Raw genomic sequence first — 72,089 nt, 5'->3', positions numbered from 1 at the left:
ACTGTCTTTGTAGTTTTTGTTTTATTTTTTTATACTCTTTCTTTTCTTGTATCCCCAGAAACAAATTATCTGGCATTTTCCTCCAACTCTTCTCTTGGCACTGAATTGCATTCCAAAAAACATATATTATAGGGATAACTGCCACCTCAATGCATGTTATTTGCCAAGAGGTATGTAACTCATTCCATACACAAATAAGGATATACAACTCTTTGTAGGTATTTCTTAGATCAGTTTAATGTAGCCAGAAGCCTGAATCGTGTGCTTGGAGTGGATACATCAAGATGAGAAGCAAAAAAATGCATTACCAATACAGCCTTGAAATGCAAATCCTATAATAGTTATTTCTTTCAGCACTGAGCATCATGTCAGGGCACTTGCTAGGGTTATTGGAGATTCAGGTTTAGAAACTCTGTGGAGCTCTGAATCAGAACAATTTATTATCTCTTAATATTTCAGCTGTGAATTCAGTAGAACCTGAATTTCATTCATTCAGCTCTGAGATGAGTACTTTAACAATTTAACTATGAAAGAAGCCTCTTAGCAACCTTTGCAGAGCGAATGAGTTTGCTGTTTGAGGCAGCACCATTAGTGTTTGCTGGCTTTATGACTTGCTTTTTATTTGCAATGCATTTTCTCTGTCATGTTTGTAGGAAGTTTAAGGAGACTCATAAAGTAAAGATAGATGTGTGAGGAAGGGATCAGTGTTTTGCCCATAGATGGTATCCTAGTGACTTGAGGGCATCACTGAGAGGTGCCAACGTTATTGTGCAATCTGCTTCTTAGCTAACCACTCTAGAGGTTTCTTTCTGGTTCTAGAACAATCTAGTTGGTTCAAGGAAATCTCTACATCAAGACTATTTTTGCTCTCTCAGCTGTCTAATCTCTCTTTGGGAATCCCCTCCTTCTACTCCTTCACTATGTAAAGAAACATAGGTTCACACTCAAAGGATAGTCATTGCAGGAATGCCATTTAAATTTATTAGCTTCAGATAGCATTTTATTCCATATATTGATTTTAGTATTAAAGGGATAGGAGAAACTGAATTTTTAAGGTGTTTTATTCTTTTCACTTACTGTAAAGGGATATAGAAAAACAAGCTCTGACTGGTCACTGAACTTTTAGATGGCTCCAGTAAGCTGAGGAATCTCACTCTTAGGCTCTGATATTTGGTCCTTGATCGTTTCATGTAACCATTATCTCTAACTGGTTTCAGACAAGCCAAGACTCACGAGAACGGAGAGAACACACTTAGGTGATGTCTGGTCCATCTTTTAATCATGGTCGATCTACAGATCCATGCCTGGCTTTCAAATTGTTTTTGTAGTGTCTGGACGTTGGTTAGAGTTGGTAACGTTGTCCGCTCAATACTCCATATGAAGCAGCTGCTTGGGTGAATTTCTTTCACTACATCTTTCCACTGGGATATTTAAACGTATGATAATTTACAGTTTAATCAGGTTTGCTTATATATGAATATATGAGATTATTGCTATTTGATAATGTCTGAATAACATTAAGATCACTTTAGATTAAGAGAATCTGTGTAATTAAATCATACACACTAACAAAATAATGTTAAACAAAACTGCCAGACCACCACCAAAAAAATAAAAATAAAATAAAATAAAATCTCAAATACCAAACAAAAAACTTGTTCAAGCTTTCCAAAATTCTGCATTCAGACAAAGGTGAATTTCAGATATTAGTCATAAATTAAATTACCTTTAAGTCACCTAAACACATCTACATAGTAAAAGCAAAAAAAAAAGAAACTGGAATTTACTCTCAAATCCCCCAAATATTCTTCCTGAAGAAGAATGTATTTAAATTTTGTTGAGAAACAGCTTACAAATGTATGCAATGCTTTTCATATTCTTTGCATAATCAGGGCTCTTAAAAATTTAATCAAACCACCACCTGCCTCAAAAATTCATCATGGAAGTATTTAAACTTTAAAACACAATTATCTGTCAGAAGACTTGAGCACTTACAAATCTGCAATAAGAAATTATTCAAAAAGTGTTGAATATGTTCCCGTTAACACACTTACGCAGCAAGTGAACAAACGAGCAATACCTACCTAATCTTCCCTTTTTTAGGAAACAAAACACAGTATCAGTAATGCAGTTTCTAAACATATATATACTTTGATCTCAGACCTATTTTGAGATTCTGTGTTCCAGTGTATTTTAAGGTCCACCATGGCAACCAAACTACATATGTTAAAAGGTTTGAATTGCCTTCTGTAGCTCTGATTCCTGAAGCCATGTATCAATTCTATCTCTACAGATTCAATACTTTCAACTAAAGCTAAATTTTACAACGGGGTTTTGTTGTCAATAGAACCATAAGCAATGGTGAGTCCTGCTCAAAAGGATCAAATACATCAGCTGGCATTTTCTCAAGATGACAAACAATTTCACTCCTGTGTTAACCATTCAAGGTAACCACTAAGACACAAATGAACCATACAGAGCTGTAATCCTGTTTGATAGGAGGATTGTCAAAGATAAAACAAGTAACGGTCTCAGATGGTGAGGGCATGCAGCTCTTTTCCTTCTCTAAATTTTAGCAGGTTGCACCACTGACATTCCAACAGTTTCTCATGGTTTCTGTGAAACCCTGTTGAAATAGAAGGTGAGTCCAGAGAAGCATGGTTATCTCATAGGTTTCACGAGCTGACACAACAGAGATACCTGTGTTGGGTTTACATGGCAAGGTTTTGTAGCGGGGGGCTGCAGGGGTGGCCTCTGTGAGAAGAATCCAAAAGCTGCACCACGGTAGATAAGGGCCAGTTTCAGCCAGCTCCAAAGGGACCTGCCACTGAACCAGTAAGGGGTGTTTGAGCCTCTGGGAGAGCAGATTTAAGAAAGGGTAAAAAACTGCTTCACAACAGCAGCAGGGAGAGTGAAAAGTCAGAAGCAGGCCTGCAGCCCCCAGGGTCAGTGCAGCTGGAGGGCAGAAGGGGCTCCAGGCATGCAGCAGCAGTTCCCCTGCGGCCTGTGGAGAGGCCCCTGGTGGAGCAGGCTGTCCCCCTGCAGCCCATGGGTCCCACACGGAGCAGATCTCCACGCTGCAGCCCGTGGAAGAGCCCCCGGTGGAGCAGGTGGATGTGGCCTGGAGGAGGCTGCGGCCCATGGAGAGCCCCCGCAGGAGCAGGCCCCGGGCCGGAGCTGCAGCCCGTGGAGAGGAGCCCACGCAGGAGCAGGGGGTCTGGGGGGAGCTGCCGCCCGTGGGGGACCCGTGCTGGAGCAGTTTGCTCCTGGGGGATGGATGGACCCCGTGGTACGGAGCCGTGTGGGAGCAGTTCTTGAAGAGCTGCTGCCTGTGGGCAGCCCCCACAGGCTCAGTTCGGGAAGGACGGCATCCCGTGGGAGGGACCCCACGTGGAGCAGGGGCAGGGAGTGACCGTGAAGGAGCGGCGGCGATGAACCATCAGCGACTGACCACAGCCCCCATTCCCTGTTCCCCTGCACCTTTTTGGGGAAAGACGTAGAATAGGGTAAATGGGGGGAAGGTGTTTTTAGTTGTTGTTGGTTGTTTGGTTTTTTTTTAGTTTCTCACTGCTCTAGCTTGTTAGCAATAGGTAATAAATTGCATTTATCTCCCTATGCTGAGTCTGTTTCACCTGTGATGATAATTGTTGAGTGATTTCCCTGTCCTTATCTCAACCCTTGAGCCCTTTTCATCGTGTTTTCTCCCCCTTTCCCTTTGAGGAGCTGGAGTTAGAGAGCGGTTGTGGTGGAGCTCGGCTGCCCGGCTGAGTAAAACCACCACAGTACCAAGTGCACATTCTCCTAGGGAACACATTTAAATGTGGAGCCCAGATTGTACCTATTATCTCTTTTTTGTATTAAAAAACAAACAAACAAACGAAAACCTGTGTATAAAAACAACAAAAAAACCTGTGTCCTCTTTGTCATAAACAAACAATGGCATGATGCAGGACCAATATTTGTCTAAAATTTTAGCTTAAATAATAAGGTTTGAGAAGCTATTGTTTTTTGTCTGCATAAGCTTTCTTCGCTTTTAATATGGCAAAGACATTATATGTAATACACATTTGCATTTTCTTCTTTTTTGGTAAACTTTAAATGAGCATAATTGTGTTACATATAAACTTATAGACTTCATTGATCAAAACTGTCAGTCATATAAAAAGCAGTAATAAATAAACATACTTACAGGGATATAACAAACAAATTACATGCTATGACTATATATCATAGAATCATAGAATATCCCGAGTTGGAAGGGACCCTTAAGAATCATCAAGTCCAACTCTTGATACCGCACAGGTCTGCCCAAAAGTTTAGACCATGTGACTAAGCGCACAGTCCAATCGCTTCTTAAATTCAGACAGGCTTGGTGCAGTGGCTACTTCACTGGGGATCCTGTTCCAGTGTGCAGCCACCCTCTCGGTGAAGAACCTCTTCCTGATGTCCAGCCTAAACTTCCCCTGCCTCAGCTTAACACCGTTCCTGTAGGTCCTGTCACTGGTGATAACGGAGAATAGGTCTCCTGCCTCTCCACTCCCCCTCACGAGGAAGTTGTAGACTGCGATGAGGTCCCCCCTCAGCCTACTCTTCTCCAGGCTGAACAGGCCCAGTGACCTCAGCCGCTCCTCTTATGTCTTCCCCTCTAGGCCCGTCACCATCTTCGTCGCCCTCCTCTGGACACTCCCCAACAGTTTAATGTCCTTTTTGTACTGTGGTGCCCAGAACTGCACACAGTACTCGAGGTGAGGCCGCACCAGCGCAGAGTAGAGCGGGACAATCACTTCCCTTGATGGACTAGCAATGCCGTGCTTGATGCATCCCATGATACAGTTGGCCCTCCTGGCTCCCATATATGTGAATATGTATAAGCTGTCAAGTAAATTGTATAACTGACATGATGAAGACACTTCTTGGGAAAACAGAAAATTCCATTCAGTTTAAAACTGAAGGCATAAACATTTTAATGGGCAACAACAACAAAAATATATATAATAAAAATATATATCAATGTAAGTAATTGTTTTATCTTATTTTCTGTTTCTATTGATAGGAATTGAGATGCAAATCTCCTGTTGCATGAATAAGTGGAGGAAATGAACTGTAGAGAATTACTAAATAACATCGAGGTACCTTATGGAAAAATCTGAGTACTGAGCACAGGGATTTTGCCTTTGTCAACAGCATGAAGCCACTTTAGTTTCTAACATACTGCACAAGTGTTCTAATATCCACAGTGTACAATCTGCTGTGTTAACCTAGCAGTGTGATTGGACCACAACAAAAAAGGGCATTAATGTGTTATGATCAATAGTGCATCTGAATGAGCTTAAGGATATACATAAAATACATATATATGTATATACGTAAATATTTCAAAAACATACCCAAAATATAAGAAGCTATTTTTATAAGCACATGATACCGTTTTTAATCTTAAAGACAATAAATATGCATTTTATCCAATGCATAGTATTAGTTGAAGTATGTCTTACTAACAGTCACCTCATTAATATGTCAGCCCATAGAGTTGAAGAATATCATATACATGTATTACTGCCTTGTTATCAAGTATCAGGATAGGAAGATGTAATGTTAACCCCTTTATTGGGGTGCTGCCTACAGCTTTGCCCTTAAACTCTCCTGAAGTTCTTCCAAGACAAGCCAGAATTTGGCACATAAAAAAGCAATATAAATCTTATTAATATTGACAATCATACTGATATTTTTATTATACTTTACACAAATGGCATCATTCACATTAGGTTCCTTGAATCTTGAACACACAGAGAAATCCAACAGAAATTTGTATGCTTAGTCTACTTCTGTGTCCTTGATAGTCCCACTGTGGTGGCATATAAAGGATTTGCTTTTAATTATCCAGCTGCTTGCCAAAGACTGCCTAATTTTGCAAAGAGAGGGCCTTAATAGTTGCATTAGGGACAAGTTGACTAAGCTCCCCACTCCTTGGAGTGAACAGAGTTATATTTGGGCATAGGTACAGCAGTATGTATTGATGCTGCAGCTCTGCTACAAGGCCTTCCAAGATAGTTGGATGGTAGTTGGTAATGGCACAAGGTTTCACATATTGCAGGCCCCAGCTGCTTACTCATTGTCTCTTTTTTTTTTTTTTTTTTTTTTACTCAAAATTATATTTGTAGGGACTACTGAGTAAAATCCAGGCTCTAGGCTTCTGATACAGTTTCTGTAACAGCATTGCAGACTATTTTTGTCTAGGAAAGTGAACTTACAAGTCTTTTTGATTGTAACATTCATTTCAGATTTAATGTTAGAAATAGCATCATTTCATTTTCCCTTTTAAAAAAATTATTAACATTTAGAAGAATAGATCTTTGAATTGATCAGACCTCAGCAGAGCTCAGGAAAGACTCACCAAATTTTTTTGCAAAAGTATCCTTTCCATGCCCAAAAGAGATATACTTGTTTGCAGATTTATGCAAATCTTTTATTCTTTCATCTTCAATATGAAGTAAATCTATAGATCTTAAAAAAAGACTGAGAAAAGTCTATGAATTTATCAGAATTTTCTAAAGCTGTGAACTAATCCAATTACATATTATTTTCTTTCCACACAACTTAGTTAAATTAATTTAATTAATTTTACCTAATTTGAGGGCTCAAAATTTAGATGAAAGTCAATAAGTATTAATCTCTAAGTAGAAATGATTGTGTGAACATATAAGCAGTGATGTGAGTTATTCATGTGAACTGAGTATAAAACAAATGAATATAGAATATCCTGAGTTGAGAGGGATCCACCGGGGTCATCAAGTCCAGCTCCTGGCTCCACACAGGACCACCCAAAAATCAGATCCTGTGTCTGAGTGCATTGTCCAAACACTTCTTGAACTCCGTCCAGCAGGCTCAGTGCCATGACCATTGTCCTGGGGAGCCTGTCCCAGTGTCCGACCACCCACTCAGTGAAGAACCTTTTCCTAACACCCAGCCTGACCCTCCCCTGTCCCAGCTCCATGCCGTTCCCTCAGGTCCTGTCGCTGTCCCCAGAGAGCAGAGCTCAGCGCCTGCCACTTTGCTCCCCTCCTGAGGGAGCTGCAGGCCGCCATGAGGCCTCCCCTCGGCCTGCTCTGCTCTGGGCTGAACAAACCAAGGGACCTCAGGTCCCTCTAAACCCATCACCACCTTCATAGGACACGCTCTAACAGTTTTATGCCCTTTTTATACTGTGGTGTCCAAAACTGCACACAGTACTCGAGGTGAGGCCTCAATAACTATAGAAAACAGCATAAAATAATAATTTCATATCTAAACTATATAGCTATTGCTGACAACTGATCTGTTTAAAAAGGAATGAAAAAAGGGGTTCCTGTATTTCTAACACACAGGGAAACACACATTTCGAGGAAAAAGATTAGGTTCTGGTAAGTTATAAATGGAATCACCCTTGTCATCTGAATTTTCTTTCTAGGAACCAAACATTGTCAGCTCCAATTAAAGCTTCACTGTCACAAATATTCACTCTGCTCTCTGCTGAGTGTCACATTGGCTGCCCATCATTCCAGTGAATTCTTAGCCTTGAATTAGTCCCTAAGGGTCCCCTCTAGGAGAGCAGAATTAGTTGCCCGAGGCAAGGAACTCTTATTAAATAATAATAATAGTGTTACTTAAGCAGTGAATTATATAAACTAGCCGGGAGGAAAATGCAAACTGAGAGGCAAGCTTGGCGACCTCAGCAGCTAAGAACCAATCTTGTTCTTTTTTAGCATTTACAAATTTTCTTCTCAAGGTACATACTTAGGCCTTTTTTTTTTTTCCTGTCCGTGAGAACCCCAGAAAGAACGTACTTGCCACATGCCTCCTTGTGTTACAGTATTGCCTTGAGATGTCAGGACAAATTCACTCATGTCACCCAGTTTTTGTTGAAACAAATTGTACCTGCACACCAAGGAGTGCTTGAATGAAGCTGGATATTTTAGATAGATATAAACTGAAAACTTTTCAATTGGTAATAATGGATTAAATATTCGTATGGACAAAAGCAGATTCTAGTCAGCTATTTAGGATGCCAGGTACCTCACCTGAGCATTAAATAAGGAAGCTCGCCTAGAGAAGAAAGTGTCTCACCGAGAGAAGAAAGTATCCACAAGGACAAGTTCTTAACCATGACACTATAATCTCTGCAGTTTACTACCTTTTAAATGTAGCTTTATTAGCAGGAGTAGTTCCTCTGGCAATGGTATTTATTAGTGTAAAGTAAAGGTAGTAGTTGTGGAAAATATCCTAGTGTGCTGTAAACATAGAGTGAACTGGACTTCTTTTGTCACAGAAAGATGGATGTTTAAGACCAAACTGTTTATCCTGTAATGCCACTGTGGTACTTTAATTTTTCCTACATACTTCTCAGCTACAGAGTTTCAGACTTTATCACAGACACTGCTCTGCCAAGGTGAGAACAGTTAAAATATAAAAAGTGAAAATAATAAAAACCCTAGTGAATAATTGTTCAGCAAATAAGTTAGGAAATCAGACACAGCATTTACAAAAGGAGAAAATAAAATATTAAAAATGGCTAAACTGACTGAAATCTTATTTTCACATCATCAATAACTCTGGTCTTGAATGTGATTTTGGTGATCAGCCACAAGCTTTAGCAAGGATTTCAAAATCGTTTCAATCCTTCCAGATGCTGACATGATGGTCCTATGGGACTCCAAACGCTAAGGTGCTCTGAATAACTCCAACAAAATAAATAAATAAATAAATAAAACTTCAAAGATAATTTTGCTGTGGTTTAGATTGCTGAATCACAAAATAATTCAGACAGGCTCTGTTCCCAAAATGTTTCTATTGGAATATACATTCTGAAACCAAGAAAGCCAGTAATGGACACCTTTTCTCTACAAAATAACTGAGATTATCCTGTTAGTGAAGAAAAAAAAAAAAAAAGCTACATAATCAAAATGAGTGTTTGGACAGAAGCACTTTTATTAAGGTATTCCAAACAAGTATATAGAATCAGTTGTTTTTTAAAATAATTGATTTTTGCTTTTAATACTTTTTCATGCTTTCACTGCTGCTAGCAATTTTGTCTTCTTTTTCCTTATTATGCAAGCAGTATGTTCACATGAGTACACCAGTCACTCCAAAACACCATTATCCAAGGAAGGCTGCAAGATGCCTTTCTTAAGAACTCTGTATTTTGGTAGCATATCATTAAGATGATTAGAAGCATTGTTGTAAAACTGAGGTCTCTGAGGTGCAGCTTTGTGGTTTGTTAAATTTGCTCCTCCAAAAAAAAAAAAAAAAAAAAAAAAAGCTTTCTGATGAAATGAATTATTCTATAAAAAAAAAAAAAAACATATATATAGTCCCCTGAAAATATATTTTTTTTATTGTCCCCTGGGAGAATGTGAAAGGACAAGGTAAATGTGTTTTTTATACATGAAGTTGAAAAATTAATTTAACTTAATTTCTTTAAATAATAAGCATCAGAATAAAGCAGCAGTCTAAAAATAAACAATAGTGTTTTGAGCAGCCATGCCATTGTAACACAAAGCATGGTGAGGTGTGTCTATGTGTAAGTTAATTAAACAATTAAGTTCTCAGTAGCACATGCAATAGTTATTCACCTTGTCCACCACTGAAAGACTCTAGAGCTTGGACAGATGTTTGAAGCAAATTATACCTGTCACTGCTTTCTGAAGGTCTTCTTAGTCTCCCTCAACCAAGATTAAACAAAGTCATTTTTTGTCATTTAAACATGTTGCCACTTCTTTCTCATTAAAAATGGATATTCAAAGAAGGATGTAAAGGTAAAATTTTCCACTTTGCTATGTCCCCTGAGCATACGAAACATCAGAGATATGTGCTAAATACAGCTCTGGATGTTCCCTAAATTTACTTTTTGCTCACTGCTACATCTGCTCTGATTTTGATTGGAATTTTTGTTACCATGGTTGTTCACTGTATCTATGGAGCTTGAAGTAGTCATGCCATCCAATCCTAAAGTTATCTGTGTTTGGAGGGAGGGCGAAGTTCAGCACTGGCAATTTTGTTGTTGTTGACACAATCAAGTGTTCTGTACATACATCATATTATCATTGGTGAGCTTATTAGGTAGTGTATCTTTTCATTTTGCATCACTAGTATTTCTGTGAAGGACAATGTACGTAAGTAGTTACAAAACCTTCTAACTTGCTTGGCCTACTTAATACAAATGATCACGGAGGTAAACTGTTAATCTGAAAGTCTGGACCCTTTATACAACCCAACCTGTAAAAATGTTAACTGTATTTATATTCATTGTCTCTATATCTACAACCCAGTGTGAATTTCAGTTACTTCAATGGGACTATCAATTTGAAGGTTTCGTGGTTAGGATTCATGGGACTGACTCAGTGAATTAATCCCATTGGTGACCTAGGACCATAATGATCTTCCACTATAATGTATATGTTTATGGAGCATGAGTACATATGGAAGCACTGAGTTTCCCCAGATGATTATATTATACTCTAACAAGTTTTCAATATCACTGGTAAAAATATGAAGTTGAGGACTATTGAACACTTTTAATTTCCCCAGTGTATCCTAATGGCTGAGCATCTGGTCTAAATAACTTTGTCAATAACTGAAATGAAGTGTTTCATATCCACCCTTTGTATTTAGTAATCTCTAGTGAGGTGGTTTGCCACCATCTATGGGGAAAATGAAGTGATAAATGGATGTAGTAGATTGAACCCTGTTTTTCTGTGTAATTAATCACCTGTGAACAATTTGTAATGAATTTTCAACACATGTTCATCAACAGCCCTTGCATGTAATCACGGCATTAGGGTATGAACTGATGATCATCTCTTATTGAGTAAAGGTGATCTAGTAGTTAAGCATTAGACCAATGTCTAGCACTGGACCTTAAATCATGTAGTAACTTGTTCTTTTCTGATTAGAAGGTATTTTAACCTCAGACATATTTTGTCTGTAGATAGCACATAGGCAGTTTAGGAGCAAAAGTCATTAAAAAACACATTTGTGTTTGTGCTGGTGTAAAAATTATATATTCTTTTTTTTTCCTTACAGAAGCTTTTCCCTAGGTTTTGTACACAAAAAACATCAACCAGTAGAGGGTTTTTTTGAAAGAACATGTGTGGGTGTTCACTTTGTCTCCTTCTTCTCTTTTCTGAAATTTAGGTATAGGGTTATCTCAACAGAAGACTCATATCACAACCAGATTGATATATTGAGGACAACTTGGAATCAGGCATGAAAAGATAATAACAAAATTTTCTAAGTTTGTTCTAAATGATATAAAACTAAATTGTTAGGAGATAAGTTCAAATTTTGCATTTTCAAATATGTGCAGTTTCCTATAAAAGTCATTATAATTGGAGGCACATAATCTAAAACATATTTTTCTGTTTTAGTTACAGCAAGAAGTGTTAGAGTAATTGAGGCATTGGAAATAGTCATACATTTTCATGACAATGAGATACAAGATTCCAGAAAGGAGATGCAGTCAAAATGATTGAAATGTGTCAAACATTAACATGATAAAATCACAGATGTCCTTCTTGGACATCTTGGGAGAATTATTCACTAAAAATTAATAATGACAGTGTCAACCCTGAAATCTGTCACTTTTGTACCACCACTTTTATGTCAGGTTTTCTAATACTGACCCTGAGCAGTACAATGTTCAGGAGCAAAACTATTTTAAGAGAGTGAACTTTAAGCTACTCAGGGAGCTAGTTAGTAGAGTCCCTTGGGAGTTTGCTCTAAAGGGTTCAGGGGTCCATAAGAGCTGGAGAAGAACCAGGCACTTTTTAAGAACCACCTTTTGAAAGCACAAGAGCAGGCAATCCCACTGTGTCTCAAGTAAACAAGAGGGGCAGAAGACCAGTTTAGCTGAACAGGGAACTCCTCATGGAACAAGAAAATGTGTGATCTCTGGAAGCAAGGTCAGACTTAACAGGGAGAGTAGAGAGCTGCAGTTGAAGGGAGAAAACAAGAAAAGCCAAAGCTCAACTCGAGTTGACAATGGTCAGAGTGGTGCCAGAGTGCTGCAAAAAAAAAGTTAGGCGGTTTTAGGTATGTCAACAGAAAGAGGAGGTCTAAGGAAAACATTGGACTGATACTTTGTTGTATCAAAGTATTGGACTTGTGTCCAATTGACTTATTTGTTGTATCAAAATGTATTGGACTGATACTTTGTTGTAAGATTGTCACCCAGCAAATAAGGATGAGGAAAAGGTGGAGACATTTAACACTATTTTTTTTTCTCAGTTCTTAGTATTAATGATAAAGATTTGGTTGGTTGGTCTTGAGTTGGAGGGCCACAACTGGGGGAGCAGTGTATTTCTATTTGTGGTTACCAACGTTGTAAGGGATGAGTTGTATCAACTGAATGTTCATAAGACCATGGAGCCTGACAGGATTCACCCTGGAGTACTGAACGACTTAGTGGACATTATAGCTGGACCCCTGTCAACAATTTCCCAAAGGTTGTGGGAGTCTGGAGGTATATTATATACAGCATTAGTGTGGCCTCGCCTTGAATGTTGTGTGCAGTTCTGGGCTCCACAGTACAAAAAGGATTTTAAGATACTTAAACAAAAATGGGCAACAAGAATGGTAAAAGAGCTGGAAGGCATGTCCTATAAGGAGAGGAAGAGGACACTTCGGTTGTGGAGTTTGGAGAAAAGGAAGCTAAGAGGTGACCTCATTGCTCTCTATAACTTCCTGAGAAGGGGGAATGGAGAGGGAGGTGCCGGTCTCTTCTTCCTGGTAACCAATGATAGGATGAGTGGAAATGGCACAAAGCTGTGCCAGACGAGGTTCAGACTAGAGATTAGGAAAAAATTCTTCATCACGAGGGTAGTCAAGCACTCAGGACCAGACTTCCTGTCAGGATGGTCGATGCCCCATGCCTGTCAATGTTCAATAGGCCTTTGGAGAATGACCTTAATAATACGATTTAACTTTTGGTTATCCCTGAAGTGCTCAGGGAGTTGGACTTGATGGTCTTTCAAGGTGAACTATTCTAATTTCTAATTTCTAATTATTTGTGATTTCTAACTTCAGTTTAAGCAATGTGTTTATCAGACCATGGAAATCTGATCTAGTTGTTTCTCCTAGCTGTCAATTAAATCCTGGCCACCACTTGGAACAAGAGATGGGTTTATGATGTCACAGCCCCTTTTCTACATCTTTTTCTGTCTACTCTGCCCCCCCCCCCCCCCCCCCCCCCTTTTATTTCTTGTCCAAGTCATGTTTCATTGGCAAGGGCACTTTCACCTTTCCAATATTTCTGTGGACCACTGAGCACCGAGACAGGTAGACTAAACATCTTAGAAAGGGATTAGAAAAAATTATCAGCTCATACTATTTGATGAGTGCTTTGGCAGAGAAGAGGGAATGAAGAAGAAAGGAGCCCAGCCTGTTTCTAACCTAGACGTGGTGCTTACATTGAGTCCCATACATGATACAAGGGGCACTATGAAATATAAAGTACTACAAGGTATCTTTAGTGTCTGACTCAATGTGAATGAGGCACTGCCTGTTTGGTTGGCTGATTTTTTTTATTTTTTTTTCCACTCAGAATGAACATTAAGCAAGTGGTGAGCTTCCATTACTAGTCAGCTCTGAAAGATGTCCTCTCTACATACCTGTTAAACTTTAAAGGTCACATTTCTCTTATGAGAATTATGTATTGAAGAAATTATCAAGTTATTTATATCCTCTGTTAGTAGGCCTCTGAAGTACTAAGACTTGTCATGCTAGGTTATAGCTTTTCACTGTCTTCTTTTTTCACTGTCAGCTTCTCTCTCTGATGGTATCTATTTGTGTATTATATCTATACTTCCCTCTAGAGTGAAAAAAACACTTTGTTCCTTTTTTCTTTTTTCTTTTTTTCTTTTTTTTTTTTTTTTTGTAGATTGAGTCATGGTCTAGAGTTCCCAGTAATCACTAAGATCATGATGACGAAATGTGACAATTATTTTTATTTATTTCTTTGTTAAAGCCTAAGTATTTTTTTCAATGTAAATTTTCTCATTCTACTTAAAGGTGTGGTGGTTTTACCTTGCTGAGCAGATGAACTCCACCACAACCGCTCTCTCGCTTCCCCTCCTCAGAAGAAGAGGGGGAGAAGAAAGTATGCTGGGAAGAAAAACAAAGGCTCATGGATTGAAATAAGGATAATTGAATTAAAAGGAAAAGGAAGAGGAAAAAAAAATAAGAAAAGGCATGTGCAGAAGCACAGAGAGAAGAAAAAAAAAAAAAAAAGCACACAGAACTAATTATTTTACACTTCCCATCAACGAGCAATGTTCAGCCACGTCCTGGGAAGAAGAGCCTCAATACCCATAGCAGCTGTCTGGGAGGACAGGCATCTCCATAACAAGAGTTCCCCTCTCCTTCCCCTTTCCCATCTTTCATTGCTGAGTGTGACATCATGTGGTATGGAATAATTTGTTTAGGTCAGCTGCCCTGGTGATGTCCCCTCCCCACCTCTTGCCCACCCCCAGCCTAATGGCTCTGGGGGAACTTGCAGGGAGTCTTGGTGCTGTTCCAGCACTACTCAGCAATAGAAAAAGCACTGGTGTGATACCAGTGCCGTTCTAGCTACAAGTGCAGAGCACAGCACTGTATGGGCTGCTGCAGGGAAAGTTTAACACCCCAGCCAGACCCAGTTCAAAAGGTAGGCATACTCCTAAGTATCTAGATGCTACTGAGGAAGCTTATGAGTTTAAAAGTTCAGCATGGGTCAGAAAGTTGCCTTCCAAATCTTTAAGAACAAATGGGCTCTAGGTTTTTTTTGAAAGGAGGAGGAAACTCAGGTGAAGATATTTAGAAATATAACTTTAGAAGTTACACTTCCAGATAGCTGACTAAATCCTGTCTAATACTGTTATTGCATTTCTAAATGATGAATATTTGAGACTTAAAAAAGATCGAACTATCTAGTTCGAACTATCGAACACAGTTAGGAATTTGTTTCTGCTTCCCTGGCTGTTTTCTGATGTTGCTATCATGAGACCATTTTGGTTTTCCGTGGTGGCTGGTATTACATATAGAAGACTATATGCCAGTCCCTCACAGGAAATCCAGCCCATACAGACACACTGACAATTAATCACTGTGTAAGAAGATCTATTCCTAATAGTCTTTTATCATATCAGCTCCACAGATCATACACACTAAAAACTGTGCTTTTCTTTCTTTTTATATCTTTTTCTTTTTTACTCTTTTTCTTTGTATTATAAGTGATACATTTTTTCAGGGTTTAGCAAGCTTTAGTGTCATGTATTAAATTTTACAGTCATCTAAAATCACCTGGCAAGAAAATGGAAAGTCCAGCAAAGCATCCTCTTTATTGAAAAAAAAAGCATTAACTGATTTGGAAAACAAAGGCTCAGAAAATATTACATTCATTATGATTTGACTTACATCTGCATAAATGATCATGAACCTGGAGCTGCTCTATGTAAGTGATCCTGAGCAGTTGTTAGTGACCTCTACTGGCATCACAATAAGGCATATAAGGCTTTTAACAACATGAATACACTTTGCTTTTATGAAGCAGCAACTTATCTACACTGGACTTGAAAACAGTTTCTCTTTCAGGTAAAGATGCCCAGTTCTTTGTTTAAAATGTGGTGGCATGTAATTTGTTACTCTGCTAGTTAACACAAGAGGCAGTCAATTTCTGTCATTTTGAATATATCTGAAACCAATCAGTCATGGAAGGGATTTCTGGAGTTAGTTGGTAGCAGTTCTGCATTGCATATTTATACTGGAGTTTATGTTACTTTGGAAATATTGGCCTTGCCCAAAGGATTTTACAATAACAGCTACACTTCTTCATGTACATTTAATATATTCATTTTTTTGCAAAACTCTATATTACTTAAATGTTAATGGTTAATTTATTTGATTTGCATACATTGTTTTTTTACCTTTATTTCCTCATCAGATTATAAATAAATCCAGTTTTCCTGACTGCATGTATTTGTCACAGCACATGTTCTTATGTAGTTATTACAGCACAATGTAGTTATTACAATCGTGCATATGCCATTTGTTTCTCCTCTGTAAAATTATTAACACTATTTAAAAATAGATGAATATAAAGATGCAAAAGAGGAAAATCATAGATAGCCTTTGGAAACTATTCTGGTTCAAAAGAAGCAAAAATGAAAAGTCAATAGAAGGGTTTCACAAAAAAAAAAAAAAAAAAAAAAGTTGTTGTGAGACATGGAAGCATTTGGCAGCTGAGAAGAACATATCAACATGGAGACACCAAATAAGATGATCCCTAATTGTATTCATTTCCTCTGGGGAGAAATCATGGTGGGTTTTCTTAATTATTTTTTTTTTCTGTAATTCTACTGAATTTCTGCTTGAAAATTCATTTCTTTAGGAAGACTCCACAATTCTTTAAGAATCAGATGAAAAATGTGGGAAATGTTATATGCCCAGTGTATTAATATTTCCAAAAATTTATTAGAAAACACTAAATGAAGCGCTCAAAGAATAGTTTGTGGTATAAGCAGTGTTAAGGTAAACCAAAATATTTTGATCAATTTACTAAAAAGCATCCAACCATTATAGACACAGTATATCACAGCCTCTACTCAAACATTTTGAGGATTTTTTTTTTGTATTTGTATTTGTGATTCAAGTGACATTTTCAAAAACCTTTAACAGTTTTCAACTAGTTAAGTAGAAAATTTCTTTCTTCAAGGCATTTCCTTGAAGAAATTTCTTTAAGAAAATTTTCTTCTGACCACTTACAGAGGTAAGCTCTGGAAATTGTGGTATATATATCTGCAGTGAAAAAGAAATTACCTTTACAGTCATGCACACAACAGCTTCAAGAAGGCTGTATATTTCAGAATGTCAGTAATAAATCCTGAAACATCACAAAATAAACAGATTGAATATAGTCCAGATCATCAGTGATGAAAAGTTATTGCCATTTGATAGTTTGATTGCTTATGTGAATTGAGTTGATGGCATCAATCTAGCATGTAGTGGGCAGTGCTAAAATACACTGCAATTGCTGAGGAGTATTTCTTGGTACAAGAGATAAAGAGTTCCAGAGGGCTGAGGGAGAAGACTGGAGAAAAGAGAAAGTGGGGAACTCTTTGAAGCAGCTTAGCAGAAGAGACGTGGAGAAGCAGGAAGTACTCAAAAATTAAAAGTCATTGTGGTGACTATGACTACTCTGGGTCTGGATATTTTACTGTGGTGTCAGCGGCAGAGGAATGATGTTGGAAAAGGCACTCAACAGAAGACTAAGAGAAATCAAGTTGGTGCCTGATCTAGGAAACAACCATTGTGATTAATTTCTGGATTTAAAGGCAAGATCCTGCCCTACTACTTCACTGTGAAGCCAAACCCAAACAAACTCCAGTGACTTCAGGATATAATGAATTAAATCACTGCAACATCTATCACCAAATCTCTAAAAGGAAGTGAAGGTTCTCTTCTAATGAAAGAAGCGAACAAATATATATGTTTGCATGTATCACTGAGAAATAGAATATAATAAATAGTCTGACTGCAAATGTGACACATCTTTTCAATTATGGGAGGTTATGGCCTTAAACTATGCTATTGATAGCATTCTGCAGATTATTGTATTACACCCAGGTGCTTTCCAATATGAAGTGTTTTTTGCATATGTACAATTTGGTAAAAACTTGCTTGAATCAATAATAATTTCAGAACTCTGAAATATATTCAGTGATTTCATTCCAAAGCGTTCCTTGGAATATAGATTTATTGCATTATACAATGGACAATTAAACATAGGATGATAAACTTGTCCCCTCATCTATTCATATTAACTGACTGGAAATGTTTTCTTAGCTAATTGCACAAGGAAGATAAGCATCAATTGTTAGGCTTAAAAGCTTTATGTGCATTTTGTTTCTCGTGACTAAATGTGCTCTGAGCTTCTTTGTTTAGGTGAATGATTTCTTTCTTTATATCTCTAATCTGTAATCAACAGTTTGTAAACATCAAATATAGAGGCTTTCAATTTGTATTTACATCAATGAAAAGTAAACACAAAATGCTTCTAGAACAGAATATAACACTTACTTCACTTAAGCATAACTGAATACCCAAGATTCAGGGTAACAGAGAATCAAACCTTTGAACCGCAATATTTAAAACTTGCATAGCTTGGTCAAAGGCCAGAAAATACATAAGTAAATAAGTAAACAAACAAATAAGGAAAACCTGTCTAACTTAGTCTCTATAAGCAGTAAAATTCAGCTGTCAAACATGAATAAAAGACCATGAAGCACTTTTATCTTTGTCTGCCGCTGGCTTTACATTTGTATAAGGATTTAAGCAAGATGGTTCGAGTGGCAACCATTGCTGTTTTTCCCAGAATCATCTGCAGTAGACAAACACATCCTCCTGCAATTGCCACTATAACCATGGTAAAGATCTTCACCATAAAACATGTCCCTCTATATACATGTATGAATTGAAGGTATGTACATGGGCCTGGAAGCTGAGTGTTAGGGAGGAAACGAAGGAAGAGACATATTCATATGAGGCTAACCTGGGAGTTAAGGCCCAGATAGCACTCAGTAAGACTAACATCATTGCAGAAACTCTGAAAAGCTTAAAGGAATGGAAATGTTCCAGTTAAAGAAATGTTTTTCAGGAAAGAACAATTTCAATCAGGTTGCATTTCAGATGAATTTTAGATATAATTCCAATGCAATCTGACTTGCAGTTAGTGGTAGATTGCCTCCTGGATGCAGTTTTTGGCTTTGAGATGGGCAAAGGAGCACACTTTCCTGGAAAAGGGGCTCAGATTATGAATCCTAAGTGGACTTGCCAGGTAGACTGTGCCTGGAAGATGTGGATACCGGGGGCTTCCAGGATCTGTAGTGCCAAGGAGGCAAATGATAACAGGACCTACAGGATCCTCCTCATTGTATTGGAAGCTTAGAAGCCACAAATTTGGAGTTTCTAAACCAACTGGTAAACCAAGGCAGCTGCTCTGTGGAATTTATATTTCTATGAATTTCACAGGGGAAAAAAAAAAAAAAAAAAAGTTACAATGGAAGGAAAGCCTGTTTAGCTCAGCTTCTCTAGAAGTAGATTTCTAAAAAGAAACTTTGATACTTTTAAATCTATGAAATGATGGCCTTGTCAGATATTGGCAGGTGTGGAGGTGGGTGGTGGACACAAAGAAAACAAAACTCGGAATTTCTGAAGTCATTTTCAGGTACTTTAAGCAAAAATGTCTGCTATGTTTTGCATCGCATGTTATGAGGACAAGTGGAAGCTACCAATAGTTCTGTATCTTTTCTCCTTGCACAGCAAGAGTATTCTCTCTATATATAAAGTAGTAATTTTCAGCACACACAAACACAAAAAGAGGATCCTTTACTCTTCTCTTGACAGCAGAAATTTAGACAGAAAGAAAACAACACAGAAATTTTACCTGAGTGTGACAAACATAGCATTGACCTTTGTCTTTTAGAATGAAAAGGTAGCCTTGTGCTGTCAGCAAGCAACAACCTATGATTTTTATGCATCAGTAGAAAAAAATAAATAGGAAGAGTTTTCAGGGGAAAACACAAGATATAGCAAATTCACAGCCTGCACTTACTTTGAAAACTGAGTAGTAAATGATTAAAACTTGTATGCTCAGAGATTAATACTGAGTACATACTTGCTCTAAGAAAATAATATTCCTCTTATTCTGCTCTTTAGAATTAGAACACTTTTAGAACACTTCAGAATCATTGATATATTATAATCACCAGTAACAACCAATAACTTAGACGAATCTAAGTTTAGAAGAATCTAAGATTTAACAATCAACTACAGCTGTGCAACACTCGCAGGGGTTAGAAAGGTATCTTTTGGTCCATTATTTAATATTGCATGCGCTACACTTCCCATCAGTTAAATTCCTATAAATTGGAGATAAATTAAGCTAGAAAGTTGAAGAGCTCTGAAAAAAAAAAAAAAAGGCGAGGGGGAGGAGGAAGAGTACTTCCCAACATCAAGACTACCTGTGTCCATATAACTAGGGAACCAGAAGTATACATCTGGACATTGTCCAAAGAAATATAAAATCATATTTGGAATTGCAGTCAATTTGTGCTCAGTCCCCTGACAGAGATGGAAATGGAAAAAGAGCAAAGATAGCTTCAGTACATTTTTGTGCCTCTGTAAGACCTTCACCTTTGCTGTCCAGATCCCAAACAGCATAAAAACTGCTCTCTTCTGCACTCTTAAAGGTTTCTTGGAGTCATTCTGACAGTTACTTATGAGTGAGGTGCAGCTGTGTTTAGGCTGCTAGATGAGTATTTGGAGAAATAAGTTACTGTTAAATGGATTGAATATGGGCTGTATTGCTTTAAAACCAGAAATGAGCAGCTCCAATGATTCTAACATTTGTTCATGTTGCAGATACAAGGTAACAACAGTAGTAAAAAAATTCCAAATACCCCTTCAGGCCAGAGATAAGATGAAGCACAAGTGTCCATACTGGGAAAAACTCTGCCACAACTGAACTGTTTTACATGAAATAAAACTTTGACATGACACTGTATTTGTATACACAATCAATTGGTAAAAATCTCCTTTATTAATCTCCTCTAAAAATATCCTCTATTAATGTACCATATAGACCCTCTGCCTATATTTTTCTACAGTATCATGTTACAACTATTGCTGCAACATAGCCTAATGCAAATTCAGACAAGAGATGAATTCCTGGATCCTACTTATATCTAAGATGACATTCAGTGGTGAAACATTACGCTATGCATATGACTCTGAATCATCCTTAAGCAAAAAATAAATTTCTCAAAGAGAAAATGTCCTTGCAGGGTTCAAAGGCCATTTATGTTTTTGCTTCCCCAGCATTAAATAGCTTTAAATGGCTTATTAACTCCTGAAAAGCTCAGCTGGAATACAGCTCATGTACATGTATATTTGCTGACGATTTATGAAAGTAACATGAGCGAGAATAACTTTGTTTCATTACCATATAACCTCCTTAAGAGAGAGCTCTCAGTGTCTTTATAGCTTTAACTGTGATTAATTATAGCCATTGAGAGAATCAATCTGACAGTTAAAATAACGTTTGTTTTCCATTCCTTAATATTTTCTCGTGAAGAAGCCATCCTAGATATCAGAGCAACGTCATCTGTGTGTATTCTACTCTCCTCTGAGGAAATGACTGCAAAGGCCCACGTCACAACTCTTTTATGACTTGTATTCTCTTAAAATCCTTTTTTTCTCCTTAAAAACAAAAAACAAACAAAAAAAAAAAACTCAAAAAGTAACTCTATCTTTCAGTTTTCGTTGAGATTTTTCCTGAATTGATTTTAAATTGTCTGGCAAATTGTGGCTGTGCTTTTCAGGCGTTACTCATTCTTTTGAACACAAATGAGAATGAGTTAAAATCAAATAAAAGCAAACAACAACCCAGAGAAGGACGATTAGAATAATTTTACCATGAACTGAAAAGACCGAAACTTCCAGGAAAACTTTGCAAACCGTTAACACCTACAGGTCTGCAGATCTCTTGTTGCTGAAGTCCCTGGCACTCAAGTACTTCCAGCTGCATCTACAATGTTAGTTTTGAAGTTCAGCAAGAAAAATTTCTATTGTAGCAGTGTGACAAAGCCAAATAACTCTTTCACGAAGGGGAAATGTGAGATGAAAAAGTAGTTTTGGAACAATTTCTTCTGGCATTGAAAAATGTCAATGTATTTCATGAAGAGTTTGTTCTTGTTTAGGTCATTCAGTTAGGCATCTAATCTTTGCTGTCGTCTGCATTTTACTTCTATTCTGTTTATGCAGCTTTTCAGTCAGATTCACAGCATATCTGATTTTGTCCTGCACGTTGGATAGGAAATCTGAGCATAAAACTCAGGACTGAAAGCCCCAAGTGACCAAGGAGGAGGAGGTGATCCCAATCTTCTCTTGCAATGACACCGGACACTTGTTTTATGTTGCAACTGAAGTGTAGCACAGAGTAAGGAAAAATGGGCACTGCAAAGTCCATGTGGGAGTTATGGATATGAATTTGGGTCATCTACATTTCCATGTTTCTCCTTTGGTGTGAAAGTCTTCCTTAAAGGAAGGAAGGAATTTCCTAGACTTAAAAGTTGTCTTATACAAATCTCAGACCTAATAGTAGCTTACAAGTTAGACGAGCTGTAATTGCAGATCACTTGGCATCAACATAAGCACTAGGCAGACTGAACTGTTCAGGTGAGAGACAGCTGGCGGGAAATAGATTTGGAAAGAATTTCCACAGAAATAGGTGAGTCTGTAATTTTGTCATCTGGCATTTGAAAGTTTGAAAGAGTCTGGCGTAGTCTTCATTTGGAGTTCAAAAGGGACATTTGAAATTCCTTGAATAAGTAACATTAGAGACATTTTAGACTTTTTTCTTTTTTTTGAGAGAGAGAGAGCGATTGGTAATTTTTAATATTTTTGGTAATTTTAAATATTTTTTTTTAGTTCCTTGAAATATGAACAAATAAACACACAGATGTACCTTTTTTTTTTTTTTAATCTCAATGTAAGATTTCTAAATGCAAGGTGTTCTAAAGAGAATCTTTAGCAAAAAGTGAAACTAAATCATTTTTCCAGTTGAAAAACATGGTACCTCCTTGTTCTTACTAGATCTTTAGACAGTGGAACACAATCCAGTAAAGCACTGAGAGCTGAGCTAAGCTTTAATGAGACTATAAACGAGTGTGAAGTTCTTTTGTGTACTGAGGTCAGAAGACCACAGTCAGAGCTTGAATTTCAGTTTCAGTATTTGGCTTTTCCTGCTATTTCTTGTTATTTGATCCTTGTATGTCTGAAGCATGCAACTTACTTTGACTCTTCTGTGCTAAATTTTTTAATTCATAGTACGAGGATTTAAAGGAAATTTAAGTGGAATAAAGCCAGAATACTCAGCAATTTGAAGGATTAAGCCTTTTTCATATAGCCATACTTATTTTCTTTAGAGCACTACCACTTCTCCTCTCCTTTTCTTTGAATAGTAACATTCCAGAAGGATGATGCAGAAAATGGAGTGATTGTTAGCCAAATTTTTATTCTAACTGATGCTTCTGAAATATTTCTGTTATAATTGACAAAAAGCAGCATGTAGGATCCTAATTCTTTTATTCTTCTGAGTTTCCCAAACCACTTATCTGTGTTTTGACATCATACAATTCAACATTTTCTTCCTTCTGAGAGCCACAACCTCAAATGCTTTTAATTTCATCAAACCAGAAACTTATTTTTTGGTTAATCATTCTTCTGAATCTTGGTCCCAGAACCCTTAGCCAACACTTATCCATACATTGCCTGTCAAATAATGTATTGCAGCTCTCAGGAGTTAACAGGATGCTGAGGATTGCAAAATATTGTAAAAAAAATATTGATAAGGGGATGGTAAATCCATGCTTACCTTTAGACAAATAAAAAGGATCGTATTTGCAAAAAGTCTGAGAAACACAACTGTTAGGGACAAGAGCAGGCATGTGTGGCCAAGCAACTCTTAATGTGTACTTGAGGTGTAAATTGTCATACAAACTTCTCCTCACATGCTAAAAGATAGCTGAGCAGATACTGGTTCCAGCCCATAGGCTAGGCAGTGCAGTAAACTATATGGTAGAGAACTGAATTCAGATTAACATGGTTAAGGAAGCACTGGAATTCAAGATGGAGAGTCTCCATACCTCCAGCTTTCAAAAAGAGCACAGCCACTGCTGGGCTTATAGATTGACAGCATCATTATGAAGGCAGCTTTGTGCTTGAATGCCAGTGGGAATTCTGGTGATCATGGAGTTTCAGAAGGACATTCAGAATCTCAGCAAAGTCAAAATGACAAAGCTTTTTTTAAAAAGATATATGGATAGCCTGTGTCTTTCCAGGACTATATACAGAGTACACTCTGTTAAATAAATAAGTGACCAGTTTGACAACTATCAGCTTATGAAAACTAATTTGAAATTTTTATTTTTGATCTTTGCATGTAAAACTGTTGCCATTGCTTATTTTGTGGTTTCTCTACAGTTCAGTAATGAGATAAGTGATATGTGAATGCCTTAAAGGAGGTGCTATGTGAGGAGCAACTCTTTTCGTACAAGAATCCATGTGCAAAATACTATTGTCTGAAGAGCAGTCAAAGAAGCCTGTCACCAATGGCATTAATGCATTGATCCAAATAATCTGTGGATGTAAATTACGAGATATAAATTTTAAGAAAAGATCAGATAGAGGAACATGAAAGTTGATTTTACCTTTTTAAAGGTGTTTTAATGAAGCCTTCTGAGGAATATTCTAAGGAATAATTTGTTAATTTGTAGTGATAAGATGACTGTTTTTCGATAGTGTTGTTTTGTTATGTTTTGTTTGCTTATTTTACTATTAAACATAAACAGCACTATGATTATTTTTAATATATATTTTGTTCTTTTTTGAAACATCTATTATGATACCAAAACATGCTTTAAATCATAAATGACATAGTATTTTCCACTTAGAATGCAGTGTGCACAATGAATACTAATCTTTCAGTAAAGAATACTCCATCTTTACCTTATTTATTGCAGACATGTTGGCATTGATCTTATCAGCTATGCTGAATCACTGCACCATAATATGGGAGCTCGCTTGTTGTATGAAGTAATCAAAGCACATTCCTTTGGATTACTATTACATTTTGAAGTAAATAACAGGTCTGAAAGCTATCTTTATCTCTTTACAGATTAGAGGATATAGAAAACCACTGTCTTTTATTTGGTTGTATAGTTGAGTAGAGATATCTATACAAACTGATTTTTTTTCTTTTTTCAATTGTTCTATCATTCTGTTTATTAGGAGACTGAAAAAAGTTCTGAAAATACAGAGTTTTAGCAAGTATTTGCTGGGAGACTATTTGGTTTATGAAGAAACCCTGTAACAACTATAAAGATGCCTAAAGTGGCTCCACATGGAGCTAGTGAAGGTCCAGTTGGGCTTACTAGTTTATAATCTGGAACATGTCCAAAGAAGGGCAATAAAGCTGGTGAAGGGTCTAAAGACCAAGTCTTATGAGGAGCAGCTGGGGGAACTGGGGTTGTTTAGCCTAGAGAAAAGAAGGCTCAGGGAGACCTTGTCACTCTCTACAACTACCTCAAAGGAGGTTGTAGCGGGGTGGGGGTCATTCTCTTCTCCCAAGAAACAAGCAATAGGACAAAAGGAAATGGCCTCAAGTTGTGACACGGGACGTTTAGGTTGGATATTAGGAAAAAAATTGTTCACTGGAGGGGCTATGTGGCATAAGAATAGGCTGCCTGGGGAAGTGGTTGAGTCACCGTCCCCGGAGGTGTGTAGATGGTTTAGTGGTAGACTTGGCAGTGCTAGGTTAACGGTTGGACTTGATGATCTGAGAGGTCTTTTCCAACCTAAATGATTCTATGATTCTATGATCTGACTTTGTGTGCTTAAATTAAAAGCAATTTGCAGAGCACAGTGGAACTACAGCTTACCTGTCTACAAGAGATTATGGTCAGAAAGTAAAATCAATTTTATGCTGCCTTTTTTTTTTTTTTTTTCCAATATTCAGGGAATCTCCATCTTCTAACATCTCACTTATTGAGGAGATGAGGATTGTTCTGAATTAAAATCCCGAACCTCTCTTTTATTCCATTGGGAAATGTGGGCCTTCCAATTTCCCTCTCTGACTGACCAAGTTTTCAGCAAATTTTTATATGAAGACTTATTGTTCTGTGACAATGCTTTTTTGGACTATCTCATCCACCTTTTAGAGTCGAAGACATAAGGTTGCATCTAATACTTGCATCTACTTCCCAGTGCTTTGGGAATAGGAACATTTACTGTAAATGAGTGAGACCCAGACCTCATTCCTCTAATGTTCAGCTTTTATATCACTGCAATTCCACTGGGTCCAACTCCTTTCTCTGAGCAGTGCAATTCCACTTTAGCAGAGTTTTAGTACCATTCCTTCAGATACTAAGAAAAAATAACATCAAGTACTCTCAGAGAAAAATAAAAATAAAAATAAAATTCTCTCTTCCTTTCCTTCTACATTCCGCTTGCATGAGCTCATGAAGGTTAATGACCTCTGTGTCAGGTGATAGCTAAAACCACCACTTTTTTTTTCTTTTTTTTTTTTCAGGTGTTTACTTTTTCTCATTCTAAAGACCATTTGGATCACGGGTCCAAACAAGAGCTTTTAGTTACCCTGGTTTGCTTGTTTGTGGTATCCAACTACTAAAAAAGATCAGTATTCTTTAGCTCCTGAGATCTGGAAAGATCCAGTACATTCAATCTAAAATATCTGCAGAAGCAGCTATATGTTCATGTTCCCCTCCAGTGTCATGTAGCTCCTCATTATTCTCCATTTTGCTTTCCCCAAGTAATAGTGTCTAAAATGGAAAAACTCAAACTAGTAATACTTTTCCTTGCATCAAAGCATTTCTTGATTTTCAGAACTAATTACTTTCTTTCCATTCAATAGTAAACCCACATTAAAACATTTTTCTAAGTAGCATAGGACATTTGGTGATTTACACTTTAAAACTTCTAACCTTCCCTGACATGCAGGCTGTGTCCCATACAGTCCTTAAAATTTATTTCTACCCTTATTTAGCAGTATTACATTATTTACTCATTAACTTGTGGATAAGAAATGTGTTTTAAATATCTTTACTTAAAGTAGGGAACAGATTCTGATCAGTGATTGAGGATTTTTCCATTCCATTCAGCACACTGGCACAGAATCAGGAAAGTGGTTGTTCCCATCTCATGGGGTTGCCGTTAGAGGAAATAACTACGTAGGAATACTTTCTGTGATGTGCACATTTATATAACTGTGTGTATGATGTGTTTGTATTGAAATTTGCTTTTGAGAATCAGACTGCCTGTCAGACCAGGAAAGGAGTGAGATCAGTTACTTTCCATATAACTGGATGAATTTGGTGTGTTCCCCTTGCACAACTGTGGTTAGGGAGATGAGAAAGGAATAGCAATGTTAATGGGTAGTTAAAAACTGTAGACACAGAAGCTCTCTAGTCACACAGAACTCATAGAAACTCTCTAGTCCCTATAAACTGACTTTTAGTGTTTAGGGAGAGATTAGTTTACAGTCAGATTTTATTTATTTGTTTATTTATTTTCCTGTGATCCTGGATTCTCCCTGTTAAAAACATGATATTTTGCAATACTGTCTTACTCTTGCTGTACTATCTGCTGAAATATAAAATACATAAATAATCCACAAAATATCTTGCCCCCGGAAAGAAAAAATTGTGTTTGAAAGTAGTCCAGAAACAGAAATGGATAAATAACAAAGGACAAGAAGACCTTTTCATATATATATATGTACATGTTTATATTTGTGTATATACCTATTGCACATACCATTTTTATTTTGTGCAAGGTATTCTTATTGGATTATAAAATTATATATGTCTGTGCATATACTAAAGTGTATATAAAATGATCAGGAGTCTTGCACTATGTTGTATCTGTCTTTGCTATTACAAAGTGACTGGTACATTATATTTATTAAAAATCAATATGTTTTTTACAGATACATAACCTAGACACCACTGTCTTAATGCTATATCTTTAAACTAGAAGACTCACCCATTCAGCCAAAATGCAATTTTCTAGCTTGAACTCTTGGACTCAATTTGTTTTTAAAGATAAGTCATCCATAACATCCATAACAATAACAGATACAGTGGCAGTTGTTTTAAAAAAAAAAAAAAAAAAGAGAGAGAGAGTCTATTTGGGATATTTAAGATAAAGAGAAGGTTAGAAAAACACAAGATTAGTGAATATAAATTTATTTTGCTTATTTCATTTTTAAGCAACTGGATTCATTATAGCTTGAGATAACATAACCAAGTGTAGCACCCAGAACAGATATATTCCTGAGCATCCCCCACACAAGATCATTGGTTATAAGAAATAGGTGGATGGGAATAAAAACAGAGACCTGATTTTTTTGGGGGGAAGGAGGGGGTTGGGGGGGGGGGAATTGATGTAAATACTCAGCATCCACATTACTATGGAACAAAGAGTTTCTCAGCTTATCTGTGCATTAAATTTAGGCATACGTTAAGCTAAATCTGTCCGATTTTGGGTGGCATTTGAGTTACCAACTTGAAGGACAGGCAGAGAAGATTTTAAGGTTCAGTCATACAGACAATTGCTTACCACAGGAATTGCAAGCTCTTAAAATGTGCTAGCTTGATAGCTTGAATATCTGTTAATTCTAGTTAAAGCTATTGTATATGCAATTGGGTTAGTAGTTCACCTGTCCCAGTCTACCCATCATCTTCAATTTGTTATTTGTAAAAAGAAGTTACCGGCACAACAGGAGTCTGGCTGGCAAATGAGGCTCTGACATGCTATCACAAATTGGATAATAAAAGGTTAGCTGAGTCCCCAGCTTCTGTGCTGAAACTCCCAGTACATCCTTTTTTCAGGTAGGAAGTTGTATTGCATGAAGTGATCGCCCAGACAATTCTAGGTTGATTTAGACTTAAAGAAGCAGTTGGAAGATCAATTTTAAATATTATTTCCAATTCTCAAAGGCAATGGGTTTCCCTTCTGTTATGTACCTACAAAGTACTCTAACTTCTAAATTGGATGGGCCTTTATATATCATATCACAGTGCCAACTAAGTACTCTAGAAAGGATGTAAGTTTATATAGTACCTTGTGCAAAATTATTGGAGACTGAGGATATAAAAGAGCTTAACCACTAGACAAACTGTTAAAGGAACCAGTTGAGGCAAGATTGCAAAGATCACTCTGCACAACCATTTACAAATAAATTTACAAAATGACTATTTTTATTTGTATTGCTGTTTTAAAGATGGAGAAAATACTGTCTTGGGGATTTTCAGTGCCAAAAACTGAGTTTTGTTTTGTTCTTTGTCCTGACTGGAAGTTTCTACTGTCGTGAAATAGAAATACAAAGGCAGCAATACAGAATACTGTGTTGACCCAACAAAGAAATATACATTGGGTCCGTGAGTATCTGACAGTGAAACACCAACAAAATTTCTCCTCCAAACTACTGACTGCTAATAAAATGGCCAGCAAAATGAACTTCTGTGCCAGAGGGTTCTTTCCAGTACTGTAAGCATCTACAGTAATTTCCTTACATGTTGTTTAGTTAACTTCAAATCATCTGAATTATTAAACATGACAGAGAAAACCATCCTCATCTTAAAAAGAGCTGCACACTCCTAGAGGCTGTTGAATCCAGAGAATAGAAGTAGTGCCATATTCTTCTGGTGCCATCCCACTGATGCTACTAGACTTCCATCAGCATAATTTAACTTCTCATTTTTATGTAAAATAATCCTTTTTGGTAGTATTAATGTGCCAGCACATTGCATGCTGAAGTTAAAAATGTCTGTCACCTAAGAACTCACTGTACACAAAGGAAGCCTTAAACTTGTTTTAGACATTTAGAAACATGTTGTGTTTAGCTGTGATTGTCTAACAAAATATTTGCATTTTAGTAAGAAAGTAGAAAATGTGTTAAGGCAGTTACATCCTTAAAAGTCTAAATGTCTAGATAAATAAATAAACAAAAACTTTCTGGATGTAGCTTTCAAATACATAGAAAAATAATGCTGAATGTTTATAATGATGCTACAATATTTACTGAGTTAGAAAACCCTCATTTTACTAAGTGACCATGAGTGTAGCATTAAGTTTGGCATTTAAGAAGTTTCAGTGTTTACTCTGAGCAGTTAGACATCACTAAAATGCAGAGTAAGGATATCAGGTAGACTGGACTATCCCAATTCCTTCTTGGGATCATTAATAGAAATATGTGATATTACTTGCTACAAAATGAAGATTGTATGCAGTTTATCATGCTAGCACAATATATAAATGTCAGTTGGATGCAGATTATTGTCAGTCATGTACACTATTTAGGATCATCCCAGTGCAATGACAGGAGGTCAAAGGAGGTTCCTTGTCAGGATATGGCAAAGATGACCCCATTTCAAGAAGCTTGGCTGGGCAACAATTAGCAGTTATACTGTGCATTAGCCAGCATGCCTATAGGCTTCAGCGCATCCTGATAGAGCAGAACAAGGTCAGAGCAAAGACTATAAAGCTAGAGAACCGAAATACTAAGGGAAACATCAATGTGAGGACCCAAACAGGAAGATTCGTATGCAAAAGCATGGAGTCAGGGGCAACTGGAGTGAAATGGCCATGGATCAATTGAAGGTCACTGCTGGAATTACTGCAGTAGAATACTGAAACAGATTTCCAGTCATCAGTTTCATGGGTACTTAAGGTTTGTTTCCAGAAATATGTAAATCATACATAACTCTTACTTTCAAACAAAAAATACTATTTAATATTGCCATTAACCATTCTGCATTTTCCAAAAGGATTGTTGTTCTCAGAGAACTTTTCTATATGATTGCTTTGTAAATTTAAATGAATTGTATATATTCAATCATCTGGCCAATTTTCATTAAAGTAGCATATGGGAATTAAAAATGTCCAGGTTTAATTCCATATTTTGAATCTGAAAATGACAAGATCAGAAGAATAAATATATCTAGTTGAGGGTGGATTGATAAAAGATGTGGAAACATCTGACCTGCAGATACCCAGTGTTTGTCCTTTCTAGTCCTTAAGAGCAAACGGTTAGTGCATTCACATGATCCATCTTCATATTATATGCAAATACATTTTTTCCATGACATCAAGGGCTACATACCAAACAGAGACCAGGGTAAAATTATTTTTGTTTATTTATTTGTTTGTTTGTTTGTTTATTTATTTATAAGAAAGTAATTGACTGAGGTTCCTAAGCATAAAATTGTTCATAAGCTTGGCATTTAGGTAAAATCCACCTACACGTCCCTTGGGTGGAGGGCAGAGAATCACTGGTCAGACAAGCAGTTATTAATGCCAGAGATCCATGGAAGTTAAGACTTTTTGATCCATAGACCCCAGTGAAATACAGCACAATTTAGGTGATATTATTTTCAGTGAAAAAGTGTTAAATTGTCTCACACTGACATTCTTATACTTGCCTTTCATTAAGGAAGACCCCTAGAGCAATTTTATTCCTGATGTAAATATATAAGTGTTTATATGTTGAGCTTTCTTCTCTAAAGTTAACAAATAACAAAGCCAAGAGGCTACGTGACATAAGATGTTTTGATTCCAAGGCTATAAATGTGAATAAAAGTTTTGTTTTAGTTTTTGGATGGTTTTGGACTTGTATTATTATTGTTGTTGTTATTATTATTATTATTACTTTATTATAATTTTTTAACAGAGAATAATTCTGCTGGAAGAATGAGACATAAAATCAAAATGTTGGTCACTTTTAGTCTTTAAAAGTCTTATGTCAGTCTCAAAGAAGAATGATTTCTGCTTTTTGTCTATTAAAAAAATTCAGCATGATTAATTATACCCTAACCACATTGTCAGCTAAGTATAGCATTTCTGCTTGATGCCTGTTCCTAACAATTATTCAGCCTCAATGTATATTTTTAAAGAGCAGCTGAATCGTACTTCAGGGTGGCCTCTAAGAAAAACAAGAAATAATAATAAAAAGTGAACTTTAATTGTGTTGATATGCAACTTACCTAATCAATGAACATTTTCTGTAGATTAATGAATTCATGTTTGCAATGTCCCATCAGATATCTAACTATTGATCAATTTAGTATGAGAAGTGAAGAGGAAAAATGTATTTAGTAATGTTAAAAGAATTCAAAATATCTCTAGACAGAAACATAAATGTCTTATCCAGAGCTATCACAAGGAACTCAATAACAATAAATAGGGTCTTGTGTAGGAAAAAAAATTGCTAAATTTGAAACTTATTCCTTCCACTTTCTTCATTTTAGATTTTGTCCTGTAGTTTAATTTCTTAAAAATAAAAATGAAAATGTGTGAATGCTCTGCTGAAAAACAAATAAACAAACAAAAAACAACCACAAAACAAAACAAAATTAGGATTCAGGTAGACACACATTCACCGCATTAAGAAGCTTCTAGCCTTCCCATGAAAGAAACATGTAAGTATAGTCAATCCTGTCTACAAGATAAGGGCCAAAGGAATCCAGAGGTCATTCATGCATCTGATTTACATTTTTGGAAGAGAGAACAGTTTAACAGCTCTGGTTGTTCAATGCATGTTCTCTTCTTTTGTAGTAAATAGGAAAAATAAAATAAAGCTGTGATTTGGTTGAATGCAAGCCTCTTTAGGAAATCAAAATGTCTCCTCCTTGTAATAGAATAGTTTTGCATTTATATCATTTCCTTGTCTACACCAGCAACTCTGAGGATGTCCTTTTCCTGGCATGTCTCATCCTCCATCTACTTTTTATTTTCAGATTAGCTTCACCAGCCATATTTCAAATTTAGGGGTGTATGTTCTGGAAAAATAGTAGGCAAATTGCAGGAGCAACTTACAGAAGTATTCAGAAATTACATTATTTATTTATTTATTTATTTATTTCCTCTCAAAGACTCATAAGATCATAGATTAATTACATGAGGTCTCTAGTTCAACTTTCTGCTCCAAGTGGGGTCAACTCTAAGATCAGACCAGATAGCTCAAGGCTTTGTCCAGTTCGAAAACCTCCAAGGGTGGAGATTGCATAACTTCCCAGGGCAACGTGACCTTCCCTGGACCACCTGCCCTTCTATGTGATGCAGTGAATTTTTTTCTTTCTTATACCCATCCCAAGACTCTCTTGTTTCAGCTTATGCCTTTGTCTCTCATGCTCCCGCCAAGCACCCCTCTGAAGCGCCTGCCTCTGTCTTCTTGTTGACTCATCTGCTGGCAGATCCAACCAAACCCATCTTTCCTCCAGGCTGAACAAACACAGTTTCCTCAGTTTCCTTTCACAGAACTTGTGCTTCATGCCCCAGTAATCCTCATGGCCTTCTGGTGAGGTCTAATAAGGACTTAAAACATCCTTTTTAATTCAACACTTCTGAAGCAGAAATGTCTTTAGGGATCACTCTTACTGTTAAATTTTCAGAGTAAAATGATATATAGTTCTACCCATAGATGATATTGCTGTGAATAATTCAAAGATGATAACCACCTGTTATGGCCACAACCTATCAGAGTTACCCGACCCACAGATATGTACAAATTGCAAATAGGCTTTTGTGGCATTCCATACTACACAAGGACATAGAAACTTTGTTTTCATGAATTTCTTTATTAATACAATTTACTGTGAGATGCTACTAGTAAAACAAAACTACTACAGAATTACCATTAACAAAGCAAATATATATTACAAGAATTAAGCAAGTATATGCTACAAGTTACTATAGAATTCCCACTGGAATTCCTACTTATCGTTTACTTATGTGCACATCTATATATATGTATCATATCATAAATAAGTGGGTGTTGGACATCAGTTCCCAGAGAAGTAGTTGCTGACTCCTATTTTCCTGGAAGGTCAGTTTGTTATCATGGTTTCTTTGTTCTGTGCCCATCAAGGTTTCTTTGTCCTGCCAACTACACCTCATTAATGAGGTTTTGTCTCAGCTTAGCAGGGAGGTCTTGGAGCTCCCAGCTAAGCAGATACCTTTCTTTGCCAGTAAATTTAGCAGGTCACCTTTGGCTCCATCACTATCTCCTCTTGTATATGTCAGAATGTCCTCTTTCATGGACTCCAAGCTGGGTGAATCAAGTCTTACAACACATCCCTCTCTAATATACCTGGAGATTCATTCTTTGAGATTATAAATTCAGTACTGCACAAGCAGTAAATTTACTAATATTGCTTTTACTGGGAAAAATGTTCTCATATTCACAGCAAGGATAGTAATTATGCTCACATTAGCCTCAGTTATGTTAAAAAACCCTCAATTATATTCCTTGACCTTGCTGTCCTCTATACTGATTAGCCCCTCCCAAATCAATGTCTACATCCTGAAGGGAACCACAAACAAGTAATAGGTTCCTTAAGCAGATCCCCACACCCTTCACTGAGCTGAGCATTCTGACATCCATGGCAAAGAAATGCTAGGGATAGCTCTGATTGTTCATCTGCTCAGTTTTGTGTTGTTGTTGTGTTCTTTTTGTTTGTTTTTGTAAAATATTAGCAGTAAACATTGCTGTCTGTGTGCACCCTGAACACACAAGAAATACATGGAAAAACACACCCACTGATGCAATGAATTGAATCTCTCATCCTGAGAGTCAATATAATTGCATCGACTGCTACGGTTAGCTGTTTTCAATTATTGCCTCAGAATTTATTGGCTTGTCTTCCTGCTAGGGAACTTTGAGATTTAGACAGGAATTCTCTCATTCTATCCCTTCAAGGAAACTGTTGCAGCATGTAACCTTAGTTATGTTTCAGTAGTTAACATAATTATAGTTAAGAGAATACCTTAAGTCTATTGCCATTCCTGAGAAACAGATGAAGCAACAGTTGGGTGGGATACTCCACAAAACCTAAAATTACTACGTTTAAGCTACTTGTTTTCTTTACTGAATAATAAAGTCCATTAGGTCTAGAAAGCTATCCTGCCAGCCTTGAGATTAAATACCTCATGCTTCTTGCTTCTAGAGGTAATAAAGTATTACCACTGGACAGTGGGAGTGCAAGGGAGGAAAAAAAGAGAGAGAGAGAAAGAGAGAAAAGATGTGGCAGGGCAATTTCAGGGAATCTGTGGCAAGTATACATAATACAGAGCCAGGTTTTGCATGCTGAATGGGTCTGATTTTGGTACATCCATGGGAATCCAGCTATATACCCCAACTAGCCTATGAGGACAAATTTTGGTACTGACAGCTGTGGAAATAACTGGAGCTCAGCACAAGTCATCCTTGAATGCTAATTAAGGGTTGAAAGAGGGTTTTATAACTTCAGTTGTACAGTCCACAATGTACAATATCTGGGGGATTTAAGCCAGCTAATTTAAAGCTAGCCTGGGCATTCTGCAAACCCTAGTCCCCTACATGAGTACTGGACAGACAGGCTTTGCACTGAAACCACCTGTTCTGAATTTCTTTTGTTGTTGATTGTGAGATTAGAGGAGAAATCCATTCTGCACATCCAGAGTAGGCTGTGACCTTCACTGAGAAGAGAAGTTGTGAGGGAAGCAGGGTGTGAAATTGGAGTTACCTGCTGTAATTTTGCAAAATTAAAATGAGATGAGCAGACAGTATTCCTAGCCAGCTCCTTGCAGATCAAAGATGGGCTTCTCTGTTCCAGCAGCTAACAGGCGTGTTGGTAATGAAACAAATTCACAAGCTGACATTGCTTTACCTGTGAAAAGCCATCCTCTTGCAAAGATGTTGCCCTTGATAAAAAGGGATCAGAGGGTCATACTCCTCCCTGCTGAAAGTTTATTACACAGGCAGATGCTCAAGCAAAACTTATTAGGGGGATTGCTTCCTCTAACTTCTATCTCCTGCCAAATGTCCGTTTTGGTGTACCACCTGAGTTGGCACATATTGAAGCCAAGACTTTTTTTTTTTTTTTTTTTTTTTTTTGGGCTCTTGACTACTTAGTGACCTCTCTTTTAACTACTGATTTTTAATCTCCATGACTCTTTTGACTTCTACTAGACCACTTGTCACTAACACCCTGACATTCAGAGCTTGTGTGGTGTGCAGTGACCTGAAAGCAAAGCCCTGTGCTTGTCACATCACTACTTGGAGTGCTTGAAATGTGCATAAAGTACTATGTTCCCACTTAAACCCTAGGTGGACTAAAAGATGCAAGAGAAGCTACAGCACTGACCACCACATTTTCAATGAAATTGTCCCTGGGAGTATGATTACATTTTGCCATAATGCTTAAGTAGGTGACAGGCAGGTCCAGGGTGGTTTATATTGAATTTACTAAGTCATTCTTTTCACTCTTCAATGACCTGCTGTAATCTGATTTTGGCCCTGTGTGCTGCCATGGGGAAAGTGAATAATATTTGGAAGTACTCAACAGTATTGATCAATTATAAACAATGATTTTGTAACATGTGATGGTACTAATCCTTGTGGTATTAAATATTTGTGTAGCTAATGGCGTAAATTTATCTGAGATAGCTGTCTAAGAATCCCATTGTTCTGGTAGCAGTATGCAGTTAATTATGGACTAACAGGTTATCTGACTTAATACATTAAGATATATTCCTAATTGAGATATTATATAGATTTTAATTGTTTTAGACAAACACACAAGTTTTTATCATTGTAGCTAAAAATGCTATTTCAACATATCATATGAATGTGATCTATAATTTATATGAAAATGTTAGCAAAATTCACATTAGTTTTTTTGTTGTTGTTGCTGTTGTTGTTTGCTTTGTTGTGTATAGTTTTATTATTATTATTATTTTCTGAGAGCAAGTAATAACTTCTCATTTCCAGTTTGCTTCTGGTGCAAAACCAATCCAAATCAGTGACGACCAAGAATCATTAGCAGTCTATGTATAATTAGAAATTAGTATCTGTATAGTTATTATTTGATTGCCAGAACAGTCCAGTGGGAGCCTGTCTTGGAGAAACATATGTGGTCTTACAGCTGGTGGAGCCTTCTGTAGCCCAATTAATTAGGAATGTGCATTCACAAAAGAGTAAAGGCATTTAACTTGGTTGAATTCCAGCTACAGATAGGCACTGCAGACAAAGTCATCAAAGCTGTTTTTCCATGACTGTGATTCAATATTTTTTTTTTTTTTCTGTGCAGACTGTTTATTTCTTTCTGGGAAAGCTTGAAAATGCCTCATCTTCACAGTGGTGGTGATTCCTGCTTAAGCCCTGCTTACACTCCCAGCTGGCCACCCCTCCTCTTACTTCACCTACAGAACCTGATCTAAGGGGCAGCCTTGGAGGATGCCCAACACACAGGAGCTTGGCCAAAACTAATCTGCTTCAGCAGCAGCAGTTACATGAGCAAAACATTGCTGAACACTCAAGAAATTCAGATCCATTTTCCTCCTCACCTGTAGGGACAAACTACACATCACAGATGAATACTGCAACCAATCAGATATGAAAAAGTATATGGTGAGAGCAATTCTCATCACGTATGTTCTGGGCACTGATGCTTGTCATGTAATTGTAATTCATCCTTCCTCAACCAGGCATGTACCCTAATCACTAGTCAGTCATGACTCTTTTTGCTCTTACTTTGTGGCCTGATGAATCTTTAATTCTTTCATTAAAACCAGATCAGCTTCAGCAAGAAGTCTTGTCACAGCTTCCCATTTTAGTGTCTAAATTTATTGCCATTAATTTATTGCTAGTAGTTTTTTACTGTTTTTAGGTTGCTTCCTTAAGGAAGTTTTTCTGACGTGATTGTGTTGGCCGTTCATTTGCAAGTTATTAGCTTAGCTAATAACTTCTGGATCTGTTGACCAGCTTCACCAAGCTTGAAAGAAGGATAGAAATTTTGAAGATAATTGAGTACTGACAAGCATTATGAAGATGAGCAAGTGGATAGAAGGAATCAAATTAATTAATTTGTTCAAAGGCAGAGCAGGCAGAACTCAAGTGTCAGCCTTCCTGCTCAGCAGTAGTGGGATTGCCTCATGTTTCAGCCTGGCTTCAGCTATCTCTGTGCTTCCTTTTCTGCAGTGATACAAGACTTAGTGGTGAGGAGGGTGACACTGAATTTCAAGTTCCAATGGTTCAGGAAAAGAGTCTCTGTTTCTTTTGATGAAAAAAAAAATGCATACCAGAGGAACATAAAAGAGATGTCCTTGTGTGTCAGCTGCCTGGGTCCTGATCTTACATTGTTTATAATGTCATGCCAATTTACCTTTTTAACATGATCGATAACAACTGTAATTCAGTAAATGTTGTTGCCATTGTGACCTGTTAATGGAAAGAAAAAACAAAATGGAGAAAAAACAAAGAAACAAATAAAAAACAAACAAACAAAAAAAAAAAAAAAAAAAAAAAAACACCAATAGCTGGATTCTCAGTTCTTGTTCAAATATTCAAAGTTCACACTTGATCCCCTGGAGTAGAATGTGAGAGGAAAGCAGGAAGGCAAGAAGGAACAAAGGTAAACATTGATGTTATAGAAATATAAAATGCTATATTGGGGGCAACATAAAACTTCCTTCACTTGAACTGCATTGAGGTACCGCACTGAGATTTTTTTCTCTTGTCAGCATTGTCATTTATTATCAGCATGAGAACCTTAGGACATCTTTCCAAGATGGGAAAAAGGTGCTCCTTGTTCTTGGGAGGGAAAGTTGGTTATAGCCATTCGAATTGTGGTCATGTTTTCCCAAATTTATTGAAATGTACAATGATTTCATTTTCTCTTCATTTTCTTTGCATCTTACCTAAGGAGCTGGGATTTGACATCTAATTTTCTTCCTTACAGATGATCAACCCATTAGGCCCTTCATTTCAGTTATTTTAATTTCCCTTTACTCTTCCAGTACGCTATATGGTGGATTTTACTCTGTCTCATTTATCACATGCCATAGCTATCTTGCCTTTCTGAGGCTTGAATTATCCTAAATACATCTAGACCCTGCTCCAAAAATAGTTTATTTTATCTGTTAATCAAATTTGGAGAGAATCAATCAGTCATTTCAAATGTGAGTTTATTTATAACTCATTGGTAGGTGGATAAAGCCTGGTCTGGATATCTCCTGGTATTCATATTAGGTGATGTTGTGCTGGTTGTTAATGCACAGACTATAATAGGTATGTAATATAATTGATCTGGTTTAAAATGTGATAACATAATTCATGAAAGCAAATTACTCCATTGTTTCAAATCAAAAATTCACTTTTAATGAATGCAAAAGGCTGTTTGAGATGCTTGTTAGTTGAAACAAAGAATAAATACTACTGAGGACAATCAAAATTCTCCTCTCAGAGTATATTTCTACAACTGTGACAAGGTTATGACAAGGTTACCCACCTAGTTGACCAAGGGAAGACAGCTGATGTAATCTTTTTGGATTTCAGCAAAGCTTTTGATATTGTTTCTCACAGTATCCTTCTGGACAAAATGTCCAGCATACAGCTAGACAAATACATAATACTATGTGTGTACAACTGGCTGAAGGGCCAGGCTAAAAGGGTTGTAGTCAATGGGGTTACATCAGGCTGTCAGTCAGTCACTACTGGGGTTCCCCTGGACTTGATTTTAAGGCCAGTTCATTTAATGTTTTCATAAATGACTTGGATGCAGGACTAGAATGTATACTAAGTACATTTGCAGGTGACACTAAATTGGGAGGAGAGGCCTTGCAGAGAGATCTTGACAAATTAGAGAGCTGGGCAATCACCAACTGCATGAATTTTAATAAGAGCAAGTGCTAGATTCTGCACCTGGAGCAGGGCAACCCTGGCTGTACATCCAGACTGGGAGAAAAGAGGCTAGAGAGCAGCCCCACAGAAAGGGGTCTGGGGGTTCTGGTTGATGGTAGGCTGAATGTGAGTCAGCAGTGTGCCCTGGCAGACAAAAGGGCCAAATGTATCCTGGGATTCATCAAGCGTGGCATTGCTAAAAGGTCAAGGGAGGTGATTGTCCTGCCCTCCTCTGTGCTGGTGCAGCCTCACCTCAAGCACTGCATCCAAGATCCCTCGGTTTGTTCAGCCCCGAGCAGAGCAGGCCGAGGGGAGGCCTCATGGCGGCCTGCAGCTCCCTCACGAGGGGAGCGGAGGGGCAGGCGCTGAGCTCTGCTCTCTGGGGACAGCGACAGGACCCGAGGGAACGGCATGGAGCTGGGACAGGGGAGGGTCAGGCTGGGTGTGAGGGAAAGGTTCTGCACCCAGAGGTGGTCGGGCACTGGGACAGGCTGCCCAGGGCAGTGGTCACAGCACCAAGCCTGCTGGAATTCAAAACATGTTTGGGCAATGCTCTCAGACATATGGGCTGATTTTGAGGTGGTCCTGTGTGGAGCCAGGAAGTAGACTTGATAATCCTTCTGGGTCCCTTCCAACTCGGGATATTCTATGATTCTATGAACTCTCCGTTTTATTCATTGATTTTTATCAAATACAGGATCCACACTTCCTATAACCCTCTTATTTAGTAACATGAAAATGACTCTTGCCTTTTCTGGGGGAAGCAAACACCCCTTTATAAATATTTCATCCCAATAGGAGTCCTAATTTTCGAAAGGAAGTAACAGTTTTTGACATTTGTCATAACTTTGTCTCTTACATTTCCATAGTAATGATGTCCACAGTGAGCCAAATCTCAGCAAATGATTTCATCTGTATTATCTCAACCCAGAGAATTTAACAGAAAACGAAGCTAAACCTCAAAAATCAGGAATTAATCTTGAAATTATCTTGTTTCCGAGATAAGGCATATTTAACACTATACATGCTGGAATTTCCAGCTGCTGAAGAACAATTTGATTCCTATGTAAACTGGGATGATTTGCTATTCTGTCCAACTCTATAGATTCTGATTCCTTCTCATGCTGGAATGACTGTTCAGAACATTGTGTGGATCTACCTTCTTCCTTAGCAGGAGAAAATATTATTCAGCAAGAGGATATTGTACTAAAAATCCAAAATCTGCCGATGGACATTAAATAAAAGAAAGCAATACACTGCAGTAAATGAAAGAACAGGTGACTACATTTTTGAAACGAATAAAATTGAGTCTGTGTAATCAGACAGAACATATTCATACCAAAAAAATGTAGGTGTTACTTTGAATGACTCTTCTGTGTAGGGAAAGAGGTGAGCATAGTGGTTTCTCTAGCTTACTATTTGAGGACTGAGTGTTTTTTATATTTTGGAAACACTGGTTCAAAATTTATTAACTGTTCAAGTAATTATTATATCATCAATTAGTTTTTTGTACTGACTTTTCCAGGACTTCCAACAGCTGGGAACAATGATCTCAAGAAGAGTTTTAAAGTGTAAGTATGCATGTAAAAGAAGAAGTAGGGAAGGGTGAATACCCTACTAGAAAGGAAATCCATCAATGTACACCAGGATATAACACATACAAGAATATTAAAAAAAAAAAAAAAAAAAAAAAAAAAGCTTATTAGGAAAGAAATTGGCCAATGCCCTGTTATGAATGAAAATATTTGAAAGGTTCTTGGATACAAGAGGTGGAAAGTTGCAGTGAGTTGAGAGATGCACTAGCGGTAAAATGGCAAAGATGAGAGGAAACTGAAAATAAATAAATCAAAGCGAAATCATTTCCCAATTCTTTATGTTGTTGAAGTAAGCTTAGTACGTTACACATACAAAATAGCTACCTAAAAGCATGATGTATTAAATTTTTAATCTGCATGAGAGAGACAAGTAGAAGGGGCAGACTAGGAAGTCTCAAAACCTTTTCTGGGAGTACCAAGGGCAGATGCTGAACAGCCAACAACAGCTGTTGTAGAAGTAGCACCTCCTGCTTCACCTCCTGGTTCCCTTGGATTCCCTGGAGACTTCACCATCAGCAACTGTTCCTGCCACTCACCAGCATATGTGCATGCAGTGAGCACTGTTCCCACAGCACCTACTGAGCCCATCATTATTAGCTTATCTCTTCAGAGGAGGAAGAAATTCTATCACACATTTATTTTTCAGAGCCAGTCATTGCAGATGTAACACCAGAGTGGGAGCCAGCAAGGGGGCGATTATACCAGGTGGAGGCGGGATGCTGAGCCATGGAATGAAATGGTGATTGTAATTTCAGAAAGCAAACAGGTTATCAGAGGGTAAATATCGAAAGAAACAAAATAAGTTGCATCATGAAATCCTGGGGAGTAGAAAGAATACATAGATACATATACACATACATACAGACATTGTGCCTATACAACCAGATAGATTATGCCATAGAGGTTATTCTTGCATTAGGTATTTGAATATTAAGAACAGATCAAAAAGACCATCACAGAAAGAAGTATTGGAAAAAGTAACACAGAAGCATATTAGCAAGACTATGAATTTGTAGATGCTACTTCTATTTTGGACTATTAGCTTAAATTACCAATTGGTAAATTGGTTAAATTGCATCTTAAAAACTAGAATCAATAAGAATGTGCTTAACTATGACACAGTGGTAAAGAGTTTTAAAAAAATGTATAGAAATTCAGTTATTTCTCACACCTCTATTAGTATTCAACACACACATATACATATACATATACATGTATATATATATATAAAGTCCATATCATAGAATCATAGAATGTTTTGATTGGAAAGGACCTTAAAGACCATCTAATTCCACCCCTCTGCAATAGGAGGGATGCCTTCACTAGACCAAGGTGCCCACAGCCCCATCCTACCTGGCCTTGAGCACTTCCAGGAACGGGGCATCCACAGTTTCTCTGGGCAGCCTGTGCCAGTGCCTCACCACTATCATAGTAAAGAATATGTTTACTTAAAGCTCTTAAAAGAAATAATAATAGCAATTATATATATATATATATTAGTAATAAGAGAGAAAGAGTCAATTGTCACCAAAGTAATATGTTTATCTGTGCAAGGCTTGTGCTGTTTGAAATATTCGTAAGGGATATCTAGTGGGTGGCATCCCTGCCTATGGCAAGGAGGTTGGAGTTACATGATCTTTAAGGTCCCTTCCAACTCAAGCCACTCTGTGATTCTATGAAAAAGGAACAAGTAGTGAAGTGACAAAATTTGCAGACAACACAGAATGGTTCAGGACACTGCAGACTGAAATACATTGTGAAAAGTTGCAAAAGGTTCTCAGGACGCTGAGTGACAAGGAGATACAATGGCAGCTGGAAGGCAATTCTTGTTAAATGCAAAGCAGTACACACGGGAAAGAAATTTCAACTGCACATAAATAGATGCAACCTCTAAATTAGCTTTTGCCTCTGTGATAAGTGATCTAAGAGCCACTGTTCCAGATGTTTTCAGAATTTCCACTCAGACCTGAAGAGCTGTCATAAAGGCAAATAGAACATTGCAGTTAAAAACAGCAGAGAATAAAACATAAAAAAAGCATTATGCCAAAGTAAAAAAAAAAAAAAAAAAAAAGTAGTGTGACTAGTGTGACTGTGTTTGGTGCTTGTACAGAATTCCTTTACTATATCTGAAAAAGGAGATACTAGAAAGAAATAAAGACAGATAAGAGCAAAATCATGAGGAATCTTCTCTATAAAGAGCCAGAAAGTAGTTTAGGACTTTTCAGATGAGAAATGCTGAGGAGAGTAAGATAGAGGGATGCAAAATCATGAGCTGCATGGAAAAGGAGAATGAGGAATGGTCAGAGGAAAGTTCAATATTCACTACTAGCAGAAGAAAAAAAAAAAAGAAGAAAAAACTGGTCTGAAGCTAGTAAAATTAAGCATGTTTTCATTCAGTATATCAGTGGAATTCAATGCCACAAGATTTTTAGAAGGTCAACTGTACAAATGGGTTTAAAACCAGTCACTTTTGTGGAAGAAAGTTCCCTCAGCAGCTGTAAAACACAATGCTATAAATGCAACCTGCAGCACAGATTACAGCTAATGAGAGACAGTGGACAGGTTTGAGGGACATACCACTCCAAACACCACTTCGGTTTTTCAAGCAAGCATTTTATTTATCAGTGTAGGGCCACAAGCATAACCACATAACCATTAGTAAACTTTTTGGCTCTTTCACCACCTGTAAAATTGACTTAGGTGTTGGTATCATAGAATTTCTGAAATACTGTCCTGTGTCTTTAAAGTAATTGCCCTCTGCACAATTATTCACAGTTCGTTCATTAACTTATTTAAGGTGTGTGAAGACAGCCTTTAATTGGCAAAGGGACACAGCAGATGCTTTTCAAATCCATTAAACTCCATGCACCAAATTCTGCTTCTCAAGATGGTGCCAATGGCCTGGAACTGAAAGTAAACAATTTTAGTGTGAGTTATATTCTTTCTATTTCAAGTGACTGATTAGATGTGCTAAACACTGAAATGCTCTCCTGGCCAAGGGGGTATTCTGATTTTGCTGTCTGCTGCTATCTAACTTACTTATCTGAGTACATACTCAAAGCTTGTATTTCATGTATGTCTGGAAAGCTTTAAAAATTGTAGTACTGAATATTGCTGCTTTTTCTGGTCTACCTTTTCTGACTGTTCATGTAGATGTTAAGCCTACATTTCATCACAGTCAGAACGTAAGCTGACCAAAGAAACTCCCCATGTATTCTGCAACATAAAAATGCAATGTCTAGTGCCCTGTGTCTCTCAAAAGTACTTGTAAACTGTAATTTAAACCCTCTTAGCTGCCTTTTCATTGGTCTAAATATGTTCAGCTCTTGAATCCCTTCCTTGTAAGAGTTTTCCTATACAGAGGAAACTGGGACACTGTTTAGATAAGCAGTCAGATGTTCACAATGTTGTCTCAGCAAACTTTCTATTAGTCTTTGGAAAGTTGCCAGATTCCAATTTAAACTAAAGGGCACCAGAATGAACTGAGGAGGGGCAGAGAAGGGAATTAAAAAGACTAATTCAGCTGCAACCACAAATGTAGGTCTGATCCAGGATTCAGCTTTGGCAGGGCCCTTCAAATAGACTTTCTTTAAACAAGGCCAAGGAGAAACATTTTATTTTAACACATCCAAGTGATGAAATATCTAAACACTGGGGTTAGTTATTATATTTACTAAGTGCAGAGGAACACTGATTTAGTAGATGCACCATATAATGTCTTGTATGTGGTACACTATAGGCACACACGTTAGTACTTCCTATACTGCAGTCAATTTTGCATGCAACAAATGTTCCCTATCAGCTTTCTTTTCTGTTCTTTCCCCCTCATCCCCAACCCTGTCATTCCAGGAATAAATGTTCTGTTACTTCTTAGGAAGCTAAAGCAGATTTCTTTTTTGTGTATTTTTTTTATTATTATTATTTTATTTTGGCTGAAGCAAGCAGGAATGTTTCAAAATATTATATTCATCCTAAATCTGCTTTCTTAGTATTTAGATTTGCAGCAAATCAACCCTTGGCGTCAGACTACCTCCTAAAGGCTTAAAGACATACACAGCTGGCTATATACAACCATAAACTCCGTGTTTTCTAACAGCAAAGACCTTGGCTAACCTCTTGTTCAGCTTCATTTCAAAGTGCCTATTAATTTAGATGACTCAGATCTGTAGCTTTCCATTCTCCTTGTAAATAATATAACTGTTTTCTAAATTGTAGCCAAACTGCTTTCATCATTACCTATGGTTCTTTTCACCAACACTGGGAATTGGTGTTCCAAGAAAACATTCCCCAAAATCACTGAAAATGAACGTCTGATACTGTTCTCAGTAAAGACAAGGAGAATTTGCAAAGTGGTTCCAATGTAGCAAATTAGAGGTGCTCAGAAGATCAGAAACCCTCAGTTTTGACCTCTAATTTGATGTGTCCTCTCACTTCTTTCAGCTGTTCCACAAATTGAATTTTAGCTAGTAATTATGGAATAGCTCAGTCTTTCTTTTTCTCTTCTGTTTCACAAGTGGAATTAAGTGCTGCCAAATGCTGCAGAGCTGTTTGGATTAAGAGTCCTGGCATTAACAATCCTGGCAGTCCTGTTAGATGTGCTTAGTTTCCTTTCTAACCTCTCTACTCAATCCCAACTCCAAAATTTGCCAGTCCAGAAGTTTGTTTTTTTTTTTAGAAAAAAAAAAAAAAGGCAAAACACCAACACTGAAATTGTTTGATTTCCTAAATTTGCTACAAAACTTGTCATTCTGACTTGTCCACTAATTTTACTTCTCCCCCAAATGTTAAACTATCTGTTTTGCCTGTGCTTTACCTTCTCCATGTGTTTTACATTAATCACTGAACACATGCTGTATTTCACACAGGAGGTCATGTGAAACTAATATGTCCAGGTTAGAGTTTAGCTGCTCTGACATTTTACTCAAAAAAGACCTGTTGTTGAGATTAAAGCAGTGGAAGCCACCAGTGTCTGATGTTCTCCAGTGGAAATGCTGCAGGCAAAAACAGCAAGGACTGGATGGACAAAATATAATTCCTGCAAACTTCACTATGCAAGCTAGATAGCACTTGAAACTTTTTGTTTTTAGAGTGGTGCTATATGTTTTCTGACTTTAATCCATGTTTTGCTGTGATGAGACTAAGAGAGTGATATCGGGCCGAACTTCATATAAGTGTTTGCTGAAATGAGTCCTCAGTTCTTTGATGACTTCTATTCTTTGACTTATATCACCAGCTGAGGAAGCTAATAAATATGTAAAGGGGATTTGATTAAAAATGGCATGAGAAGCAGTAAAACCTGGAGTTATATGAATAATTTCACACCCAATACAAGATCATCAAATTTTATCAGCTGGTCTTGTGTAAAATGAAAATAACACCTTTTGCAGGTCAAGTGGCAATCACAGGCTAAAAGGGTAATTTGTCTATTTTGTTGTGTAAATACCCTTGGGAAGCAAAATGATGGGAAAAAATATTGTAAAAAATTTAAATCCAGAGTTGGAATTATCTACTCAATTATTATTGCTTACAAGTTAGAACCCTGAGCCCAAGCTAGGAATCAGGTTCTTCCAATGGATGGTCTGTCTTACCCTAACATAGGTTATTATTATTTTTTTAACATATACTGGAATATGTGGCATACCTATGCAGTGGCATACACAGTTTGACTCTTATTAAAGGTTAATGTTTCATTAACTTTTAATGTTTATATTGAAATACACAGGAATTAAAGCATTAGTGTATATTAATTCAATGTATTTTTTAATTATTATTTTTCTATTTCAAACATAGATGGAAGGAAGAAATTGTAGAGATTGAGAACAATTAGAAACATGGAGAAACATTTTTCTCTTGAGCACACTAAGCAAGAATAAAGTAGAGGCTTTGCTTTACTTTCTATGAAGTTTTATTTATTTTTTAATATTTTTAAAGGCTTTTTAACAAAAAGGAGATGTAGAAATGCAGAGAGAGTAAAAATCCCTGTTCAAAAAGACTTGTTGAAGTATGAAAAGGCAATTATGCTTATGAATGAAGCAGTGCATGCCAAATTTCAGTCCCAAGCAAAATGTCTGTAGCTGAGTTCTTAACTTCTGGAACAAGGGAATTGTGTGCTACATAATGCTTGTAAAACAAGCTAGTAATCCCTGCACATGCTGACATTAGAAATGAACTGAACATTCCTATTTTATAAATGAGTAATAGCGAGTCCTGAACATTTTTAATTGTTTTGTTCAGTTCTAGTACTAGGAGACCAGAAAAGGAACAAGAATGGTATTGTAATGGGATTTTCTAAAGTAATAGAAAAATCCAAATTCTGTCTACTTTCTGTGGCAAAGAAAGCCTGAGATTGTTATTCCTAGACCTGCCTCCTGTATAGGTATGGATCCTTCACACATGCACTTGACTGCAACCCAATTAACTTTTCACAGCACGAGGGAACCTGACCCAGTCACACTTGCCAACAGTGTCCTGCCAAATACAGGATGCTGAGGTGGACATGAGGTAAAGACATTTTGCAACCTCTTTTAGCCTAGTATGTTAGAGGTGGATAGGCATTGTTAATGGCATGCTGTAGAAGACTTCAGTTCTGCAGTCTGGGCAACAACCAACATAAGTAAGCACATAATGTCATGTATGTAGCAGAATATAATAAAGAAACTAGTGTGAATGCATCATAACTAGTTATTATAGTAGTTTGAGTAGTCATGTAGTCTCACTTCTTCCATAATGTCATTGAAATATTTACAGCATCAGATAGCTTCAGAGCAAATCCCAGCTGTTTAATCAAGATAGCGATGGAATATAGTGTATTGCCTAGGAATTGTACTCACTGCTTAGTATTCTTGCTCCAGGCAGAAACAGGGGTATGTGTTTAGCGCCACGTTTACATTGCTATTAATAGTACTATATTTATGAATTGTCCTTATACTGATATTATACTAAGAAAGGGGGAAGAGGTCCCAGCCTCTTGAGGGCTTTACATATCCTCTGTGGTGGCAATCTGTACCACCTGTGTCTCCTTTCAGTCCAGTGGTTATACTCATGTTGGTATTCTGACATCTTCACATGTGCTTTCAAGTGAACTCTGCTAAGCATTGTCAATTAAGTTGAACAGGAGGGTGCCCACTCCTGTCCAGTAATTCCCAGACACTGAGAAGTGGATAGAACAGACTATTACTATATACTATATTACTATATACTATAACAGTAGAACTCATGGGTGACCTACCAATTTGGTAAAACAAGTCTCCCTTAGTTAGCACAGTGGATGTTAATTACAAAATCAGTGTTTGTTTATCTACTTTAGCTGTGGTGTTGGGGTCTATTTTCTTCCTCTGGCCTGCCATGTTGTCAGAAGAGTATCTTATAGAATTATAGAATATCTTGGAAGGGACCCATAATGATCAAGTCCAACTCCTGGCTCCACGCAGGAACAAAAACAAAAATCAGCTAAGTTAAGTCCTGACATGCTGCTGTGTTCATTTTGAATCCCACGAACACACCTGAAGGACCTCTAAATCAACATTAGAGATGCTCTGAAATCTGCTGAGGGTGTGTGGGCACAAACCTTGCAGTTGATGTGATTATTCCAGCAACCGAAAATGCTCATCTTTTTACCAGTTTTGAAAGAACATTTTCTTTTCCAAATGTGGTGATTTCACTTTTTTTTTTTTCTGCTGTGGAGAATTTAATGGCCGTTTATTTGTTTGCTTGGGTGTTTTTGTTTTGTTTCAGAAAAGAGCTTGGAGTTAACTGCCAATTCAATCCTTCAGTGTATTCCTTTTGCCAGCAGCAGTTCAATAAAGAGTCTTAGCTTATCTTCTCTTCACCTCCACAAAGTTGTCCACAGATAAACTCAGCTTTGTCATGGAAGTCAAGAGACTGCACATGAAATATGGGTAAAGGGAACAGAAAACTCTGTTTGGGAGCTGTATGTGATTAATCACTGGCTGATATTCCCTCCACTTCTTTTTAGGTTTATTGCATAAGACTCCTGACTAATTCCCCTGAAGGGCTGTAATTTGTAAGAAAGTTGAAGTGAACAATATTATTTTAAAGCAAAACAATGTAGCATAAAGAAACACAAGCCAGTAAATACACACAGGGCAGATTCTGTAGAAGTAAATAGATAAAAATTCAATTTGATGAGGTTAATTGTACTCTGAAGGGCTTTTCTTGCCTTAAAGAAAATCTGTTTCAGTTCCCTGTAGATATTGAAAATGCTTAATGGAGACCTGTGGTTAACAGAATAGTTTCTTAATGGCTATCCTTCTCAGTGGCCTAGTCATAGATGTGAAAAAATTAAGTCCTAAACTAGAACAAAAATAAAATTTCACTACTTCTGGGGTATAAGTACTTTCCAGTACTTACCTCTCACTTTCAATAATGGGGAAAAAAAAAAGCTAATTTATCAATCACGTGGCTTTGCATTCATAGCATGTATAGCTGCTGCACTACAAGGCAACTGTATAATGCATGATAAATCAGAGGAAAGCTTTCCACCGTATATTGTAGTGGAAGAATACATTTGTTACTAAAAAATTCTTGTAAAGGGAAAAAAAAATCTTGATCACCTGCTTGCTGGAGATCCATACATCTGTGAAGTTATAACTATCCAAACTTTTAGCTCTCTAAAAGTAGTCATGTTCTAGGGATGTCCCTAAGATGAAAGAAGCCTTGCTATAACCAACATGCAGCAAGTAAGTATTCACAGTCCCTTGTGCTTGATTTAGGCATGGAAAGAAAAATACTTTGAGAAAATAGTTCAGCCACCTTTGTGAGCTCAGATAGACTAAAGGTTTCCCATACACAATTGCTATACCTCTGTGGACATTCATAATAAACTTTGTAAACTCAAATTGTGATCTCTGTCTTTATAAAAGGATCAGTTTCTTTGGGGATAAGGTAAATCAAAGCTATAAAGAAAACTACATGCAATATCACCTAACAAATGGCTTTTACCTCATTGTAGCACAGCTTTATGGTCATTTGATGCTGAACAAGAAATGAAACATCACTGATGTGGGGACCTCTATTTTATTATTATTGTTTTTCACAGAAGTCTGAATAAACCAGAATCCCTTTCGCTCCCCATTCCCAGTCTGTGTAATGTCTGCTTTCAAATAAGACATCGCACCACTGTATTGGCATTTCTGAAAGGTGAAATTAGATTTCCTGGCACGATTATTTCCTTTTCAGCCATTACAGCTATTGGCTACATCCTTTCCAAAACTAACAGGAAAATTAAGGGAAGTAAAGGGAAAATATTACCAGTCTATCACAGGACATGGATATAGACATGCACATGTGGTTAATGCATGAGTCCATTCACTGTTTCTGCCTTTATTAGACTTTGAAACAGAAATAACATAAAACACAAGCTGAACAACTTCTGTTTTTGTGTGTGTGTGTGTTTGTTTGTTTGTTTATCCTGCTTCACATGCTTAACTTTCTTGTAGAACACTTTACCCCGTAACTTGCATTCAGAAGATTGGATCAGTGGTTCAAGCTTGTTGACACAGACAAAAGCCATTCATAGATTTAAAACTACACAGACTTTGTTTTTGTTTATGAGACCTCACCATCTTGGCTGGAAGGGTGTTGGGTTTAGAACCTCTTACAATCCCACCTGTTCCTTGTTTTAAATCTTTTCACAGACAGTGTTTTCAAGTACACGCTACAGTTCTGCTTTAATAACTCACTTCAAATTTTACTAGCAACAACTATATTCCTTTGCAACCTTTATTTTAAAAGTGATGTCTTTATGTTCTGTGATTACCCAGGTTACCCATTTACCTGTTCCCATTTATATTTAACCTTATTGAATGTAGGTAACTAGAACTGCATACAGTATTCTTAACAACACTTTACAAATGCCTAATACAAACAATATTAGTGCTTTCCTATTACTGTTGAAGGTATCTCACCTAATAGGTCTTCAAATTTTGTCACATTGGAGACTTATAGACATCCTGTGATCACCTTGTATCTAGAGTATCTGTATTTATTATTTCCAACCAAGTTGATATCTTATAGTAGGGGCATTATCAAATTTATTTTTTGTGTGTGTACTATTAAATTTCATCTCATTTATTCTCTGTCTGAACCAATAATTTCCCATGAGGGACTGTCTTCAAAGTCATATGGGAACCAGACCTACATCTTTTACATCCTGATGTTATTCATGAGTTGTGTTTTCTTAAATAAAGCAGCAGATAGTAGTATCTCTATTGGTTCTAGTTCCCGTTAACAAGATCAGTAAATAGAAGTTGTTTTATCTCCTTGTTAGTTGAACTGGATGATAAATTAGGTCCTGCAGGATGGAAGGAATGACGAAATGTTCCAAAAGACTGATTCTCATAACAAGGATAGGATGTATTTGTTTGTAATATATGTATTCTTCAGAGACATATATTTTTCAGTTAAGGGAATAGAGACAAGGGATTTGACAGACTTTCTATCTGCTGTAATTCCCTTTAAATGCACTTATTTGGAACATAGAAGGGTGGATTTTACTATAATTCCTATATATGCTAGACCCCCTTCCCCTAAATTGTTTTAAAAAATAAATACCATGTATCCCAAATTTCAAAATTATTTGCATTTCTACATCACAGAAAGAGTGACATAGTGTTTTTGAGTCCATTTAATACCTTTGACAGAGGCCTGTGGCAAAGCAGAAACAGGAGGTCTGTATTCTGTCTATGACAAGTATCAGAACACATCCATGGGGAAATCAAATATCTTAGACAAACCTATAAGAAGCAGAGCTGAGAAAATGGGAAGGATAAGAGAAAAAAGTTTTAGAAACAAATATGAATTGAAGATCTTCCAAATTATTAAAAGTAGACCTATAAGGTAAGAACCTGATAATAGCTATAAGGTCTATAATATCATACGACCAGATCTCTATGCTCTGAACTTCATTTTCTAGCTTAGGAAGAACAAGTAATACCAATCCAAGAGCAAATCTGAACTCTTGTCTTTGTGATTAGCCTTGCTTCTTTCCAATTCAAGTTAAATTGAAAAAGAAAACCAGGAGGTTATCTCCCACATATCCATTGTAGTTTGTTGCACAAATTCTATAGCAATTATAAACCAGAATGTTCCTATACCAAAGGGATTCTGTCTTGTGTAAATCAAACTGAAACAAGTACAACACAGATCAAAAGAGTTGGAAATAGCACTGAGACCATTCATATGCAGAGGACAGCTGTGTGTATAAACAAAACAGCTTTCAGATAAGATCAGTAGCAGAGTGTATTTGTTTGCTTAGCTGCTATCAATGCAAGCAACTGAGATCTTGAGGAACAAGAATGACACAGGAAAGTCAAAACTAATTACTTTTATCTGCCTTTATGCAGAAATTTAAAACTGGAAGAATTCTTGAATTCAAAATTTCTGAATTTTGAAATATTCACTAGTTTATGAACTCAGTAGACTAATGTCTAACATAAAAAAATAATAATTATAATAATAATAATAAATATTTTTTTTAAAAAAAAAACTGCACTCCAGGTTCCCAGTATGCTCATTGGAGAAAGAAATATCTCTAGAAGTCACCAGTTCTGTTTCTTGTAGGTGCCCTGTCTAGGGTAGAATGGGTAGAACAAATCTGCCTGTTGAGATATCTATTCAATGACTATCTATGGATAATAAATTGGTGATGTCACATAGAATCATTAAGGTTGGAAAAGACCTCCAAGATCATCTGGTCCAACCATCACCCTACCACCAATATCGCCCACTAAGCCATGTCCCTAGGCACCATGTCCAACCTTTTTTTAAACACCCCCAGGGATGATGACTCTACCACCTCCCCCGGCAACCTGTTCCAATGCCTGAATACTCTTTCTGAAAAGAAATTTCTCCTGCTTTCCAACCTAAACCTCCCCTGGTGCAACTTGAGGCAGTTCCTTCTTGTCCTATTGCTAGTTATCTGCGAGAAGAGGACAACCCCCAGCTCCCCACAACTTCACCTAGACTTCAAACTTTGAGGGAGCTAATCTTAGATGAAGTGAGTACCCTAAAGGGCTTGAGAAATACTTTCATTGGATTCAAAGAGTTTTAGCTCAGAATACTGAGAAGAGGATAAAATGATTGCAAATAAATGTAGGGTGATGAACAGAGGCCTACCCCAAGGAGGAAGAAAGGAAAAAATAATTATGGCCTTGAATAATGGAAAGTAAAAAGCTTTGTAACTTATTCCAACTTGTATTATTCCTCAGCAGCTTCTCTTAAAACAGGCGAGGATGTTGGGTGTTTATTTTTTTATTGCATTTTTTATGGCATTATTCCTTCTACTTATTCGTATATGGGATCCAATATCCCAAATTGCTCAAGTACAGGAGGGAAAAACAAACAAACAAACAAAAAAGACAGCTTTAGCCTTAAAATACTGCACAAAGCTTATGGCCCTAAATTTTGACATTCTAGTTTCTTACTAAATTCAATTAAGATGCCTGACTAGCCAAATAAATTAGAGATAAAATATTCAAGCTTTTCTCAGAGACCTGAGCTGAAGACTTTCCAGATGACCCAAAGGGATCTTGCACTTGCAGGTGGCACAGCTCAAAATGGTCATTCCTCACAGACTGCATTTCTGTCATCACAAGTTGCTTTCTGCATGTTCTATATCTCTTTCTTCTATATTTCCCTGCACACTTTCTGTATTCTCTTCCTTTTCGTTTATCAAAGCACATGTGCTTTATTTCCACAAAGAAGTACCTCAACGATTTTGCTGATTTGAAAGTTTTAACACTGGCTTTAAAGTTAAATTTATTTTTTAAAGCACATTAGAACTAAATACAAAATCAACATGCAGGATGTCAGTTTTGCTAGACTTTGTGGTTTTTGTTTTTTATTTTAATTTTATTTTTTTGAGTGTGTTAGCATAAATTTCTTCCTGATATGTCTCCTTGCACTAGCAAACTTTTGTCAGAAATAGACTTGATCTTGTGCACAGAAAGAAGAATTTTCTTCAATATGTTTGTATAAAGTAGCTTGTTCTTTCATGACCTTATTGCAGTTAAGTTTATAACACATTTGAAAACAGGAAAGATCATTGTATTTCAGGTGGTTTTTGTTTGCTTGTTTGTTTTGTTTTGTTTTATGTATAAAGAGGCCTTCATAGAGAGTAGGATCTTATCTGACTGTAGTCTTCTCAAATATAAGAATCATGGTCTAACCAGTAATCTAGGCTCCCCTATAATCCACGAAGAAAGAGACAACTACAGGAAGATTTTCATCCCCCTTTAAAAAAAATCACCTTTTTGGCTGGGATAAGTCATTCACAGAAATGGCAGTCTCTTTTTCGTGTTGTTGATTTTCAGTTGTGCATCTTAATCTTAACCACTGAGCTTTTCTGAAGGTGAAGGTGAGGTGACACACACCTTTGCTGAGCCTATGCATGTGCAGGAGGTTCAGCTAGAGCTTTATTCCAAGTCCAAGCACACAGAAGACAGTGCAGTATGTGGGTCTGCTTAAGATAGGAACCAGGGGGAGGTGACCATGGGTGTCCAAAGACAGATGTACCTGTCTTTGCTCCGTGAGGCTTCAGGTAATCCAGCATCCACTAGGATTGCTGCCACTGTGGTCATCACTCATACCTAGGCATAAGTAGGAAAGAGAACAAGCTGGGATGTTCGTTATGCTTCATGCTTTTCCCTGGCAGTCATTGAACTTTCCCCCTTTATGCATTTTCTGTTATACATAGCTTGTTTCTATTGCGTTTGTCTATCTTGTGCTGATTGTTCATTAAAGGAATGCATTTATCATACCACCAATTAAAATCACTGTTTAAAAGTACTGCTATGAACCATAATTCTTACAAGTCTATATAAATTGCATTTGCAGTTGCTAGGGAATGGTGCCTTATAAATCATCTGCAGCTTTGGATATTTTTAGTGCTTCCTGTCAATACCTGGTCATAAATCTCATACTATTGTCATTAGCATCCCAGTTCAACTCTTTAAGGGATTTATTTCATGGCACAAAGACAAGCTTAACATAGTGATTCATGGTTAGAAAAGAGACTATTTCCCACGGCAATTTCCCCTTTTCATTTTCATTTCTATATGTTCACATGGAGAAAATAAAAAAAAAAACTGTTTGCTGTTTATTTGACATTGCTCTAAATTTTGCATATTGCTCGCATCTATAAATTTAAGGGAAGAAGAAAATGAATGCCTCAAAACAGTTCCTATGTGTTTGTGAACCTTTGTTCTCACACAGGTTACAAAAAGAGCTTGGTTTCTTTACCTAATCTACTGAGTAATCAGAAATAAGGCTATAAAAGCAATGTAGGAACACTTAGATGTAATAGTGGCTGTCTAGGAACAGTTTTCCTTCTGTTTCATGCAATGTCCTCTAGAGGTTGCTGCCGGGTGTTCTGGGCTACTTTTTTTCTCTTTATATTGCTCTTTTTATTAGTCATATCAGCACTGAGAAAGGAAACATGAACTAAATTATGTGCTAGAGATTTATTCTAATTCTCCTGACTGAAGTATTTGTTTATCCCCTACACACCCCCAGTAGATACACTAATTCAGAGCTCAGGGCTGTAAAATGTTCATAATTGTGACTTTAATCCACAGGAAAACAAACATGCAAACAACAACAAAGGCTCCCCTGGGACTATTCATGTGCTTAAAGTTAAGTGTATGCTTAGCATTCAGAGTGCTTCATGGTAGCAAACAGTAGGATCAGCTGCCTTGGTATTAGCAAAAGCTTTGAAAGAGTCTCCTATTTTTATTTCTAAATATAATAATAATAAAATATGCTTTATTCTGTTCTGTACTGAGGGAATTAATCTCCTGTATAAGAAAATTATTGCTCATTTTTGCTTCCTCCACCCACTCTGGCCATCTTTTTCATAAGATGTATGGACAAAGAAAAGTCAAGTTAGATAGCTGAGTACCCAGAATTTAAGGATTTTGAGCAATTTTGATATTGGAGTTAAACAAAGTTATAACAACCCCAAATATCCTAACATTATAGTACCTAAGTTATTATCTTCTATTTTAATTTACGGTCTGACAACATGCCATCATTTCAAGTTAGGTTTTCCAAGGGAAAAATGCTGACACTCTGTCCACATGTAAACTTTAAATCTATTCCCCAAATTCCAATAAATCTTTTTTATTATTATTCAGTTAGTTAGTTAGTTACATATGTGTGTGAGTTGCTGGTTGTGTTGAGAAAGGTTATGTGAAAACTGAGTTAACTCCTCTGTTGAGGAAAAAGCAAGTAGATAACAAGTCTCACCTATTATACTCGGCTAGCTACTTTGTGAGTTCATAATTTTAGCTGGTCCTTACACATATGGTTTCCTTCACAGCTTTTTCTCTACAAGTTGGCCAAAGGAACCCTGCAGTGCAGAGGGCAGATCAAGGAAGAGCTGAGGACAAATGTAGAGGTCCCGGGAATGTGGAGAGTTTGATAAGGAGATGAAATTGAGCTAGGGGCTCTGTGGATGTAGAAATAAAAGGAAAATCAAGCTTCATCCGTTCTATGGTTCATGGAGCAACTGCTTCTAAAAAAGGAAATTGAAGTCTTCTCACATGCTGACCCTCAAGTCTCACCACCAAAACTTCTGGGCTTCACTATGTAATTTTAACCACTTTCTGCTTTGCTTCATCAGATTGCTGGCAGCTTTATCCCCTCTCATCAGCTAATTTTCCCTACACCCATACATCTTAAAAGTCAAATCAAATTTCATCCTCATCCTCCCTTTTCCAGGCCACTAACTGGGAATGCAAACAAAAATCTACTTCATCTAAACTGTCGGACCTATATTAAATCAGGTGAAAGCTTCTAATATCTTCTTGGGAGGGTAACTTTGAAGCCAAGAAGAACTGAAGCATGCTCAGGGTAGACACAGTCTCTGTTAGGCACTGGAAGTCTTTATTAAAGATATGTGATTTTTTATTTTATTTCTTATTTTTCCCCAAAGATCTGTAACTTGGTCAAATTGTCGTGAATTTGGCAAGAGGCACAATGTCACATTCAAAATTATGCCATTGACAGAGTTTTTCAAGGGATAGTTATAAAGTGTAGAAGAAGTGATGTCTCTCTTTCTGTGATCCAGTGATTCTGGTCTCCAATATTATCATGCCATGTTTGCAGATGCTTTCCATACAAAGCCTGAGATAGAAAATTTCAGCTTCAGTGGCTAAAGTTGAATAGTTTTGTAAATATTTGAAAGCATAATTTTATAATAGAAAGTTCCAGGTAACCTTATGAATACATGATATTAAATAGAAAAGGAGAATACTGTGATAAAATGAAAAGCTGTCTCATGATGCTTATGCAATAGAAGCAATTCAGGTACCTAGAAATAGGAGTCTATCAGCATCTCAGATGTCCTGGGTTTTCTGGGATGTGTCTCAGACTGAAGTCTGACAGACTGAAGGCTTACAGGAAGTCTCTAGGCTTGTCAAATGGCAAGTGGATGCCAGGCTGACCATCTGAACACATCTTAATTCACTTTAGACATCTTTTGCTTAGGTAAGTGAATCGATCTTAATATTTGCAGTGCAGGTTGCGTGAATTAAGATTCATGGTTTCTCATTTTTAAGTGAGTTCAACTATTTAATACAAAACAGACAACAAGAGCAGAATTTATTGATCTTCACATGGGTACTTGGAAATTATGGGTGTTTCTGAAGCTTGTCAATGAAGAGGAATATGGTCATTTCGAACAGGATAAATTCCACCACACATATAATATCATGTTTTGTTGTTGTTGTTTTATTTTGTTTTGTTTTGTGTGTGTGTATGTCTTAGCACATATAGTTCACTTTATAAGGAAGAAGCTTGGAGTGGAGGAAACACTCCTCTGTATGTTCCTGGTCCTCAAGGTATATCCTTGGGACAGTTGTTGACAGGCATCTCATTTCCATGTACTGCTCAACCAGTGAAGGAGAATAGGAATCTGTCAAATAGATTTTCACTTTCAAATAAAATCTAACACATCAAAGAGTGTTTTCTCTCCACACCAGTACTAAGGACATTATGAGTTCCAGAATGGTCTTAAAAGTTCCCCACTCATTTACGTGAAACATCTCTTTTTGTAGAATTACAAATATTCCTAGTTCAGTATGTGAATGCTCTAGTCATTTCAATATTCCAATCAATAAACAATTCCAGTAACAGTAAAAGCTAACTGCAGCAGCAACAGTGCTACTGAATCATTAAACTACTCACTAAATATATTTATCTCTTTCTATTCTTTCCTTTGTGTTTTGTTTTTTTTTTTTTTTTAAATATTTGCCCTCAAAGTTTCCTGGAATTAATTTTTATTTTATTTTATTTTAATTTGTGCTATATGTTTCCATTGTTATATATGAGCTCTCAGCCATTAAACAGACTTTATAGTTAGCATGGTAACACATTCCAGAATTTACTGCCAACTTGATAACATTTTTAATTTAGTGAAACAACACTGTAATGCAATAGTGTCCCTAAAGAAAAATCTGTGGCATTATTGTTCTGGTGTTAAATTCCTCTAATGAAATCAATTTCAATTTATGCTGCTTTTGTTATAATATATAACTTGCTTTAAAGTGTAAATGTCCTAGCTGTCTGCTATAATGATGTTCTAAGTTTCTGCTCACAAACATGATCATCACTAGCAGAATTCATAACTGATTGGAGCCTATCAGCAGAAGGCTCTGGTGCGAAAATATTTGGGAGGGGGTGATAATTATTATTTTGAGGGGGTAATAATTATTATTTTGAGAGTAACTAGAGCACTAATACTTTTGATAATTAAAAAAAAATAGAAAAATATTATGAGTCTAAGTATGATTATGAATTAAAGACACACTGATGCCAGAGGAATTACAGAGAGAGTTGCTGAGCCTCTTGTGTTTTGTTTACATGCAGATGCCATTCACCTTACATGAACTGCTTCATCTGTTTTTGGTTGGGAGGCAAGATTTAATCCAATAAGGAGCACTTGCTGAAATATATTCTGGGAGACAGCACAGCATAAATGGAATAGCACTTTAAATTATGTTATAAATTACTTAATTTATATCATGTTGGATTATGATGAGCTGGAACAAAACAATAGTCTGGTTATCCATATGGAAGATGGAGTTTGCTTTTCTGTTACTTGTTTAGGTAAGGGGTTATTTATTTATTTATTTTTATTCCAATAAGTTTTCCTTGCCAGCCAGCATCCTGACTTTGCTAACACAATGATGGCCTCTACACAAAAGCCAATTCAGGCCAGATAGGAGCAGATTTCTCTTTTCCTACCCAGTAAATCTGTAGCCAACAAAAGGGGAAAGCATCCTCAACTAAATTGTTATCAGAGTTCAAACACGAGCTCAACACATAAATGTGCATATGCTTATTTAGAAACCTTTTTTTCGGGGGGGCAGAGGGGAAGATCAAATCAATCTCAAACTATCTGCAAATTACTGGAATATTATTTTTTATTGTTTCTGTACAGTAATGAAGGTTTGCTTCCAGATGTACTCAAGTCTGAATTCTTTTTGCTCCCTTAAAGTAATCAGCTACATGTGTCTTGTGAGGGTTCCCACACCAGGACATCTTACTCTATTGTGTGATGAATTTCTCAAGGAATAGAGAGCTGCCTACTTTCCTCTCCTGGCCTTAGCTTCTGATGTCATTTTTAGCCAATTCAACTGCAGGAAAATCATTACTTGATGCAACAAAAAACAAAATACAAAACAAACAAACAAACAAAACAAGCATATTTCACTTGTGCAAATTCCCTTAATTTTAGGTCTTCCTCCACATCTTTTATTGAATCTTTTCTCCTGGACTAACCAATTTGGGATCCTGGGAGCTTGTGCTCATCCATACGTCTTCCACACACATTATTCACGGTGTTTTGGGAACTGGAAAACACTCTACCCACTTTATATCTTCCCAAGTCAGTGCAGAGGCGCACTGAAGGGACAGAGAACAGACTGCAGTTCCTGTAAGACAACAAGAGGAAACAGAGTTGTCTGAGCTTCTGGGTCTTAATAGGTGCTCCTTTCTTCTGATGAAAATGATGTTAGTAGCATAACATTTGAGAGAATATTCTCTGCCTCTCCTCTTGATTGCTTTTCTCACCACGGCGGTGAAGCGGCTATAGTAGCTGATCAGGCAGGGCTTTCCCCACATGCTACTGAAATTTTTGATAAGACTGGAGTAGTAAATGCCTAGATCAGATTCATCCCTGACTGAATACACAGAGGTAAAAGACTGCACTGGGCAGATTTATAGGCACCTTGAGATCCAACCAGAGGGAATCCCACCAAATACAGCCAGAAGAGAACCCAAAGGAATCAATAAGGAAAGGCTATGTTAAACAAACCAGTCTTATAAAGTGGAGATATTTTAATTTCTGATTTAATATATGATTTAATTTTGAGTTTGTAGTAAAAATTCCATACATAATTCTTTTGCCTGGCCAAAATGGAAGCTGCAGAATAATTCCTTTATGAAAATGAGAACTATAAAAATCAGTGCAGCTTAGAACATCTTATTACTAATGCCTGAAAATGTTTATTATTCATAATATTTAACTGTTTTTTTTTTCTTCTGGATTATTACATATCCAATTATAAAAATATTATTAATTGCTGATTAATACAACAACAATACTTAAAATAATGTTTTTTCATGTAATGTCCATTTAATTTTAATTTGCTATTTCAAATTCTGTGTATATTTTTACTAGTGCTTTTGACTCACATATATATACAGTCTTGAAATATAAAAAGAGAATGTTTCTGGAAGGGGATAGATGGGCATTTAGGAGTAGATAATTTAGTCTTTTGGCATAGTACTGCTCTTCAGAGGATGCATCTTTCTGTGGATACTGACCAAAACATGTTTCATGATTAGACATTAATTTTGTTTTCTCAGTCACTAGGTGCTGGGAAAAAGAACTCTGAGATTTGTTTTCTTTGATTTAATGGGTCTTTAGTTCACTGAAAATGTGTTTTAGAAACCCAAATAACAAAACAATTAAATCAGAATACAGGCCGAGGAGAACTTAGCAATCAATCATCAAGAACAGTATGTAGTTCTCTCTGGAGTAAATCTTATTTTTTGGGTTAACACTCATGTATTTTTAAAGAAAAAAATAATGCATGAAGTAAGCTGTCCCAAATGTTTATTACTGTAAGAATGAATAAGTGTTCCCTAACGTTGGCTGTTTAATTTGTTGCTTTCTTAACCCACATTTAGCCTTTGGCTTGATGCTCCAGGACACAGTGACCTTTAGTAAACATCCTCAGGAAAGACCCAGTGATACTAATGTTGGTTTACAAGCTGAGCTAATCTAACTCAGATGCTTTCGTGTATCTTCTAATTTTGATTATGGTAGTTGGTAAAAAGGCCTCATAATTCACTTTATTCTCTAGAATACAACCAGTGCTTTGCTTATGTCTCCTTTTAGAGGGAGTTACTGTTAGTGGCAGTTTTACAGAGCTTGATTAAAGTAGACCACTGCACATGATGTTTGTTTAATATTACTTCTGAAAAGTCTTGTTCAATATTTGTGTTTTACTGATGGTTGTTGTGGTTTCATCCTGATAGACAGCTAAGCTTCACCATGCTGCTCTCTTACTCTCCCTTCTCAAAAGAACTAGGGGAGAAAATAGGATAAAAAAAAGGTTTATGGGTTGAGATAAGGGCAAGATCACTCAACAATTATCATCATGGGCAAAGCGGACTCAAAATAGAGAGATTAATATAATTTATTGGCTATCACTAGCAGATTAGAGCAGTGCGAAACTAAAAGCAAATTAAAAACACCTTCCCCCTATCCAATCTCTTCTCCCTCCTCCCCCTGAGCGGTGCAGGAGAAGGGGGGGGAGGAGGGCAGCGGTCAGTCCCTGACCCTTTGTCTCTGCTGCTCCTTCATGGTCACTCCCTGCCCCTGCTCCACGCGGGGTCCCTCCCACGGGATGCCGTCCTTCCCCAACTGAGCCTGCGGGGGCTGCCCACAGGCAGCAGCTCTTCAAGACCTGCTCCCACACGGCTCCGTACCACGGGGTCCATCCCCCAGGAGCAAACTGCTCCAGCACGGGTCCCCCACGGGCGGCAGCTCCCCCCAGACCCCCTGCTGCTGCGTGGGCTCCTCTCCACGGGCTGCAGCTCCGGCCCGGGGCCTGCTCCTGCGGGGGCTCTCCATGGGCCGCAGCCTCCTCCAGGCCACATCCACCTGCTCCACCGGGGGCTCCTCCACGGGCTGCAGCGTGGAGATCTGCTCCGTGTGGGACCCATGGGCTGCAGGGGGACAGCCTGCTCCACCAGGGGCCTCTCCACAGGCCGCAGGGGAACTGCTGCTGCGTGCCTGGAGCCCCTCCTGCCCTCCTGCTGCACTGACCCTGGGGGCTGCAGGGCTGCTTCTCTCACATTTTCTCACCCCTCTCCTATCTTCTGCTCTGCAGTTGTTTTTCACCTTTCTTAAATACGCTCACAGAGGTGCTCATTGGATCAAGCCTTGGCTGTTGTTGGGTCCCTTTTGGAGCTGGCTGGAGCTGGCTCTGATCTGACATGGGGCAGCTTCTGGGCACCTCTCACAGAAGTTGACCCTACAGCCCCCCGGCTATCAAAACCTTGCCATATAAAGCGCAATATAATGGTGAAATTAAGAGAATGTTTAACATTAAGGACATGCTTGCTCTTTCTGTTTCAAGTATTATTTTGCTTTTCATGTTATCCTATTTTATTTTCCGAATGCACTTTTTAGGTTTATAGTTTAAAATTTGGAGTATATGTTATACTAAACATGATAGAATATTAAATTATGTTACTAAGATCTTTTTAGCTTTGTAGAAGTAGAAAAGCATGCCTGAGGAAACGGGTCTACTTTTCTATACCCACATACAACTTGAAAAGGCAAAAGTATGATTTTCAAAAACATAACAAGCCACTGCATCTAGACAGGCTGAAACATTCAACTGAAGATGCTATTAATGAGACCCTCAAGAAAATACATTTCAAATTATGATGGATGGCCACTCAATGCAGTCCAAATATATATATTTTGACATTGACATGAAGTATGAAATCTCTTAAATTGCTAATTGCATAATTTTTGAAATGTTTCACTCTACAATGTTGACTTAGCTACTTGGTCTTCCAGTTCAAAATACTATTCCTTCTATTACAAAGCTATGGCAATCTTGTCAAAAAAAAAAAAAAAAAAAGCCTATTTTTACTAAATAATTTTTCATCCTCTGATAGCACACAGATTTCTAACAACATTATGGTGTCAAAAATATCATTTTTTCTTGCTCTTTTTTCCTGCTTTTAATCACTGATCTCACTTCTTTTCATACCCCATTCCAGTACAAACTGGCACATTACGTTGTCACCTCAGTAAGCAAACCTACGAAAATCATAGGCTTCTATGGATTTCAGCTGTCTAATCCCATGTCTCTCAAGACTTCATCTCTGGTACTAGTGTGTAACAAGCATTGAATTAGTCTAGAATGGGAAGACATAATCCCCTGAGTGATCTGATAGTATATGAGGTAATATATTTAGTCCAGAAATGCACTAAGTAGGGAGTTTCTTAATAGATTTTCTCAGTTTATATTGCCATTGCTTTCCCAGATATGCTCAATAAAATCTATACCTTCCAACTAATTCAGGTCAAAACCTGACCTGAATATTCTGATTTATGGATACATCCCTAATCCTAGAAATCCACTGCAAGAGCAACAGTCTCAAAGGTACCTCCTGCCCCAGTTCTCTCTCTCTCTCCTTGTAGTCCTTAGGGACAGTCTAAGTGATGTGAGCTTATCCCACATCACATGTGTGTGCTTTTATCAAATCAAAAAAAGATGCAATAAGATGTGTGGTGGAAAAAAACACTTGGTTTTGTTATCATTGGTACTGCCTTCTTAGCCATTATACATTGGGTCTGAATAACTCCATTGGGTATCTCTTACCAAAACTGATTCTTACCCAGCACCGCTGTCAACTGAGCAGTGAAGCCAGTCAACAGGGTCAGAAACAACAATGAAAACACAATGTAATACTGAGAGAGCTAAAATGGAGTCTCCCTGCTTATTGTACTCAGGAAATTCCATAAAGAAGCATAATTTCTCATTTGAAGCCCGGTTAGTAACTAAGTGCAAGAACATCAGAGTAATTCCTACGGTATAAATCCAGAGTGAATCCATGAGGGTTCCTGACTGAGAGACCTTGGAGTGGAAGATTTATTTTCTGCTAGTGTCTTCTGGCATATTTATGAGTGGAAAAAGTTCTAGGATCGATTACCTGGAAAAGAAAACCTCAAAACCAAGGAATATTGTAGTGATGTGGTGAGATGTAAAGCTTTCAGGGCTGGTATTGAAACTGTTGGAGATGACATTATGTCAAGGGCACTAGCTCACCTCTGGAACTCATTCTTTCGTTAGTGGTATCTTAGAAAATAATGATTTCATATTTTTGCAATGATTATGCTTAAAATATGCTAATATTATGAATTATATATCAACTCACATTTCATTGCTCTATTGCATTCCCCTATACACCTGAGCTCAAGCTGAATGTACATACTTATACTTACATTGTAGGTCTTTTCAGCAGATACCATATATTATCCAATGTTTCAGAGTCCTGCGCAGCTCAAAAAAAAAAAAAAAAAAAGCATTGGAGAATTAGGAGTAAAACACATACGGTGCAGAAAAGGATGAGTCCCATATAAATTCTGATACACGAGGTAAACATACACAACAGAATGAATACAGGCACTTTTGTAAGAAGGTTTAAAAAATTTCAACAGGCCATTCAGAGACATTGCTGAGAACAGTACAACTGCAGAATGCCATTCATTCTACAGAATCTAGACTTGGCATGTTTAGAAATAAAAAATAATTGTCAAACACAAAAACATAACCACAGCTTGCTTTTTTTTTTTTTTTCCCTTCCTGCTAGGCATCAAAAGTAAAATTTATTTTAAATGTTAAATGCTTCAGATATATTATGACAAATACAGAACAACCTTCAAAATAAATGAATTATTCTAAAGGTCAGATATGTCTTGAAATATCCAAAGAATAAAAAAGCTGAAAGCATATCAAGAAAAAAAAAAAAAAAAAAGAGAAGGAAGACAGATCAGATGTGAGAGAGTAAAGCTACAAATAAATCATTATAGAAAATTCATATTTTAAATGCACTTGCTACAAGGACATCCCTCACCTGGCTGTGTTTTTTATGATTTCAGAAATAGCCATTTGTGTTGTTTATATTATGCATTTCTCCTGAATGTGCATATTAAATTAGACATATTTTTATCTAAGTCTTTCACCAGGACTGAAATTGTTTAATTTTACAGTTTCAATTTGCTTGTTTTACTTTCATGATGTCTTCTTCCTTAATTTAAACAACAAGGGTTTTCAAACAGCTATCAGACACAATTTTGTAATTTTAATCTTCTGGTATTTATTGTTCCTGCCCCCCCCCCCAAAAAAAAAAAAATTACTAAAAATTTCTCCTAGTAGCACAATGTAGATCACATTTAATAATCAGGATAATTATTTATGATGTAAATCAATGCAGCCAGGAGTAGAATTTGATAGAAAAGCCAAGCAGAATATTCAGGATTCATGAGGTGGTAGACTCAATTTCCAGGAAACAGAGTTAAGAGCAATACAGAATATAGAAGAAAGATAGTAATATATTTTGATTTATTACTAGATCATTGTTATTCTCCATGGGGGGAAAACAACAACAACAACAACAACAATAATAATAATAATAATAATAATATAGTAATAGTAATAATAATAATAATAATAAAGATGACATATCATGGCCTTGTCCTCAGTAGGTAGAAAGAAGTCTAAAACCATTGACATCATGGTATTCCTCAGTTTTGCTTGAATTTTTCCTATTTACACAAGATTAATATCTGACCCTCTATTCCACAAAATGCAAGGAACAGTCAGAAGTAAGTGGATTAGAATCAATTTACTGAATGAAAAGTGGTCGTTAATTGGATAATGGAAAGAGATGGCAAAAACAAGCAAGCCTGGCATTTCAAAAGGTTGGAGATGGTAGCTCAGGACCAATGAATTTATTAAGTATATGACAATTTAGCTGAATTCCAAACAATGTGAGATAAGCTCAGTGATTACATAAAAATCAGCTGGTGGGTGGCTCGTAAGACATCAGTTAACTGTGACACTAAATGAAAAAGAATTTCAAATAAACTATTAACCATTACATATTTTGTACCTATATTTATTTCATTTATTTTATTTGCTGTTTCATTTTTAATTTTTAAGCAAAAGCCTGTGTGTTAACATAAATAGCATAAGGAATTTTGACAGTAGATAAAAGTTTGCAAAGTGCTTTTCCCTGATTATGCCTTGGGGTCAACTAAAACCTCCAGGATTTTTATTCACTATAATTAGATGTACATCAGTAGATCAGCATTTCCCAGACTTTTCCCACTACTTCTAGGTGTTTTTTTGTTTCCTTTTGATATCTGCTGCTAAAGTATATGACTAAGGGATAATTCACCATAAACATGAGGTTTTGACAAGGAGCAACAACAGCTATAAGGTTTCCTGGTTTCCTTACCGAGGCAAAAGGAACAACTTGGCTTTTCCCAGGGCTGTGTAAGGAGAAGGCTTGGAGGTGGGGAAAACAGAGGAAACAAGGTGGATTGGATTGGAAAGGTGTAAACGTGAAAATTGGATAAAAGGAGCCAGCTGGATATAGAACTATTGCTGGTGACTACACCTGCCTAATGAAGCCTTGCACCCAATTATGACATATTATTAATATCCATTTCAAACTATTGTCCTAGGAGAGGGACTTGTGTGTGTATGTGTGTATATATATATATATATGTATGTATGTACGTATGAGGAAGTCTAAATGGCAGCAGCTGGAGAAGGGACCTTGGTCACAGTTGACCACAGATCTAAGAGGCCACCAACAGGAGACAACTGGCGTGCATATGTTTCCCTATGTAACTTCAATCCTATGTGTTTATACGTGTGTAATTCTTTAGTAAACACATCTGGAGAAGCTGTCTTGTAGGCTAAGGGGTCTGGGAGCCAGCTACTGGGGAGACCACAAATTCAAGAGCTGGCTACTGCAAAGACCATAGATCTGGACCAGCTCCCAAGGACCCGTGTATGTATGTGTCTGCATGTGTGTAAGTCTGAGTACCTGTAACTGAAGTGGGGTTGTGGGTTACAGGATGCCAGAATCAGGGAAAGCTGGGACACAGGAGTCAGCTACAGGCTAGGCTGGGTGTCTGAGGCAGTTACTAGGGGGACCCACACTGTGTGTGGATTTATATACGTATATCTATATCTATACCTATGTGTATGTACACACATGTATATTCCACCAATGGATTTCCATCCTGGTCAGCCATTGAGAAGGGACAACATCAAGCCATTGGTTCCATTCACGTTCTCATGAACACTGTTTTCTGTCTGTACTACTCTGTGTGGTCAGCAGTATATATGTATATTTCACAGAATCACAGAATCGAAGGGGTTGGAAGGGACCTCGAAAGATCATTGGGTCCAACCCCCCTGCCAAAGCAGGCTCCTTAGAGCAGGCTGCCCAGGTAGGTGTCCAGATGGGTCTTGAATATCTCCAGAGAGGGAGACTCCACAACCTCCCTGGGCAGCCTGTTCCAGTGCTCTGTCACCCTCACCATGAAGAAGTTCTTTCGCATGCTGGTGCGGAACTTCCTGTGCTCTGTCTTGTGGCCATTGCCCCTTGTCCAGTCCCCACAAACCACTGAGAAGAGGTTGGCCAAATCCCTCTGTCTCCCACACCTCAGGTATTTATACACATTGATAAGATCCCCTCTCAGTCTTCTCTTCTCCAGGCTGAACAGACCCAGGTCTCGCAGCCTTTCCTCATAGGGAAGATGCTCCAGGCCCCACATCATCTTTGTGGCCCTCTGCTGGACTCTTTCCAGGAGTTCCCTGTCTTTTTTGTACCGGGGAGCCCAGAACTGGACACATATTTTGGGCAGGCTTGTGTGTGCCTATGGGAAATCCATGTACAGCTGTCCTGTGGGCTGGGCATGGGGACACAGCTGCAGCAGCTTCACTTCTACTGGACTAGTAGGTAGATCTGGCAGCCTCTAACATCTATCACAATGTTTCATCAGATTTCCTTAACTGATGGTAAAATCTTGTAGATGTTTTAGCCAGCGAGCTCATGTTCACTTAGAGCCGGTTTTATCTTCACTAGAGGTCATTAACCAAATATATAGCACAGTACTACCGTATAATGAAGATTCATCAAAATCTGAATGTTTCACAGCAGCCAGTCAATGAGATATCTCTGACGGGGAAAAAAAAAAAAAAAGTTAAAACATTCTGTTTTAACATTGTCAAAACATTTGGCAGTTCTGTTGTGAGTCCTATCGAGTTGGCTTCTATATCTTGTTCAAAAGTTAGCTTAATATGACATTTCAACATAATAACGTGTTTCAGCATATGCTATCTAACACTGTATTACTAAAAGCACTGAAGCACAATTTAATGTCTCAAATAGAGTGAAGTATTCTGTATAGGAGAAAAGTTTGTAATGGTTCCCAATTACCCTGTTCAAACTTATGTCTTGGAGGAAAAAATGGCTTCTTCTTACATACCATGAGATTTAGAGAATGCCCATCCTAGACTGAATGAAACATCATTCGAGCTCAATATTCTCTGAGGGACACTGGCCATAAACAAATATTTTTAAAAGATTGAGATGACTACCGAGGAGTATCTAATTTCTCTGCTTATTTAGTAACTCTTCATTAACAATTCCTCCATTGTGTAGTGTTCCCAATCCTAGAACAAATAGGAAAAGCTGAACTTCCAGGGAACAGATAATGATTAGTTTCATAATACTTTGAGAATCACATTGTCTCTGATGCTTATCAACTCTTTTTAGCAACCTGAACTGTGAGGGACAGATCTCTGACATCAGTTCCACATTTCTTTCCTTTCCCTGAACTTGTTCCATTGCCTAGGATAAGTCCTTAATCCCTGGGACATTTCAAGGGCTTGCCTATGATAATGTGTCAGTACCTTTTATTTTTTATACATTAAATTGAACTGTGAGATATGCATTCCGGATATTAGTAGGAGATGCAAAGTATTTAGGGGCCTCTTTATGTCATGAGAAAATTCAGCGGCAAATAAGGGAACCCAGCCTTGCATTTTCAAATCCAAGAATTCTGACAAAATATACCAAAACTTATCTACACAAGGCAGTCTCAACTCCATATCATTGCAGGAAGATGGACTGTGGCAGTCATCAGGGTGGCTTTTAACCCAAATGACTCTTTATCTCTTAAAGCCAATCAATGCTTTCTTCAATTAGCCAAAAGGCAAAGAAACTGAACCCACAGAGAAACAAAATGGAAAAGTCTTTTTTTTTTATTATTATTATTTTTTTCCCTCTGGGGAATATAATAGGATCTGGAATGGATTCTCTACTATCTTATTCAGAAATGCTTTGAAATATTTAAAACCTATTTGGCTCATTCTGCTACGGAGTCAGGAAATTCATCAGGCTATAAAGGTATTTGTGGTCTGCAGGGAATTGTACAAAATGGATAGCCACTGTTACCTATGAATAACTTATTTGTCACATTTGAGTCATAACATTTCACAGCCTAATAAGGATAAATGTACAGTTTTATATGTTTAATTTACATACGTAAAACTGAACAGAGTGCTTCTGTGTGTATCATAGCAGCGTAAATAGCAGTAGATTCATGATAACAGCATTAGCTACAATAGATTCATGAATTACTATGTAATACATCCCTTTACAATTTCCACACAGCCCATATTTCTTCTCCCTCTGCTGTATGCTATATCTGGGAAGCTGGAGACTAAATATAGTACTCACTATGCCTTGAACTGGAATGGATGGATAGACTGAAGATTGCTTTCAAAATTATGTGTCTATCATGACATGAATATTCATCTTTGTCTCAAAGAAAATGTGTCCTTGGTTATTCCAACTTTTGTTAATCTTGGGTCACTGTGTTGGAAGGAAAGGAACACTTGTAGTATCAGAAAGAAAGCAAGGAGAAGCTTAACACTCTCTTCTTTTCTGTTCATAAGTACTTTCCATGTTTTTTCTATTCTATTTCTAATCACCCTCTACCATCCAGTGGGTGTAGACGTAGGACTGGTATGACCTTCCTCCTACAGCCAGGTTATCAAGGAGCTCAGGCAAGAGATGGATGCTATGTTGTCTGCTCCAAGGTTCATTCCTTTTTTTAGTCCAGTATAAAATTTGCAAGAGGTCGAGGAATGAAACTTGAAATTGCTTTTCCCAGATGAGTTCTCTAACCACTAGGCTAAGAAGGTGGAAGCTTTATTCATTCTTAGTTCTTTTAAAATATATGTATTAAAGTCTAAAATAAAGAATGCATACTAGACTCAGGAACCAGATAGTGAATAAGTTGCTATGTATGCTTTTCTTCAGTATTTTTCACTGGTTATATGCAAGACATTCTTCATGTTTCTGGTCTTATTTATTTATTTATTTATTTATTTATTTATTTATTTATTTTCTGCCTGCATTTTTTTCTTCTTCTTCTTCTTCTACTGTGGTACTTTGTTCTCTGTCTGTATTATAGTGGTGACTTGTGCTATCAGATTTTGGATCATACTCTGATTGCTTCCTGCTTAAGCTTGAAAGTCTGACTCTCCCTGTTACATATCTTTTATATATAATGAATATGAAAATACATATGTATTTAACTTCAATTGTCAAGCACCCACATTGCAGATAGCCTCATGGCACAGGGTGAACATTTTTTCAAGGCTCATAGCATTGCCTAGGAAAAATAGGAGGGAGCATGGAAAAGCTGGGAAATCAGTGGAAACTTGGGTATGTTTATTCAACATACCCTGTGAGGTATATCTGTATACCTTCCTCAGAATCATACCCTGAATTTAACATATTCAGGGAATAAAATTAGTTGAGAATTTTCAGTTAAAACATGTCTGCGTTTCATAAAAAAATTGCTTAGATCTATGTCAGATTTTGATTAACTGCTGTTGAGAACCAGGAAGGTTTTCAATCTGTCTGAAAAGCTATTTAGGAAACAAGAAACACAGAGGCCATTGTTTTGAGGAAGCTTTTGCATGTGAACTGCTTAGGACTTCCAGTCATGCAGGTCAGCTGTCTCCTCATATGGCCAGAAATCAGGAGAATGGAAAACCAATGGGAATTGGTTTTGGAATGGAAATAAGTAAATTCATGCTGCCCTGACAGACAGGTAGCCTAGCATTGAGAAATCTGTGATATCCCTAGGACAGAGCTGCCCAAATAGATGGTCCTGTCAACTCCTAATGAAAACTGTCATGTATCATGTCAATTTTATCCATTTGCTGCTGATTCTTGGGAAGCATATGTGATTTCTCTAGCACAAAGACTTGGTGTTTCTTATTTTTTTCAGGCTATTCTTTTTTTTTTTTTTAATTTTGAGTTGTTTTTGTTTTTCAGGAATTCTGTGGAATAGTAATTTTCATCTAAATGAATTTTCAGATCTGAACTTTTTTCTGTAAGTTTCTACTTAGTTACTTTCAGTCTAGTGTCTCTGCTCCTAATAGAAAGTATAGATCAAATCTGGAGTTAAGTCCTGCATTTGTATTTTCAGACATAATTTTCTCTGGACTTTTTGCAAACATTTGACTTTTACCACCCTATAGTGTACTTTACCATAATAAGTAGACTTCACTAAAGAAATAACTAGAATTGGAGAAACTCTAACAGATACTGTGCACTTATATGGAGAATAAATATTCAGGCATACAGTAGTTAAAACTATCAGAATAAAGTAAAATGAAATGTTCTGTGTGCTTCATGGTTTAAACCAAATCCCTTGAGATGAGAATAAGATTTAATGTGGACAGATTATTACACATCTGTTGACTGGGTTTGTGTGGATTTATGCATTCTTGGGAAACATCTGGTACTTAAAACTATCAGCGAGGATGACAGTCTATAGGTCTGATCCAGTATAGCAATTTCATTGCTACATAAGATCTGGACAATCAAATGAATCCCTTTTTTCCAACAATTCTGAATTTAAATTTCTAAACATGAAATAATAGTGATTGCCACATTGTTTTAATGCAAACTGATAACAAGAACACCTACTACATAGTAATATGAAGATACATATCTTTCTCTGCCAATTATGA

General features: G+C 37.2%; 1 long non-coding RNA gene across 1 annotated transcript; it reads right to left on the bottom strand.

Annotated features, from left to right (window-relative positions):
* Positions 1 to 57,537: 57,537 nt before the first annotated feature.
* On the bottom strand, positions 57,538 to 68,425 carry LOC310899164. Its single transcript, XR_014584053.1, has 3 exons — positions 66,475 to 68,425; positions 64,457 to 64,506; positions 57,538 to 59,855 (listed from the first exon to the last, which is right to left on the bottom strand). It is a non-coding gene; the product is annotated as an uncharacterized lncRNA (long non-coding RNA).
* Between the last annotated feature and the right edge of the window lie 3,664 nt (positions 68,426 to 72,089).

Source organism: Anser anser (assembly GCF_964211835.1).
Source record: "Anser anser genome assembly, chromosome: 4".
Lineage (NCBI taxonomy): Eukaryota > Metazoa > Chordata > Aves > Anseriformes > Anatidae > Anser > Anser anser.
The sequence above is the reverse complement of the archived record's forward strand: the minus strand, read 5'-3'. Positions and strand labels throughout refer to the sequence as shown.